This window comes from Manacus vitellinus, unplaced genomic scaffold, assembly GCF_001715985.3.
Source record: "Manacus vitellinus isolate BGI_N305 unplaced genomic scaffold, ASM171598v3 scaffold_4_pilon, whole genome shotgun sequence".
NCBI classification, from domain to species: domain Eukaryota; kingdom Metazoa; phylum Chordata; class Aves; order Passeriformes; family Pipridae; genus Manacus; species Manacus vitellinus.
This window is the reverse complement of record NW_021940604.1, coordinates 44,772,408-44,835,680: the sequence shown is the minus strand read 5'-3', so window position 1 is coordinate 44,835,680 and position 63,273 is coordinate 44,772,408. Positions and strand designations below refer to the sequence as shown.

General features: G+C 42.4%; 1 protein-coding gene across 3 annotated transcripts; it reads right to left on the bottom strand.

Annotated features, from left to right (window-relative positions):
* Positions 1-17,927: 17,927 nt before the first annotated feature.
* On the bottom strand, positions 17,928-58,040 carry ELOVL5 (ELOVL fatty acid elongase 5). Of its 3 annotated transcripts, none has more exons than XM_029962681.1 (8): positions 58,004-58,040; positions 34,977-35,044; positions 32,898-33,085; positions 25,662-25,739; positions 24,937-25,108; positions 23,279-23,403; positions 21,291-21,425; positions 17,928-19,843 (listed from the first exon to the last, which is right to left on the bottom strand). In XM_029962681.1, the coding sequence occupies exons 2-8, from the start codon at positions 35,032-35,034 to the stop codon at positions 19,712-19,714; spliced, it is 888 nt and encodes a 295-aa protein (XP_029818541.1). In that variant the 5' UTR covers positions 35,035-35,044; positions 58,004-58,040; the 3' UTR covers positions 17,928-19,711. The 3 variants fall into 3 exon arrangements, with proteins under 3 accessions (XP_029818541.1, XP_017933494.1, XP_008919522.1); XM_018078005.1 differs by lacking the exon at positions 58,004-58,040 and adding an exon at positions 57,137-57,158 and having other exon boundaries at positions 34,977-35,042; XM_008921274.2 differs by lacking the exon at positions 58,004-58,040 and adding an exon at positions 54,748-54,912 and having other exon boundaries at positions 34,977-35,042.
* Positions 58,041-63,273: the final 5,233 nt, after the last annotated feature.

The window sequence follows — 63,273 nt, the reverse complement described above, 5'->3', positions numbered from 1 at the left end:
GCTGCTCCAGTCACACTCATTGAACAATTTTTTAAAAAATGCTTTTATTTAAAAATTTTGTTTCCTACTTGTTCCAGATATCCTCTTTCTAGAGTGCTGTCTCAAGTGACATATTCTGCAGGGTTCTCTGCTGGTCACTTCATGTAAAACAGACACATCTACACTGTAGATTATAAACCAGACAGATTAGCAGAGAATTCAGCTCAGAGCTCAAACACTGATGAATGTCTTGGACTCTTTTTTATCAGGCTACAAATATGTAGCTTGCATCACCCTTGCCCTCATGGGGTTAGGTCACTACTCAGTACAGCTGCTCAGGGTGGTTCTGCCAGACCACTTGGGAGGTGCTGTGTGTTGCCTGCTGGTGTTGCACAGACCAGAGATGCACATCGTAGCACCTTAATAAGGGGATTTTTCAAATCCTGCTGTTGACATGGTAATTTCTTGAACTGCTCTTACTGAACAGCTTTCAATCCTCTCAGCTTTTCCTGTGTCAGCTAAACAGTCATTCAGCTGCAATATTCTCATTTTTCATTTTCTATTTACTTCCCTGGCTATTTACAGCTGAGAGATGCACTTGGGGACACGATTTGTCATAGGCTCTGCCACATGAACCTCATGTCCACCCACTCATATCACATAGAGTAAATATCTCTGCCAGGCCTCTCAGTCCCTCTTCTTGAGGAAACTGATGTTCCTCCACCTGTACATTATCTCCTAAGCAGTGTTCTCAGCTGGTAGTCTGGTAGTTGAATGACTTACTATTGAACAGAATGCTATCAATAATCCTTTGAAAGCTCCTTTTTTCCCCCCCTCTCTCCAGGGTAGTGTTATAGCATCAACTGCTATGAATGTATCTTTTTCTTCCATGTGAAGAACATAGTTCCAAGTGAAAGGTTTGGGACCTGAGCTCTTTTTAATTATCTGTTTGGATACTTGAGTGTATGCAAATACATATTTACTTTATTCCTTGGCAGTTCTTTATTAAAGCTACAAGATGTAATGCTTTGGCAGTGAAGTCTAGCTTTTTATTCACTTTATTGATCTCTTTAATTTTTTTCCCTTAACATATCAGACACTTCGCAAAGCATGTGGGTTTGATTCCCGTATGGGCCATTCCCTTAAGATTTGGACTTGAAGATCCTTGTGGGTCCCTTCCAACTCAGAATACTTTGTGATTCTGTGATCTTCTTGACTGTATAAATCATATATATTGGTGGATTTTTGGTTTTGGCTTTGTGTTTGTGTGGCTTTATTTGTTTGTTTGCTTTTTCACTGAGATCATAAATTCAAATGCTTTCACTGAAATCACTGGCTTTCATGGATTATCTAAAATTTTAGTTGGAATGCTTTTTATGGGTCATATGCTTAACTATTACAATCTCTTGGTGACGGTATTATGATGTAATTTAAAAATTACTTTAGTTTATGGCCATTCTGCTTTCTTATTTTGCTAGTTTTCAAAGCCTAGTGCATTCACTCATTTTGTTTCTTGATCTGACATTCCACTCCTCACCTTGCTTTTGCATCTGGTGCAAATACATTTAATTCTGCAATTCTGCCTGGCATGAACATCACATGCATGCAAAATCCCATCTCATGGATTGACACTTGCTTTTCTCTTCCTTGCAATTCTGTAATTTCACCTGTTGTGATTTAAAGAATGTGTAATTGCTAAATGAGTTGTCTTTCATGTCCATCTGCTCCACAACAGGAATTTGGTATACCACTATGATTATAATTTTCCTTGTTCCCACTCTCTTGTTGCAATATGCATTCTAATTTTTGTGTTGTAGGAACTGCCTCATTTCTGATACCTCTGACAGCACGTGCTGCTTTTTTCCATGGTCAGGTGGAGAATCATATCTACTGAATCCATCCTCAGCTGCAGGTAATTCCAAAATAAATTCCTGTCAGTTAATCATGCCCTAACTTCAGAACAGCCACTGTTTCTGGTATAATCAGCTGCTGGGGAGATCCTACATGTGTTCCCCTTTCTATAGACTACTTTATCTCACAGATTCAAGTGTTCAGGCAGAACTATAAAACTAACTAGTTTGGTCTGCCATACTTTTAAGAACTAGAGGAATTTTCCCACAGCCTGGGCAACTCCCATAGTGTGGGAGAAACTGGGTTTTGTTCTGGTTGCTTACTTTGCAACAGGGCATAGCTTGCTTTACTCCTGAGAAATCGTAGCTATTTTTCCCATCGGACTGGGCTCAGTATCCAAGGGATTGGTGGAAATTTTAACAGTGACATAAGATCAGATCTTTTACAGTTTGTGGAATGCCAGATTATGATTGATTATCTTTTTGATTCCAGGTGCTATCTCTGTTGCTTTAGGAGAGAGGAATCCCAGCTATAAGCCTAGGCTTGGCAGTCTGGTGTAGCTTCCTGAGGTTGTTTCTGTCACACCTTGGAATTCCCTACATGCCATTGGCCTCTTCTACTGCAACTCAACAAAAGTTGCTCCAATATCCTCTTTACAAACATTTTCTCCTTCACCTTCACAGCAGTTCCCAGCACCTATTTCTGTAGGTACTCAGCAAAACTTGTGAAGGCCAGCTGCACTTCTGCCTTATGGGAACTGGAAACAAGCCAGATCCAGACAGATATGTCCACCCACATGGGCAGTCCCTGACAGTACTGATCAGGTGATAATTATTGCCTCTTTCTTTGTCAACATTATGGCCAACATGATCTTTTCTCATTCAATATCCATCTATCACATCAGTGCACTTCTAAGCTGTCTCTTTCTCAAGACTGGCTTGAAAAAAAAATCTGCTTTCTTGTAAGTTCTCTCTGTCCTTGCTATTGTATCTACCCCAGGAGCAGGGGGCCCAACTGAGTTTCTCAGTCTTCTGAGCTGGTGTGTGATACCCACCATATCCCCATAGGAAGGAATTCACTCCCACCATTTGTTTCCCTCTACAAAAGGCCTGTGAACCCTCCCTGTATTTTCTCCTGGTTCTAGCTGTGGTAGCCACTTCACAGCACAGATTCATATTAGGACACCTGTAACACAAATCATGTAATCCAATGGCACAAGACAACACCTTGTTCTCTAAAAATCCACTGCAGCTAAGGTCCTCACATGCTAACAGATGAATTTCCTAGAAGTGGTGACAGCAGCATTGTTCCCCATGTCCCTTGCCCTGCTTTCTTTCTTCACTCACACTCACCTATCCCCCAGCTAGCTGGAAAGTGCACAGTACAGTGTCCACAATACTTACAGCTTTTCCAAGTTGTTTTTACATATAAAATAATAGGGAGCAAAACTAATAGCTTAGAATGGCTGCTTTGTTCTTTAGCTCTGAGGCTGACCTCCCCTCTTTTGCCTTGATTGAGTCATGTTTGCAGAATGAGTGACTAACTTGTCAGGCACTCCTGCAACCTGAACCCCAAGCTCACCAAAATCCAAGTATGTCTCTAATAAAGCAAGGTAGCTGGTTAGGTGCTGGAAGCTGTGCAGCTGCATTACCAGGTTGCTGTGCCAAGGTTACTTAGCTCTGCTGGCTGTAATTTTTCTGTCTGGCACTACATCATGACAGGAGAATTTCTTTCTGTCTTTCTGCTCAGTTTGACGAGCGTCAGACCAGCCTTGCTATAAAAGCCCACCCACATGAGTGGCCTGGTATTGCAGGTTGTTCTGTGTCTGCTCCGAACAAACCACTGCCCCTTTGGAAGACGGACTCTGTGTTTGAAACAAGATACAGTACAGTTTTCAGCGTATCTAATAACACGGTGCAGCAATTTTCAGGTAATTTGATGACACACTCCAGTGACTGCCTACGTAGGCACTATCATGCTGTGGCACAAACTGCAGCAGGAGTTTGATAAGTACCACTGGGTTTCCTTACACATCCTACTGCTATCAGCACAGAAGGACAAGCCTGTCTTTCACTTTCTCTGTGTTTTGCTTGTCCATTTGTCCTTCATGAAGATGAAGCCCAGCAGCTTTTTCTGCACAGACTGTTACTGAACTAAAGCCTTCAGACTTGTATCTGTGACAGCAGCGAGGGAGGGCACTGTGCAGCATGGTCCTGGTCCCACAGAGCCAGGGACATTGCTACTGGCACTGACATAGGACAGCAGAGATCTAGGACAGAAGCTATGGCACGGTGTGCATTGACCAAATGCAAGTTGTCATCAACTTTCCTGAAACCTCAAACCTTGGCACCAGTTCCCCTCTGTGGGGCCACCAGGAGCAGGAAGACAACAAATGAGAGGTGACAGCAGACAGGGAATCTGTGTGTTTGGGCAGAAGCCTGTGGGTACACCCATGGTCTGGGTATGGCAGGAAGTCTTACTGATTATGTGGTATTATTTATATATATTAACCTTATGGAAACAGTGGACCCATAGTGCTGCACAGCTCACTACAAAGCACTGATACCAAAATAATTTTACTGCTGTTTTCTGAATTACCTTTCTTCTAGTTGGATTTTAGCTAGGTGCTTCTTTGGGGATTATCTAATTTTATGCCAAAAAGCCATTTTTATTGTTGTTGATAAACAAGTGAAAATTGCTTTTTACACCCTTCTCCCTTCCCAATTACTTTCAAGGCTGCTAGACAGAAGTTCTTGCAAAGTGATAAAGACAAACAAAGTCAGAATGTTCTTGTCTGTTCCTTCCACAGAATGTGCATGACTCTAATTCACCTTGAAAAAGGCAGCAAATTAATCTGGGAAGCTCCATATGAGACATTACAACTTCAAGAGTGCTTCTAAAATAGTGGTGTCCTAGTGCTCTAATGGGCAGCAGTTTTCATACCTTCTTCAAAAGCTTGTGCCTGCACTCTGGTCAGAAACAAATTTTCACTACTCCCTCTTCACCAGGTGAACCCTCTCTCCTTTCCATGTGGATTGACTACAGCTTAGTCCTCTGGCTTTGCAAATGATGATTTGCATTCTTAGCTGCTGTTCACCCACTTCATTTTGCCGACCTTCCTCCTCATGTAAAATGTAAAATACTTGAAATATATGAGTTTTAAGTAGGTACATGCAAGAGACGCTCTTATAAATTACCTTGCACATAAAGATGATGTTTTCTAATCTTGCTGTTACTGTGCATATTTGGGGGCACATAAGATTTCTATCATATATTGACCCTTAAGGCAGTTGAATCACAGAAATTAGTCCCAAGAAGTTTTTGTATAGAAAACCAGAAAAAAGCAACATGAAGAAAAGGCCCATACTGGCTACTGACATAAAAACTTGGTCATGCAGCTTCTCTGAGGCACATGTGGAAAGTGAGGACTGGGACTGGGTATTGGGCCTTTAGTGAGTGACCATCCCAGAGGTGGAGACTGCTACTGTCAGCAACAGCTGAGCTCATCAAGGCTTTTTTTTAAGCCACGAAACTCCCTTATTTATATATAAGGAACTTGTGCAAAGGGGCTTTTCAGCCATGACTACAGCAATCACTACGACATCTATTAGTCACATAACAGAAAAAAAAAAAAAAGCAAAAACATGTAACTTCTTGGAATGCAAAGTTTAAGTGGTTACGCATTCAGGGAAAGCTGCCTCTTTCACTCCCATTCAGCAAATTCTTCAAAAGGAAAAAAAAACTTGAATCAGTCATCTCATTCAGAACAAACATCTTCTTAGGGCAAATAAGAAAATAAATGGTCGGATTTGGGATAAACATCCACTGTTAATATCATATCCACCACGTTACACAACACTGAGGGAAAACAGAGAACAAGATGGGAAAGGACTTTGTGCAGATGCAAGATGTGCAACACGCCCTTACACTTTGCTCTGGTCCATTTTCTATCACTGTCTTTGACAACCTATGGAGATTGTTCACAAGGTAAAATTACTTCCAACCACCTTCGAACCCTTCCTTGGCTAAACAGCCCCTGTAAGGATCTCTGGTTAAAATGCTGTGGGGCAGTCGGCTGCCTGTGTCAGTTTTCCTGCTTTCCTTACTTTCTTTATATTGTGCCTTTGTTAGTATGAAACCAGAGCTTTACTGTAGTAAAGCTGCTGCCTGTAGTTTACAGGCAGCAGAAAACTTGGACTGACTTTCAGGATCTTGAGAAATCAGCAGTTTCCACAGAGATGGCACAGAGGGCCCTACAGTGCTGGAAATGCTCCAGCATAACTTCAGGAATCGCCGTCACCTAAGCTGCGTAAAGGGCAAACTCCCATTTGAATTGGGTGGGAACTGGAAGCAACAATCCCTAACCACAAGTTTGAAAGGGATGTGTATAAGGTGCTCAAATTGTTTTGTGGACAGACACTGTCTGCTTGTTCTGGATGTTACTAGCTCCAGTTTCACATGCTGTGCCTTCATATTTAGCACAGATACGTGAAATTTAAAAAATGTTCCAGAACTGTAAAGCTGGGAGTAACAAACTTTGAAAGTCACCTAAACTCACTGCTTGTCTGAATTGCTTCTTTCTAGTCCAAACTATGTGCAGTTTGTGCCCAAATACACAGTGTTTTTCCAGTTTTGACTTAAGGTGGATTTTTATTTTTATTTTTCTAGAGGAAAGTGCTCTATAGTGACCTTAATAAATAAGGAATGGACACTTATGTTACAAAAGGTCTCAAAAATACATTGGAAAATAAATACTACACGGCTAAAATATGCTTTATACTTCTCAGTGGTAATTGATTACCAGCGCTAAAATGATTGGAAAATCTCAAGAATAACTTGCCAACTATTTTCAGAGAGCTGAAATGGGCTGTGTGTGATGAGATCGTTAAAGAGACCAAGAAAAAAAGTATTCAGTGCAGTTTCCCATCTATTAGGTTACTTGGCCTCTTCAGCAGTCTCCAGAGAAAGCCTCTGGCTGCTTCTTAAGGTCACTGAATCATTTCACTATAATAAATGATCTCGCTAGCTGAAAATGTTGGAGAGGCTCCCTGTGCCTCCATGTTGCTGTATCAGTGAGTCACTTCAATCCCTGTGCTCCTGGGTGAGCATGCACCACACCCAACCTGCCGGCTGCCCTGGCCATCTTGTTTTCTTTGTCTTCCTTCGTGTGCTTTTACTTTCATAACCACATTAAACTGATAGAGATCTGTGTATTTTACAGTCTGTGGACAGAATGAGAATAGAGACCAAAAAAAAAAAGGCAAAACCCCACTACACATGATTCAGGCTCCCTGATCTCGGGAGTCTTTGCCACTTGGAGGCAATTACAGGAAGGAGTCAGCAATGTTCCCTCAGGGCTGTGACAGAGCAGGAGGACAAAGTGTCCCAGGGCAGGAACAAAGCTGTCTTCTGCACCACTTGAAGCTTGGAAACAGCAAGTGTTGACAGTCAGGACTGAAAGGTGTGCCAGTTTAAGAGTGGTTGACATGCATGGTTTAGCAGTCCATGTAATCAGTAACAGAAGGAATTGTAGGTCCCATCAGCCATGATTCTGCCACAAAGAGTGGCAGTATCTCCCAGCTGTGATTCAACAGAGCATGGATGAAGAAGACCAACAAATCTTTGATAAATGCCTTTATTTCCCTCAGTGGGAGATAGCAGGCTGTTCCCTTGGAGAAACAAATTCCAAAAACATTATCTGCAAGCCCTAGTCAACATTTTCTTCCCTTATCCCCAAGTTTGCAAGACACTTCTCTTCCACCTTTGTTTTCTATTTCATCTTTATAACTTGCCTTTCCATAGAGCTCAGTCCTCTATTAGACCAAATCCTTGTAGGACATGGGAACAAATAAGCACCACTGGGTTACTAATGGGGTAGTTCAGTAGTGCTGGTTACAAACCAAGCTACCTCTCAGTCACTCTCAGAGTTCGTCTGTGCAAAGTTCATATGCTACAAAACTGTCACTGGCTTTCCACTGCAGCAACTCCCATTTGGGCATGTTTGGCTTGGGCTGAGTCCGAGGTACTGCATTCCACTTTTTTGGAGTAGCAATGTTACTGCAGTTGCTTCCCCCTGTAAACTAGACCTCGGATGTCTGTCTCCTCTGGCTCTCGGCACTGCTACAATCACAGAATAATTTGGGATAAAGGGTCCCTCTGGAGATCACCTACCTCACAGCAAGGCTAACTTCAGAGTTGCAGCAGGATGCTCAGGATCGAACCAGTTGAGCATCTCCATATAGAGATCCCACAGCCTCTCTAGAAAGCCTGTGCCAGAGTTTACTCTCATTGTGAAGGATTTCTTTCCTTACATTTAATCCTCCCTTGCTGCAGCTTATGCATTTGTTCTTTCATTGTACCTCTTGATTTTCTGCTGTGCCCCTCCAAGGAGATTCTACTCCTCCTCCTCCTTATCACCCTCAAGCAGCTGAAGACTGCAGTAAGTTGTCCCCCCCACTTTACTCTGCAGCTCCCTGAATCTCAATGCCCTCTGGTAGACAGAGGACTTAGAAACACAGGCATCCTCGAAAAGTGAGGACAATTGAGATTTCAGACATCTTAACTACAAACAAGCTGCTCCCAAATATCTCAAATTGCCTAAAAGCCCAGTGGAGCTGGGTACACAGCCTCACTCAATTAAAAGTTAAACATGGGATGCTGCCTGTACATATTGCAGTCTCATGCTGCTAAAGACCCAGGTATGATTTGATCTGGGATCTTCAGTTTCAAAGGACAAAAGAGTCAAGCCAGAGTGTCCTGTAATTTTGCATCTTGCAGACCTCTTCATTTCCCCACCAGATTACATTATTTTTAGAATGTGTTCAGTGTCCTTATGACCTGGTTTCTTCACATTATACCAGGAATGATTAACGTATAACCTTTCCCTTGAGAGGAACCTGCCTCTCAACAGTCAGCAAAGTTATTACAGTTCTGCAACAAAAATGTACTTCTTGTCTAATCATAAATGTTTCTGATCATTATTTTGAGAAAATGTTGCTTCACTGAAGTGATTTGATCTTTTAGCAGTGACAAGGCTTGTTTTCATTTGCTTTAGTATGACAAATATCAAACAGGCTTCTGGACACTTAAGACTGTGTGTTTTCTTTTAATTTATGTTTTACTACTGCTTGTAGGAGAGTATTTTTGTGTTGTGTTTCTCTATAGATCATTTTGACAGAAATGGAGATGTATTTTTTCCATAGGGAACCCCTCCCATATTTTCAACAAAATAACTGAAAAATATCAGCTAAAATAAAGAGCAAGGAAATGTTGTCTTTAAGGCTTAGTGACACCTGGTGTTCAGGCAATGGATATGGTAATTCCCTAGGGGAGGGGTTCCCAGGGAACTTGTCAGACCATTGCAGTGAGTGCATCTGAAGGGACAGTATATTAATGCAGTAGCATCATGGAGGAGAGAGAGTGAAAACTCGCCCCCAAATACTGGCCATCTTCACTTCCCCGGGGCGTGAGCCAGCCAAACACAGTGCTGAGGATGGGCCCAGGAAGATCGATGGGACTGAGGGAAGAAGACCAGCAATCCTTTTCCTTCCTCTTCCATTGCCCCCATACTCCACCATATTTCAATTTCCCCCCAGAATTAGTCTCAGCTTGTGCTGAGCTCCCATTGCCCAGGACAGAGGCCAGCTGCCAGGAGAGAGGTGTTCCCACACAACCCACATCTAGCCAAACTGCACTGTCCTAAAGGCATCAAGGGTTAATATGTGACACTATTTTCAACAGCAGTATTGGGATGCTATTTGTGGTGCTCTGATGACAACTTGTTTCTCCCTCTATAGATATTTAAATGATTCTGCTCAACAAGAGCCATCAAGGCTGGAGACAAGGGTTATAAAATGCACAAGAGCTTTCAGCAAAGAAAACATTACCAGGTAGCTAAGTCCAGAAGGTGCTCCTAGCAAACAGCAACATCAGTGAATGTGGTGGAAGTCCAGCACCAGATTTCTGTACAGACAAGATGAAGAGAGCAGCATGATTGCCAGCAGAACTGGTAATCATTTGACCCAAACTAACATCCTTAGAAACAAAACCATGCCTAGATGGTGTATGTGGCCATTTGACATAACACCAAAGAAAGAATGGAGTAAAGACAGAGAACACATTTCTTAGTGCTGCTTGAAGGAAACCTACCCATCAAGCCTGAGCTGTGGCTGCTCTGCAGAGAGGAGGGATGGTTTTGGGTGTCCCTCAAACACCTACTGCTGAGACGGACAGTAACTGCAGCCAATCAGAATTCTGATCTGGGGGTGTGTTCTCATCTGTGCAGAATCTCCCCTGCCTTGCTGAAAATGAGAGCAATTCAGTTCACATTCTCCAGTTTCTTTTCCTGTCCCTCTTCTCAAAACTGCCACAAGAGTATCCTTCTTTCTTGCCTGCTAGAGTCTCTCCTCTCATTAGCTTTTTCTTCTAGCAATCTGTGTGTGTTCTTCTTACTGTGAATGTTTTCCTCTGAACTGTGTTTCCTCATTTTTTCCTAACTAGCTGCTTGTTATTCTGAGGTGTCAGAGCAAGGAGGATGCTTTCTTCTGTAATATAGAGGAGCTGCTGTCCTAGCACCACCCTTTGCGGTCCTCTTCCAAGGCCAGAGATTTTGGGGTTTGCTCACCTAAATTTATCTAGTATAAAGCACGATAGATACTGAATGCTATTAAATAATTACCAGCCATTTGTATGTGCTGGACAGGTGATGATGTATTATGTTAATAACACTTACAGGCTAAGCTTTAATGTAAAAATAGATTTGATTTGAGATTTTGGCTGAATTTGAGTGTTTATCTTTTTTATTCCCCGCTTAAACAGATAAATTCACCTCTACCTGTAAAAAGCTCTGAAACAGTCCTGGGTATCAGGATACACAGATCTGCATTCTGATCATTAAAAAAAAAAAAAAAAAAAAGAGCTCTTGCTTTTCCCCAAAAGCCAACATTCCCAAGGTTATTTGTGCAATCAAGGTCAGGTGCATCATAAAAGCTATTATGTAGTATATGCTTGCTTTTAATCTCCTCCTTCTTTATGACCCCTGTTTCCACACTAGGAAATGCTCTTGATTACAGAGTCTTTGCAGCCGTGAAATAAAAGACAACATGAGACAACATGCTGGTTTATTCCTCTGCTATTCAAAATCAATTATACTCTGTTCATCTGTACTACTACTAGAAACTACTGTGCAGATGTTTCCAATATAAGTCAGGAGCTCTGTTTAACACCTGCCTTTCTGCCCCATCTTCCTCTTTTAAGAAGGGGCTAAACATGGTCTTTGAGGAACATATTACAGTGCAATTGCAAGTAAAAAGTCTCTGACTGTGAAGTCTGTATCATGATATAAATATTGATCTACCATCCTCGCTTATACTAAATACTGTCATATTTGTCACCGGTGTCAGCTCCAGTTTTCTATGAAATCCTCCTGATTCCAGGGTGTCGGCAGCAGCAGCCTGTCCCCAGCTGTCACCTCACAGGTGCCGCCAGGAGAGGGCATCGGCTCACAGTGCATCCCCTCGGGTGCGCAGCCCCCAGTTATCCCCCCACCCCGCTTTTGGTCCTAGATGCTCACCGTCCCTATCGGGACTCACAGCCACCTCCTGTGCTTCTCCCTCTCAGCCGGAAAGGGACATCAGTTCTGGGTTTAACCAGACCTGACTATTGGAGGATTTGATTTAAAATCCCAGTGCTTGCTTACACCATTCTTAAACCTCCTTAAAATCATCTGCCCAAGAGGTAAGTCACCTCTGCAGATGCTGCTCAGAGCTGCTCTCTCCAATTTTGAGGCCAAAAGGCAAAACTGAACATAGTTGTGTTTGAGTTTTTTGTTTGTTTTGTTTGTTTAGTTTCATTTTAGTATTCTTCTGGCAGGGTGGGATGGATGGGTTTTGATTGTGAGAGAATTGAGGGGGAGGTATTTGTTCTGTTGGTTTTGGGATTTTTTTACTTGTACTTCATAAAGTAAAATCTCACACTGACTATCATTTTTATTGGCCAGATGGAGCCAGGTAGTTGGCCCCATACTTTTGCAGGTTTCTGAAACCCCGTATGTTGCTCCTTTCTGACCAAATGAGAGGTTTTAATTATTCCAATTTTCCTGTTTTGCAAGGCAAATACTGCATATTGAAAAAATGCTGAGAAACTAAGCAGAGCATCCATCACCAAATTACCAGGTCTGGTTTCAGGAGTTCCCACGCATTTCAAAATCTACTTGTACAGCTTTATAACAGCAGGACTGTGCAGCAATTCTTCCAGTCTACTTCACATGGAAACCAGAGTCAGATGTAAAGATGACTTCTTAGCTCTTTATTTAAACTTCTGAGAACAGAAGGGTCTTTTTCATGATGATTTGCAAAAATCTGTACAAACAATTTTAAAAGGAAACACAGCTGATAATAGTAAGCTGATAATAGTTATGCCATCTGTATGCATGGGAGGTATTTCCTGGTCTTTTCGGCAAACTCATCACTATTCTACTGAGCAAAAGTGCATTTGCATCTAAGATGTCTCAAGTCCCTACTAGCTCAGCACACCAAGAGCTGCTCTCACACTCCCTTCCAACCCCAAGTGCTGTGGGAAGCAAAGCAAATTGATAAATTAACAGAAGATCTTTCAGAGGCAATCCTTTCTAAATATACAGAAAAGTGTTAGACCTAGAAGGGCCCTGAAGCACTGAGATCCATTGATTTTAAACGAAGCAAGGCAATTAGGTAACTGCATAGGCTGCAGATTTCTCTTTTGGCTTTTTAATTTTATTTTCAAAAAGCTCCTATTTCTGCTTAGTGAGCTGAGATTCTGATTTCCTACAACAGCTGGTAAAATTGAATTAGTAGCATTTAGTAAACATTTGGCTTCCAGTGGCAGACAGAACAGTTGATGAAGACATTTCCCACTTGCTAAATGGGATGGAGACACTGTATGTCTAATCAATTACAGGAATACCACGATACCTTGCTTCAGTATGCATGGAATAATTTCATTTGGCTTCACTTTAAATACTTTTACCAGGTAAATTATCACCACATAGCATTAGCTCTGGAGCTGGCTAATCCTAGTGGAAACACTGTGAATATCTACTTAGACAAGTCTGAAGCAGTAAAAGTGCAATTGTGCCACAGGGGTTGTGCATTCCCCATTACACCAGCTCAGGAGCAGCAAATGCACAGGTGTAGACAACTCATATGGGATTGCATTTTTATGTTAACAGATTCAGTTCCCTTGAAGTTTCACCTGTTTCCAAATGAAATGCAAACAGTGCAATTTTCCATTTCTTGCTGTTGCATGGCTGGACCATCCCTGTTTGAAAAGCTGGGGCTCCACCTGCCTCTGAAGGGTGTGAGGCAATTCCTCTGATGAGGAAATTCAGGACCTTTCTGCTGAACATGGGCTTTCTTCACACACTGTGCCACTGCTTTACCTTCCCGCAGCAAACAGGAGGTTCCTCCACTGCCTTTAAAAACTTTCCAAGAATTACAGGCCAGATTCCTGGAAAATGTGTTGCTTTAACATGTATTAGACTTGAAAAAAACAAGATAAATTCTTTTTAAAGAGTGATTGCTTCACTCCAGGGGGGCATATTTTCCCAGACTACAAGAGTTCCAGCTGTATCAGGACTTTAGGCCTTCTGGTGCCATGGTATCTCAGGGCCTTTGGTAGACCTTCCTTATCATCAAGGAAGCTGCCTTCTGCCCAAACTGTTGGATTTGTAAGCAGACAAAGTGCCCAGGTGGCATGGGGTGACCTTGGCCACCTGCCAGATGGCCACTCAGCTGCTGATCTCCCTCCCCCTCAACAGGATTGGGAGAGGAAATAAGATGAAAAGCTTGAGGTTTCAGATAAAGACAGGAAGGTCACTCAGCAGTAATCATCATGGCCAAAACAGGTTCTGGGAAAAATAATTTATTTCCAGTTAAAATAGAATTGAATAGTGAGATACAAAGACAAAAACTAAAACACCTCCCTATCCCCTTCTTCCAAGGCTGTTTCACTACCCCCCCTGCTCCAAGTAGTGTGGAGGTGGCTGTGGTCAGTCCATAGCAGCTCCTCTCTGCTCCTTCCTACTCATGCTCCAGCATGGGTCCTTCCCAGGGGCTGAAGTCCCTTGGGATAAATTTGCTCCAGTGTGGGCTCTCCATAAGCTGCACTTCCTTCAGAGCACGTCCACTCGCTCCACCATGCAGTCATCCATGGGCTGCAGTGTGGATATCTGCTTTGATGTGGTCTCCTCCACAGACTCCAGGGGAATCTGCTCTGGCACCCAGATCACCTCCTCCCCATCCTTCCTCTCCCACCTTGGTGTCTGCAGGGGTGTTTCTCACACTTTTGTCCTCACTCCTCTCTCTGCTGAGCAGTGTTTTGCCCTTTCTTAAATATACTTGCAAAAAGGCACCAACAGCTGCTTTTTGTCAGAATGCAGAGCAGGACACCCTGTGGTCCTACAAGCTTTAGAAGAGGCCAGTGCCTTGTCTTCAAGCAATCCCCCAGACCTTCATACTATGCATGGCAAAAATGCTCCAGAGCCATACTAACAAAGGCCCTTTCCCTATTTCTAGCCTAGGTTGACTCTCGGGTAGCTTATACACATTTGTTTTGTGTCACACACTTAAAATAGCTCATTTTCCTTCATGCTGTCTGCTGTCATGATGTCTGTGTTGGGTCTGACTACATTCCTTCTCATTCCTTCCTGGTCTTGCTAAATACCCATTTTGCAGGACTTCTCCATTTCTCTGACTGCCCCCCTAACTCTTCTGCACAGTGCATCTTTTAGAAGGAGTTTTTTTGAGAACAGGTGTATTCCTCAAAAGGAAGTCCCACCAGAGCCTCATCCTCATTCTCCCTCTCTAGCACATTCCTCCTTCTACTAGAAATGGACCGATTAACAAATAAGACTTCCCTCCCCTTTTTTTTCATAGTAGCAGCTATAAGTTGTTGAACAGATGGTTCTCAAATCTTTTTTTTCTCTCCTCTTCAGTCATGTCCAACTAAAACTCCAGTGGAAACAGTTGAAATTCTGTTACTTGTGCCTAAGGGGGATTTACACTAATCCCATCTCTTACTCCAGCCATCAAGGTCATGTGGTTGTTGCTGTGGGGTTTGTAATCTTCCTTGGCAGTGACAGTGCTTCCTAAAGTCATCTCCAAATATCACTGCAAATAGTCCTGCTTTTCATACCAGGTTTTTTCTTAAAACATTTATAATGGGTTCTGTTCAGGCTGAAAGCATTGAGACAAACCAACTGCTCATCAGTTTGACCTTGCTTGTCCATAGATCCTGTGGCTGGTCACCACACCCTCTAGCTTAGATAGTAATTTCCAAGATTAAAAATACAACCTATTCCAGATGGATGGAAGATTTATTTCCTTTATCTACATAGTACTTTTTATTAAAAACCAATATGGGTAAGTCAGGTGTGATTATTTCCAGAAAAGCTGCATTACATTTTCTCTCATTTTATTTTTCCTTCCTTATACTCAACCATTCTTCCCATTTATTCAGAAAGCTTTCATCATACTGAAATGAGACTATCAAGTCCACCAGCTACCACATATTACATTCTTCCTACAGAAAATATAGTATCTACATTATATATCCTTGAAACATAAAACATGTAACTCTTCTTTCCTCCTCTCCACATCCCAGTTTGACTGATTTAAACAAAAGATACTTATTTTTCAAACTGGACCTTTGTTGCTCTTTTCTCCCCTTTCTGTTTGAGATGATTTTAGCAGCTTTGACTTAAAATCTAGTGCCTCAACTACTGTCATGTCATGGGAACTCAGCTTCCCCTGCTCATCCAAATGTGCTGTACTGAAACTGAGAAACATTTGGACCCCTTTGTGTATATCCATCTATTTAAATTAAATGGATTAAAAGTTGAAAATTGAATTCAAGTTTGCTTTATAAGCCAGTTCTTGAAACATCCTGATGATTACAACTAATCACCTTTGTTGGTTCAGTAATTCTTGGCAAGAGGATGATAGTGACAATGTAAGTTAAATTTCTGTACTGATACCAACAACTCTGAGCCACATTTCTCTAACGAGACATCTCTATCTATATTTTATCATCTCCTGCACTGCCTTGAGGGGATTCCCAGCAGAATCCACAGTCAAAGTAATTTGGCCTCCAATTTTATTTACACTTTTCTTCAGCATCCAGCTTACTTTTACATCCCTTTTTTGAATAATGCATACCTTTTAACAATATACATTCCAGTCTCATACAAGAGACACACATTTTATCAACTTACACCTCAATACAGCTACCACATATCAAAGGCAGAAGCAACCTCCAGAACAGCTCTCCATTAGGTCTGGGGCTTTGGGGGTTTCTTTGCCCTAGTTTTGGTAGTAGATGTCCTATCAGAAGCTCCAACGCTTACTTAGCATCTGCCTTGCATCAAATAAAATACACAATCAACCGCAAAGACTTCCAGAGTTCTCTCTGCTTTTCTTCTTCCTGCCAAGTCAGGAATCCAAGTGCCTGAGTGATCCTGGCCCCAGGGGTGGCTCACACATCTGTGACACAGCACTTGGGTTCTTCACACCAGGACCACCCTAGGAAAAGCTGTGTTCTGGGCCTTAAGTTTATCTATCCCATTCACAGCTTAACAAAAGCTTAACACTTCTCCCTTCATCACTCAGGCTGTAGGGCCCAAGTGCAGGGAGGGATTTGGTCAGCTCATGAGCTGCACAAGATCTTAACCTAACAGTTTGAAGCTTGGTCATTCACCCTGGAAATAGCTACTGAACTATCACATTCTCCTCAGCCAACTTTACGTGAAACTTTTTCAACCCTTTGGCCGCAGTTGGTCTTTTTTTATCTCTCCAGCCTTTACAACACAGAAAGTCCTTTCTGAGGACTCTTTCATAATACCAAGCACCAATCACAGCTGTTATCTGTTAGGAAAACTGCAGGAGATCAGGGAATGGAGGTAATCCAAAGGCTTTTACTAATTCCAGGTCAGGTAATGCACTGGAAGCTCAGCCAGGTGACCAAGGTTCCTGCCTGGTCCATCAGTAATGGTAAGGTGATGTCTCATCCAACCCACACAGACCCATCTCAGACACTTTTTTCAGTTGCTGCCGAGAGTGTAGAAGAGTAGCCAGGAGCCACAGTCTCTTCTGTGCAGGTGTGAACACTACTGATGCTATAATTGTTCCCAAGATCACACCTCCTGCCAGTTTTGGCCAAAGTCAGTGGGTCTACATGGTGCAAAACAATGATAAAGCCATCACGTTTTACCACTGACCTTGAAGGGGAGGTTTGGAGGCAGCAGCTCAGTCCCCTCTGGCACACTGGGGAAGGCCAGGTTGGTGCTGTGGCTTCTGCCTTCCAGGTATTTCCTCTAGATTGGGCTTATCATCCAAAGAACTGCACCTTACTGAACCTCGCTTAGAAAAACACTCAATTTCAAAGCTGAATTGGCATGTGAAGAAGAGGAAACTGTCTTAGCAACCATCCCAGGCATTCAGAGCACCTCCCAGAGGAGACCAGCATAGCATGAAACCTCTGAGCCCTTCATATGAAGTGTAAAACCCATTTCTCTGATCTACAATTCTTGTTTTAAGAGCCTGCAAGTGAGAAGGAAACACCTACATAAGTAGTTCTGTTTTACCAAGTCTATCACCAGCCTATCTGAGAGTGTTGTGATGTCCTGATTAAACACTCAAGTTGGAGAGGGCTCCAAAACCATCACTTAAGGGCAAGGGGAGCTATAATGAAATTGCAAAAACACTCCTGTTCTGGAGAGAAGTATTATTCCCATTTTATAGACAGGACAGCTGAGGCAGAAAGTCCCTCTCAGACACATCAAGCTTTGTACCTGGCACTCATCATCTTGGAACTATTTGGGCTGCTCTGCATTCAGTGAGTCAGTAATCCCAGTGGGAGGTTTAATCCATCACATGGACCAGCCAGGCAAGGGAACAGTGTTCAGTAACAGCCAAGGGTTTCTGTAAAGAATTTGTTACCAGATCTGTGGTACAGTAAATGTTTCTGAATATCTGCAGCTGTTCTTCCATCCTGGTGGCCCCTCCTTGGCCTGACACAGGATGGGGCAATGCATTAAATCTGTACAAACCCACAGAATTCAGGCAGAGATCATCAAAAGTGTTTTAATGATTAAACCATGTCAAACATTAACAATGAAGTATATTCAGACGAGCCAAGGGTTTATTTCTAGCACATTTAGACAGCCTATTTTGAACATTATAGCTGCTGTACTGAGCTATGTAAAGACTCTGCAAACCAGTACCTAGAAATGAAGACACAAGCACAAGCTTTGATAATGTAAACATAAAAGACACTTCTCCTTCAAAACAAGGAATGAAAACCCACAAGGCTAGTAGAACTTATTAATTCCTTAAGAGATGTGCAAAAATTTTAAAAAAGATTTAAAAACAATTAAACATGTTAAAACTGGCATTTATATAAATATAAAAAAAAAAATAATTAAACTTGAGCAATGACCAGCAGAATGTCTTGCACAATTCAGTTTTTCAGAGCTTAATGAATAAAATACTCATAAGCCAAACTCCACCATGGCAGATAGCGGAACACCAGCAACAGATACTGGCTTTGCAACTTACTCCTCATATGTGCAAGGCAAGATTTTACAAGAAGGAGTAACTTTAACCAGCACTCAAACCAAATCCTCAGATAACAAGCCAAAACATTACCAGTGATATACACAACTCACATTACAGAAACAGACATTTCCAGCACATTTCAGTAACATTTAAAAAACATCAGGTATGACTCAAACTGTTTAAACTTGCTTGTTTGGGAAAAAAACCACCTTTGTGTTAGGCACATTTTAAAAGTGAACATATGCTACATGAAGAACAGTTCAGATACCAACTTAAATACAGACAATTCCATCAGAAAAGCATCTTTCTGTCTCTTCTTTTAAATACGCCTTTGGATATGTCACAGACTTAAACAGTAGCTGCTAAAATGTGGATATGGCTATGGTAATAACACTTGAAACTCTGCCAGTTTCATATTAAAAACCACTCTTCATTTAGCATTTAAGAATTCTCAGAAATAAGAAAGGAAAAAAAAAAAAGGAAAAAAGTGAAAAGAATAGATGGGTCCACCCTGTATATGCTCTAAACCTTAGAGACAATATTTAATCTTACTGGACTGTGTAAGCGCCAATTACTTTTACATCAGTGACATACTTCAAATAAAAAAATAAGATCTATTAAAAAGGTAAAATAATTTTTCCATCTGGTTTGTGACTGTTTAGTCAAAGCCAAATATACAAAACTAAATGCACCATTTCCAATTTCACTGTATCGAGTAAGAGATACGTAACATTGTGTATCACATACAGAACAGTAAAATGATCAATGGATTCTTCTAAGTGACTTTTTAATAAAAAGTCAGTCAACTGAAAAGTTGAAACCCTAATTTTTAAACGAGTAATAAGCTTTGGGCCCTGCTTTTTAATTTAAGGCATGTGTGTTTATCTACTGAAACCAGCATCATACAAATTACCTCTACAATCACATGCATGATCTATTGTAAAAAAAAATGGAGGTTTAGATTACAGTGTTTTCAAATTGTGAATCATAATTCAGCACCTATCATATTGACTAGTAAGGCAACAGCAGTGTTGGATAATATGGTAATACTCCCTTCCACAGTCTATAGCAGGGTCAGTGACAGCCCAGAATTATTTTTAAACTTTAACCTACTTTTATGTTCTGTATACAGTTTCTAGGGTGTTTGCACTGGTTAAGTCCTACATAAATCACACTATTCTAGGCAGGAATAGTTACAGTAGCCATTAGAGTATTAGTGCACAACTCTCATTGTGCTTACAATCAGATGATTTTGTTGTTGGGGTTATCAAAATGGTTTTTCAGTTTGGTCTTCAATCCTTCCTTTGTTTCCTTTGTTTCACATTGTTCTCAAGGGAAGAAAAGCTGTTTGTGTACCCGTTTGCAGTGGCCATAGAGCCGTTCTGATACTCTTTCCTCCTCGAGGATGCCTTCTTGTTGTAAGTCTAGAATATAGGGAAAGACACATGGTTTTGCTTAATTAGATATAAATAACCACTTCCTCAGAGTAACTCTAGAAACTTGCATTCATCATTTTTAAAGACCTTGTGCCGGTGGTAGAGCCTAACAAGCTCTACCACTTCTTGTGTATGAAACTATACTATGCCTTTCATTCATCACAGCAAAAGAATTAGTTCACTTGAAAAGAAAAAGGCTTGGCAGTATGATGCTAGTGTTGTGTTAATTGTAAATTAGAAACAAGGGAAGTGAATTTATGAGCAGACTACAGCACAAGAATATACTCAAAACAAGTAGTGAGGAAGGAGGTTTGAAGCACTGCAGGTGACAGTATGTTGAACAAAGCCAGAACAAGGAGTAGGTAAACAAGAACAATGAGGGAAGTTAGAGACAGAAATGTGAAAGAAATTTCCACTGGCCAACATGAGAATCACAAAACTAACAGGATACAAGGGACTCTGTCTAAACCAATTAGAGAAAAAATATATATTAATTAGTTTTTTCAGAGGGGCTCAGTTGCCTGACAAGAGCACATTTCCCAGAATTTCTGTGTGTGAAAGGAAGTTAAGTGGTTAAAAGTTAAAATGTAAGTAAAATTGATGAAGAAAGTTGAGTAATATTTGGAATATACTATAATGTTTACTTAGCATGTTCAGATGCAGCAAGTGATAGGAATCATCGGACTGATTTTAAGAAGTAGCAAAAGATCAGATGGGAAAGCCTGCAGTGTTTCCCTCCATGAATCATTCTTATGAGAACCACAATGCTCAAATCTCTCAAAAAACATTTAAAACGTAACAGAGTTTGCTTGTTTGGGGACAGCAGGCTGTGCTGGTTTGATTTTCTGAAGATGGGTGCATCTTTGTACAGAGCCCAATTATGAACTGCTCAGAACAACACATACCAAGTCTGGATCTGTTCAGACATGAAATCAGCTTTGTAGAAACATAACTCATAACACTAATTTTCCATAGGAAAATTCCAAAATACAAACAAATGCCTGTAAAGGTGAACCAGAACCAGATTTCTCTATGTTGGGAATTTAAGATGTTTCCCTGGATATAAAACAAGAATTTCTCCTTGTCAAAGCAGTAATGAACAATTCCTTCAGGTGCTTCACAGGTTCACATGCTATTGGTTTATTTCAGAGCAGAAAGCTGCTTCCTCTCCCTATCTGCAGTTAAAATTGCACTAGTAAGCCACTTTAGTGTGCCATTCTGCTTACTGAAATTACTAATCATTCTGAATTGCAGATACAAAACACCAGAAGATCTGAAAGTGGAGAGTAGATCAACAAGTGCAATACTTTAAGAACCACGTGCATGTTAGTGGAAGATAGCGAAAGGACATTTCAAGCATATCCTTCTGTAAACAGCTTTCCAGAGAGATACTGCCAGCAGAATGCTAGAAAGAGTTGACAAATATTAATTTTACCTGAATATAGAAATTTGTGAAGAGGATAATCAAAGAAATCATATAAGAAATCTGAAAATACAGCCACCCCTGAGGAAATGCACATGGCCAAACAACACCACAGCTGGTCTGGAAGATTGTCAGGACGAACTGAATCTGGGGAGAGAAAAAAAACCAAGAGAAATGGAGCACATTAATGGAAGAAGGGAAAAAACCATTAGTGACAAAGATCACAACAGGTATTTCTAAATCAAGTAAAAGATACATAATATTGTGTGTTAACAAGTTTATCTTCTCTGTAAACCTGAGTTAGCAGACATTCAGGTTGTGGTATTCTGTTCTTTAAGCCTGTTTATTTTATTTATATTGTTCCATTTCAGAACAGTAGAGTAAGTAATGCAGAATTGACTCACAGATATCCTAAGGAACAAGACCACCTTCTTCCTAGTGACAGCTCAGTGGGGTTTGACTCTACCACCCTAAAGAAGTAGATCTGCATCTCACTGCTTCAGTTGCAGAAGATTTGGGTCACTTGGTCTACACATAGACAGTGAAATCCTCTCCCACACACAGGAACTGTCTGGCACATGGCTCCAGTGGAAGAAATATTGGGGTAAAAGGCTGCAGGGAAGCTGGGGAGTCAGGAAGGAGGACTGGGATCCAGTTATCTACAATTATCTCTTTTGGAAAAACAGAGTTTGGGCTTAAGTGTTGCAGAGGGCCTTAAGCAAAATTCATCCTTACATGAAGGCTACCAGATTAGGGAATGTTTATTTAAAAAGGGAAATACTGTTCTGCTCTGCTATTTTGCAGCTCTAACAGTTATGCATGAAGAGCAGGCAAGGAAGTGAAAGCAGCTTTGACAATAGCCAGCGGAGCAACTGAAGCACTGAGACACTGCACTCTGTAGCACTTGAACCACCAGAATGAAGAATAGAGCCTAAATCTGGAAGGAAAAACAAAAACAAACCCCAAACCAAGGCAACTGCCCCATCCCTCCCAGGAACAAAATGAGCCCATAGCTACAACATTTGGCCATCCTTCAGGAAGGAGAGAATAAAGATGTTAAGAATCAACACTTGAATTGCTGGCAGCAAATGTTATTAATCATCACCAGAAATGTTATTAAAACTATTCACAACTCTGAGAGGGTGCTAAGGGAGGATGGGTGGGGGGAAGATAACAGAAAAGTCTATCTCTAGGCTTCAGTTTCCTCCCCTACAAAATGGGGAAAACACAACACCAATGCATATTTCCTTGTGGTGTTCTGACATGCTGTACACATGAAAACCTGGTTCTCATGCAGTATCACTACAACAAGTGCCATAGTGCTTAATTTCACTGCTCTTTTCACCTCCAGTACACAGCATTCAGGCTTCATCACTGTACACACGGGAAACAATGCAAATGGATAAAAGGAGTCCAACACAGAACTACAAGACAAAAAAAATCTGCCCATTCAAAGTGCAGGAAGAGAACAGAAATACTGAATATTTTTTAATAAACCATTTGCAACTGCATGCAAAAGTGAGACAGGAAAGGCATTGTCCCACAGGACTAGAATGGGCCACAAGTTATGGACTGCATTGCACTCAGTTTCTGGTCTGTCATTAGCCCGACCAACCAAGCACAGGGGAGAGCACGTTAGCTCAAGGGGCCTTGGAAGAAAAACTTCTCCCTCCTCCCTGGCTACTGAGTCCCAGAAAACCCAGCACCACAACTCCCAAATACATCTAGCCATACAACATGGTGAGGTGAAGACCCCACAGACCTCAGCACTGATTCATGTACACCATCAGTCCCCAGCTCCCCACGGCCCTGAAAACAGGGCAAATGGATGTGCAGGAACTGGATTTCTAAGGTGATTTAAGCATTACAGGATGCAGAAGGTACTAGCCCTCATTATCCCTTCTTCTATTCCCTTCCAAAATTTCCTAACTCAGTAAAGACAAAAAGACCTCATCACCAATACAAGAGCCTGCTGAAGCACTGAAGAGCAAATCACTCACCAGCTGCCCCTGAGTGATGTACTTCTTCCACCACAGATAAGGACGCATTGCTGGAACAGCAGACAGTCCATAGTAGGAGTACATGAGGACATGGATAAAGCTGTTCAGTGTGGCACCAAAGTAAGCTAAAAAAAGGGCAAGGGAAAAAGAAAGTACACTGCATTATCAGGAAGGAACATGCTGTTTCATGGAACCTACAAAAATAACAAGTTCAAAATGTTACTATTTAAAATATGATTTCTCTTCGAAGAAAAGCAAGAAGGTTTGTTTTTTTTCCACTTTGATTTTTATTCTGCTCACCCAACACAGCAGCTGAGCTGCTTTGCAGTTGTGCACTTTATACCAGTCTTCTGGTTTGTTTCCTCCACTCTTTTGCACATCTACATTATGGTTTCTCAAAAAACTGAGGAAGCTGAGAAAAAGGAGGCACACTCACATACCCACGAACTGACAACTTCACTCATCTACTTTTAGGCTTATTTCATTCCTTCCAGGAAGGAGCCTATTTTGTCATTTATAGCCAAAAACAACAGATATCTTCAGTAACTTCAAGTCAGCCATTTTATTGGTCCTTGTTTACAGCACCTTTAGTCATGAAAAAAAAACTTTTAGCTTAACACTGAACTGCACAGAACCGTGATGACCAAGCAGAACAAAAAGCTTGGAAGAAGAAAAACAGATGACTAGAAGTAGCACAAAAGTATTTTCAAGACCACGCAAACACAAGATAGACTCTTAAGTGTCTGCATTTTTGACTGCTATATAAACAGGGATTGACTTCCTTGGAGGAGAATATGTTTCCAGATGCACACTTTTTATAAGTTCAGCATTACTCACTGTTGTGCTGACAACACAAAACAAATACCAGTTTCTATGTTGTTTGGCTCAGAGAGCAGACTCCTGAGGAACGCAGCCTCTTGGTCTGCACTGCCAGTGGTTCACATCCATTGGATTTGAAAAGGTTTCTCTTGGAGGGAGTGTTCAACAGTTAGTATCTATAAACTGCATATCTGAACCACAACGAAGTAATGCTAATGCAGTTAGGAAACTAGATGCCAACTAAACACAATGAAAGTAGAGAATCAAAGCCATACTGCCAGAGGTTAGCAGGATTTAGACAAGAGAGACATGGAAATCTTCAACTTAAAATTAATTCAGTCATGTTCATTACTGCTCAGGGAACACGATTTTAATTGAAATATTTGGTTATGGCTAGTGGTGTAATGAGATTAAATTAAGAAATTAACATCTCAAGTGAACTTGACAGATATAAGGACAAGAGTCAGTATTAGTCATCTTGCAGCTGAAACAAGCTTCTGGTCCTGACTTCAAAAAGAGTATTGTTTCTTTAGAGAGTCTGCAACTACCACAAAAACAGAGAGAGCAAGGTTGACAGATATCTGACCTGGGCTACTGCAGCTCCTAAAGGCCACACTGCCACACAAATTCTTCAAACTACACAGACATTCCTTTTCTAGATGCTGTGCTGGCAGCTTAATTCCTGCAACTATCTGCAATAGTTGCAATTCAGCAAAGCAGCTTAATATGGGACAGAACAAATCCTGCAGCTGAAGGGACCAGAGATGTTTGGTTTGACCAAACGAAAACCAAAACGAAGCCCGTGTTGCAGATGTTCCCCAGCATAACCCAGTACTTACAGTGACCACAAGGCACCCAGTTCATAACAAACCACCAGATGTTCAGCATCGTTGCATGGTGGTAGACATGCAGAACAGTGATCTGATGATTATTTTTCCTCAAAATGAAAAAGAAGGTATCCATGAACTCAATGAGTTTGGAGAAATAGTACCACCAGAGGACACGTATGATCTAGAAAGGAGGAAGCAAGTTTTAGAAGCACTGCACATTGTGGGGGCTTTCAACCCTTCCACTACCTAAGTAATTAAAATCCAGATTCTGTCCTGCACTACTTGGACTGACGACACTGCTAGGATCTTCTGTAATGCTTCTGACTCAGGTCTCCCTGTAGGAGATCCAGGTACAAACCCACAGCTACAGCTGAAAACAGGATGACAAAAACTGTTTTATGAGGCTGCTGCTGTGCACCTGGAGTGTCCTGGGAGAAACAAAATATTTAACCAGAGCTGGTGCTACAGTGCTCTCTGTAAAGAAGAGGTCAGAAGTGTGACCAGAAGAACACTTGAAAATTTACACATAATTACTTACCCAACCATGAATATATTGTATGATTATTGTAATATTAACTATTATGTTTGACAGTGCACTGTCCATTGTACTGCAAAAGGAGGGAAAAAAGCATATAGTTCAAGCAAAATCTGCATAATCAATACTGTTATGCTCTTCACTTACACTAAAGTAGACAATTTGAAATGTTATCAGCTTTAAGTCTCAATTATGGTACCTTCATGTCAGCTTCTCCTCCACTGTGCGTATCCTGACAGAAGAAATTGTATCCTCCTTCCAACACTCCTGTCACCAGCTGAGCAAATGAAAAAAAAAAAATGTTATTTGGAGAGAAGGCTGAACCCCATGGCACCTATAAACCTCCACTGCAGCTCTGCCCAGACATCTGGTGTTGAGAGATTCATGGGCACAAGTGTGGCACCAGGTTGAATTCAACTTCCAAGCAGTGATCCAATCACAGTGGAGGGTGATTTAACAAATTCTTCCTATTGGTGTATACCAGAATAAAAATAGGAGGTAGCATCTTATGCTCACTTATCCCACACAGATTCTCAAGAAATCCCCTTCTGGGCTGATGATCTCATTGCAGGAGAAAGTAAACGATCAAAGTGAAGTAGATATATTTTTCTTCTGATTATTTTTGGAAATAAAAAGTTATATTTTTAAGAAATTTTATACAGAGAGATGTGACTATAATTTTTTAAACTATATAACAGAGCAAATCTTCAGCTTTGCTATCTTTAACAGCTGACAATGGATGTTTCACTGCATTGTGATTCTTCAAGATATTTTTGAGCAATTCACTCATGTCAAGCACATTACATCCTTCCCAGTATAAATGACTTCCTCTGCAGGATATGCCACTGCCTGCCTGACTTCCTGGCATAACACCTCAAACATAACGGAATTATTTTTAATAAGAGTAACGACCAGCTATTAGTCACGAGAGGATGACGAGGTGCCTGTGCAGTGGGGCTGGCTGAAATCCACAGAGAAGCAAGATGCAAGCTGGATGTTCACATCTCATCCTTTCATGGGTGGGAGACGGAGGGGCAGGTTGAGGGTGGAATGAGAGGAGGGAGCAGGTGGAAGGACACGAGCAAGCTCCCTTTAATATCTCAGCAGAAGGGACCACTGGACATTTTTCATAAAGATGTTTTTCCTCTTGTGAATAGAATGAAGAGAGGAGTAACAACTTTAGATGACTCCTAAGTGAAAAAAAGAATTGCTAGGTATCTCCAAAAAAAACATTTGAAAGGCACAAGCAAGTTGTCCGGTTTTGGCCTTATCTATTCTCCTGCAGGATAAAAAACATCTTTGCAAAGCTACTTTGGAAACGCCTTGTACCATAAGTCATTTTAAATGATCACTTGATTAAAGGACTACAAAACCTGGTATGACTAAATGCTGCTCAGAACTGTGAATAGGAAGCTAATTTTAAAAGGTACAATAAAGATTATCACTTAAATGATCTACTTTTCCCTAATGTTATTTCTTTCACGCCTCATTTCCCCCCTAAATGAGCTTTTAAAATACCCAGTTAGCCCAGGTCATTATTTTTGACCTTCCGAGATAGAATTATTACCCCTATTTAGGGGGAGAAAAATTACATCTAATTATAACATATAGACTTGGAATTATCTCCTATATCAGAGATAAATCAATAGCACCCAGCCACAGCAAGAGCAGGGCAGCCATGCACATCAACAACCCAGGCAGTTTCTGGACCCAAGCAGCAAAGAGAAGGCAGCCATGGAAGGAATCCTCTTCCAGCCATAAGGCAGGTATGGCTGTGCAAAGGACACCAGTTTAAGAGTGATACCTTGCTAAAGGACCAGCTACATCCTGAAACAAGCTTTGCACCGAGCCACTGTCAGGGCACTGAGGGAAAGACTGTGGCCTTGCAAGTGCCCACCAGTCCCTCAGACAGAAGACCACCACATTGCTGTGATTGTGTTGTTAAGAACTTACAGATGTTTTCATACAGTTCAAGGATGTGCTACGAATAGAAGGATAATCACAATGTTTATATTGTAATTAATCCAAACAGCATCCATCACTAATGCTGCACTCCATAAACTTCTTCCAAGTAAAGGGAGCACAGTGAAAGCCAAAGAGCTTTTCCAGCAAACAATACAGGTTCACCACCCAAAGTGTAATGCAACCACAGGTGTCAGCAGGGATTCCACCTCTTTGAAGGGAATTGCATCAGTGTGGCTATAGGCAATAGCTTCAGCTAAACCCGAATACTCCCTTGTTTCCAAAAGAACATATTATAAGCTAGGAGCTGAAAAACCCTCACAGCCATGGGGGTTTAAAAGACAAGCAAAGTAGCATTTGTAGAAAGTGCTAACATCTTTTATCATATCAATAGTCAGTACAGTTACAAAAATAACTTAATCCTCCCTTTGCAGAAGGAACTAATAGGTAAAAAGCTGCTACTGCTGCCCACAAACTGCTGGTGCTGCCCATAAACCTCGGTCAGTGCAACATGCAACATGTAAATAATCCTCTTCCCCAGTTACCCAGCAGCTCCTTTGCCTGGCACCACTATTTCTTGCACCCACAATACTTGCAGCACATGCTGGAAGGTTCAAAATACAAAACCAATGGGTCGCTCTGAGACCTGATCACGAGTGGCTCCCAGATGGCTCCATTATGCACAGCCCCAGGGAGCTGCTTACCTGCCACCACAGAAACAATAAGGAGGGGTCAGAAATTGCCAGTTAGTGCATTCAAGTCCTTGCTCATGCTTGTTGTGGTCTGCTCCCTGGATGGCCATAATTTCCAAGCCCTTCTTACAGCCACTGTACAGCAGGTCTGAAACATGCCCAGCAACAGACTGGTGGTTCCTCAGCCAACCCAGCCTTGAAATAACCTTTCCCTGCCTGCTGGCCCTAGGAAGTCCTTCATCTCCAGGTTGGCAGGAGCCCAGGGTTGCTAATGGCACTGCTGATGCACAGCCGCAAGCACATCTTCTCTCGAGAAACTGACCTGTCCAGAAAAGGCCAACTATAACTATTTTCATCAGAGTACATGGTTTCTAAACAGCATAAAAAGAGACAGCTCCTTCATAAGCCAATTAAAATGGCACTCAAAGTCAATGTTAAGTCCCTTGGTTCAGAGGAAAACCCTGCAGCTCAAGGTCGCTTTTGTGCTTAAGCAACTCACACTTTCTTCCCCTGCACTGAAATTTTCTTTTTTCATATGGCTTTCGTTTTGTAATTCCATTGCTGAATTCTTTAAAACACTGTGCCACATGCTATTGCTATCAACTCTGCTATCAAAATAAACCAGCACACTAACACCAGCACACCAGTCTAACTGGACTGTATGAGAGATGCTACTGGGGAGGATTTTGTTTTTTCTTGTGATAAAACTAAAGTCTGAGACTCACTGGAGTGGGGCAGATAAGGTGCTCAGCACTGCATCACACTGTCAAGGTGTGATGAGTTTACAAGCTTCAAAATACAGCTAGATTAGAGTGAGGAGAAACAGAAGTTCACACCTCTGATCAAAGAAAGCAAATGCCTGCAGAGATACGGAATTTTATCTTTACAGGAACACAGTCACTCCAGGACAGAGATAAGGACTTCAAGACGGTAGAGAAAGAAAGGGGAGAGGAAAGAACAGTCTAGCTGTCACCTGCCACGGCACTTCTTCACAGAGTACCCTCCTTCCTAAAACAGGGTGCAGATCTGAGGATGCTTTTCCTACAGCATATGCAACACCTCCCTCATCAGGAAAATCCAAGGTGTTTCGCAGATCGATTCAGCAGGGAATTTAATTTTTCAGATGAAGAAAAAAAGACAGTAAAGAGATCCCTTAAGAAAGTGAGCCCTCATCACTGACTAGTTTAATTTAAGCCTGGGTGGTCCAAATCATTTGGCTAGTTCTGCTAACAAACACCCTCAAAATAACAGGTCTCTGTGCTGTGTAACTTGGTAGCTGGCACTCTCCCTTCTTTGCTGAATTACCCAGCTGAGACTCGTGCAGAGGCATAGGCCCTACTCACAGCATTGCAAGACAACTTGACTCATGACTCCAGCACACAGCAGTGGCACAGGTGGAAGCAGTGCTGTGTCTGCTATTCCAGCTGCTCCCACAGATCCTTCAGACACAGCCATGCCAGCCAGCAGCCATGTTCTGTAACCCCTCTGCCAGCCACCCCACTACACACCTTCTCTAGCATGCAGAAGGCCACCCCTTGCTGTCCCTGCCTAAGACAGGAGAGTTACTTCTCCTCAACACCCAAGCACTGTACATTTTTACAGAATAAAACATTGTTTGTCCCTAAAGAGCATTCCCTCCTCTTGAAGTATGGGAGTGACAAGCCAGCCTAGAGAAAACTCTCCCTCCTTTAGATCTGCCTTGCCTTTTTACTGTCTGGGACAAGTGCAGTCCACTACTCTGTTCTGTTAGTATCAAAGCCTGGTCATTAAATACCCAAATAAGTTATAGCAAGTGCACACAGAAACTACTAGGAATTCCAAATAAGAAGTCTAAGATTTCTAATGATTTTAGAACAAGGTTATATTATTTTGGCAAGACACGGTTCTTTCTGCATTGTCTTTTCTCCTCGAGAATGATTCTGTGTGTGTTCTCAAAAGAAGCAGCAGTGTTATGTACAGTGTGTCTCCATGTCTCCTGATTGGAGGCCAGAGTAGACCAATGATGGTGATCAATATGTCTTGCCAATACTGCCTAAGGAGACATTTCGCTGTGTCTTTTGCAACTGGATTTGTCTATCTCGCATTGGCCTTTTTAACCATCAGCGCTTGTAGCAAGTGTGGATAGAATCCTTCTCAAATCTTCGTTCACGAAGCCTAGCCATGATGATGATGATGATGATATTATTTTACATCAGTAGGCCAAATGGTACAAGTACACAATACCTAGAATTATACAAATCCTATAATGCAAAATTTCCCCATGTTATTGTTTACTGACACACAGATGTAAAGGTCAGAAAAACAAGCAGGTTATCCTTTTCATCCTAGATGGGAGGATGCCCCATTTAACATCTTGTTTTCGTCATATAATATGTAACTTAAGCTGTGATGCTATGAATCATGACCTGAATCACCACAGCCATAACTCAGAAAAAACTCCAAAGCAGAGTTTCAGGTGTATTGTATACAAGCTATTAAAGCAACTTCTTTTCAGACAGGCTAGTAAACAAGTTCATAAATGATAATGTTTATGACCTTCCTCACAGCAGGACTGAAAAAAATTTAATCCAACTGAAACTCAAAATGACAACAAGAAAGAGAACAGGGAGTTATATAAATTTTTTGAATGCTGCTCATCACCATTTTATCTTAAAAGCGAGTAAGTGTATTATAAAGTGCTACTGATACACGGCTAATCCTTTAAAGCCAAATTTCCAAGAAGGAAGAGATCCAAGCAAGGGTATCACGTGCTGTGCACCAACAGAGGTAACTGCATAGGCACTTCAGCTTGAGAACATACCTGGAGGTGCAAGGACATGATTTTTTCCCCTACACCCTTTGTCTCTCTCCCTGCAAACATCAAGCAATGTGGTGTTAGCACGAGACTCTGCTTTGCAGCATTTTTAGGGGATCACCACCTTGCTGCAGAGCATCGCTTGCCCTCACATGGGCAGCAAGTGCTGCCAACCACATTTCATTGCAACTATCACGAGTTTAATAGTCTTCATAATGCTCTAGCTTCATGTATGCCCATTTATAACGAGAACAATACTAATGAACACTTCCATATGGATAATGTTAGATTAAGAGCAACACTTGCTTTGATGTAAAGAGTTTCATTATACAGGAAGGAGGATCCTTAATATTCACTGTATTTTAGTTGCCTCATTGCTTCACATTATAAAAGCTATTCTTTGGCATATAATAATAAACAGCCCTTTCTTGGTAACCAAGTTCATTGTTAGCAAGAAAAAGGCATTTATAAGATCAACAGTTCAGATATTTTCTCTTGTTTAAATTTATCAGCAGGTTTTGTAACATGGCAGAATATTACAGTAATTTGGAAACTATGAGTATTATTCCAAATATTCAAGGAAAAAAGATTGGCTATCCTGAGAGTTTTATCCACACTTGGTACAACTGAGGCAAAGTCAACACTTGTAAATCCTCAATAACGTAAATATACAAAAGGTTAAAACAATAGATCATTATATAATTGTAAATAATATCTGCATAAAATAATGCAAATGTACATTGAAGTCCACATCAACACTAAGTTTATACAAGTTAAATAGATCAACACACAATTTTTTCTGGATTATAACATCCTGACAGGGAGGTTAGAAATGTAAGCACATTGAGAACACAAGTTGTTCCAAGCATCTACTGAATCCAAAACTGCTCCCAACTGAACAATTAAGTATCTAAGTTCTTAATAACCCAACTCAGTAATTTTTGACTAGGCAATTCACTACACAAGAGAAATAACTTTACATTTAAATCACTTCATCTCTAAACACTCACCTTGTAAAACACTGTAGAATTAACTACAAACTTAAAGGAAAATTACAGCTTGTATGTACAGGCAAAAAAAAATAGAATAGTAGTTTTAGCCCCAGCTTGTATTTGAAAAGAGCATACTGAAAGAACTGAAAAGAGGATGTTGACAATGAAATATCTCCTTACAGAAATGAGAAATACTTTGGTTAAAAGCAAGCCAGAGTATCCTGTAAGTTAAAGTGACATAGTCATTTTCTAACTGCATTGTTATTTAGACTACTACAGCTCTTCATTTTCACTTGAATAAGAACATACAGTTCTGAGTAAAAGCAGCTAAAGGGCTCTCTGGGACATAGAAAACTTTACACTGCCTGAATCTTTGGGTTTTTATGAAAGAAAATAAGTCCACAGAAAGGTCAATTCGGTTTGAAATATATTTGTATGTTTAGATTTTAAGTTCCAAGAAACAGATGAATCACAACAACCTTATTTCAGCAACTTTATTTTTCCCAGTAAAACAAGGAGGATGCAAAAGAAGCTATTGCAAGCTTACAGAAACAGATGTGAGGAGAGTGTGTGTGATTAAATACAAGTAAATAAAACACATTTTCCCATCCAGATCAAGCCACAGTTTAGCTATGAAATACTTTGCACAATCCACCAGCACAATCACACTAAGCAAGAAGGAGTTCCTGACAGAGTAGCCAGGTAAAAAACCAAAAGATCGGGCCTTCATTTCCACTGAGAAAAGTGCGTTTGAAACATTGCTAACCAAGGTCAGCAAGGATGTTTAAGGCAAGGTTTGTTTCACACCATCCTTAGAGGTAACATTACAACTACAGTTTTCTCCCCACAGAAGTGACATTGAAAATGGTTGAAACACTTTCGCAAATGCTTCCCCAAGTTTAGGAGCACTGTCCTCAGAGATAATTTTCAACATAAATCAATATAATTAAAACAGATACTGCAAAATAACCCTGACCCAATCCCTCTTCTCTTACCTCGTAAAACATATACAGAGAAAGCAGTGTGAGTCCAAGGTTGTAGACCACCAGAATACCCCTGCATGAGAACGGCTGCTTATTCCGCATGTACTTCGGTCCTAACCAAACAATTAGTAAGTACAAGGCCGAGAAGATAAAGGTAGGTGTATAGTTTTCCAGAAGAAGCCATCCTTTTACTCTGGGGTCTGAAATGAACAAACAAAAATATACAAACGCTTGGATTTTGTAAGGGGAAGAATTCAAAGCACACAAAACTAGTTGTACCCAAAATGCATCCAGTGCTGGAATAACAGAGAAAGATGAAGGAAGCGCAGCAAGCCCTTTTACTGAGGGCCACAGTGCTAATTACAAACAACAAGTTTTTAGCTGTACAGTTGTTAAAGAAAGCAGAAATAATTCTCTTCCTAAGGCAAAAATATTCTTATTACCTTAAGATATTACTATTATTTTTAAATACTCATTACCATTCAGAATTGTCATCCACTTGAATACCACAGATGAGCTTAAACTATAAAGAAAAGCTTCAACAAATCTCTCCCCCTTATTTTCTCAAACCAACCCTTCCCGATGGTGCACACATTATCTCCTACAGAGTCAGCAAACCTAGGACTGAGGCAGATCCCGTTGTGGTTATCAGTGGATGATCCTGATAATTATTTTCTAATCAGTACTAACACAATGAGACTTATGTATGTGCTATTAGAAAGAATTAAAATTTGGAGTCCTTGCATGAGCAATGAAATACAGAGCAGTCAGTCCAGTCTGACTAACCAGTCCAGCCAGCAACACATTAACTTCTCAGGGAAAGTGCATAAACCACATAGAGCAAGAGGATTTCAGGGGAACACTTGTAACAGTTGTGGGATCCTTCTGAACCACAACTGTGTTGTCCATACCCAGCAACAGTGCAATATTTCACTCCTCTCACTGAAGTCGGCCCAAAGTACTGAAACCAAGTTTACCAAACTATAAATGAACAATTCAAGTATTGCTAGCATTCACAGTCCTAACTTAATTTTAAAGGACTCATATGTGGATCCTGCATGTAAGAAATGAGGCCTTAAAATGTAGGTTGGGAAGTAATTAAGCAAGTTGGGGAATTGTTTTGATTTGCCACCTTTATGGTTCATTATTTTTAACACACAGCAAATACAGACCATATGCCAGCACTCACAATAAGTTATATCAGAACATCCAGACTAATTTAAACAGGCTTAGTACGAAGAGAAGGGCAACAAAGGCACCAAAGATACTAATAAAAGCAAATAGAAAACACACTTTGAAGAATCAGAGGCTTGTTTCACCTCCTGTTGACTTTGTCCTGCGAAGCAGTGGCACCACCACCGGAGCCTCACTGGGACAAAGAAAGAGGCAGAAAAGGTGTTACTGCAGCAGTCAGAGGAAGAAAGCACAGGCTACTGTGCAGCACTGCTATGCACAGTGCACACAAGATGCTGACATTTAATCCCCCCTGGTCAGAATGAGGTGGGATGGAGCCATCCCTACCCAAGCCCTCAGCATGAGGCCACTGCCTGTCCTGGTCCTGCTGCTGCTGTTCTCCCCCTGCAGACTTTTTCCCAATGAAAAACCTACCAAGAACACTGCCTCTTTAAAACAAAAAGGTTTCAAAGCAGCAATGCTTTCCAAAAGCCACAGATATTTCTAGTGAAAAATTCCGAAGCAGCTCCAGTTGTGAGGGCAAGATTTATTTATTCAATTAATTAATTAATTTTTAATTAAATGCAAATTTTTAAAGTTTTTCTTTTTAATAAAAGCTATTATTAAATTCTAAAAAAAAAACCCAGCAAAGATCTGAGTGAGGTAAGTCAGTAAGTCAGTCACTAAGATGACAACATGAGCTTAACTGATAGTGAGAAGAACAGCACCTATAATGGTCACAGCTGAAAAATTAGCAGGTCTTCAGGTCAAAAGATCAGAAGCACTGAATAGACTTTAGGTTTTTACACTGTCATGCATTTTGATGCTTTGCAATCCTTAAGAAAGTCACCTGTCACAGGGAAGCTGTTTCTTATGTTCTAGTAAGATCAGTTTTATTTAACTTTTGAGAAATCTTACCTCTGGGTCCAAGCCAAACACCAAAGTAACTATTGATTGTTTTATCCAGAACTTCCATTCTACAACCTATTGAAATGGAACGAATAGAACAAAGTTAGCTCATGAAAACAGTTTAATCATGTGAACACCATCTGTTAGGGTTAACAAAGAAAATACTAGTATGCAAAAATTCCAGCAAACATAGTGGACTTTCTCATCAGATACAAAGTACACAAAGTTTATTTTATTCTCGAGTCACTGGTGTATGAGCTGTATTTCCCACTGAAGTACTTCATCAGAGATCTAGATGCACAGAAGCTAAAATAATGAGTTCAGATTAACATGAAGTTCTTTTTAATTCTGTATTTTGTACGTGCAAATAAAAAATGGAATCTTGCAAAATCCCCCAGTGAAGAGGAGGATTGGACTTTGAGAAAGCCAGCAACAATGAAATGTTCCAATAAACACTATGAAGCTCTTTTAACAGCTCAAATAGCTGGCAGTGCTAGCTGGGGAGAAGAAGGTAAGGGGGAGGAAAGTGAAAACTGGCTCTGCTATCACTTGCAGATAGGTGACTGATTACAGCCCTGATTAATAGCCCATAAAACCAAAAGATCAACAGTCACCGAGTGACAGGGAGGGCTGCAGAGGCCAGGGAGGACACACTGCAGTTCAAGGCATGAGCATCTCAAGTTCCAGAAACTGCTTACTGGTAAAACATTACCAGATAAAGCTCATCCAACATTAGTAGAGTGAATTCAAATGTAATCTGTCAGCTCCTCACATGGCCACTAATTATTGGTAGCACCTGATCAATACACTGGGGTACTTAAATTGCTGTACCTCCCTAAGGTTAAAGCAGGAAAGCAGCAACACTTTCCATGAGCAGGGACAACTGTGCATGAAGCTGTTCTCCAGAGAAGAGGAAGCGATTTTCTTCTTGATTAAGAAAAAAATTTCCTCTTTTCTACCCAGAACTGCACTGAGCTTTCACTAATAAAATTTTACCCGTTCTTAAGAGGATGGTTTTCACTGCTTGATGTTTCTTCTTCCCTAAAGTACTAATATTAGCAGCAATTTTTAGTTACGGGGCAATAACATAAGTAACACAAGCTGCCAGCATACTCACAAACGAAAACAATCACACAAGCTTACATGTAGTTAATAACAACAAAAAAATTAATTTTTCTTCAGTTGTAGCTAAACAAATATCTCTCTTCCACCTGTGAAAACCGCACCTATAGAGGGGTACTGATATATGCAAGTAAAATTAATAGTATGTCCTCTGGTTTTAGTCAGCTGAGACTGAAACCTCCATTTCTTCTGGGTCCGGCAAGAAAAGCCAAGCAGGATGCAAACAATGCTCTCTCCCAGGTACAAAGCAGGACAGGGAGCCACCCAGCAACCACAGGGACTTTGACTTTCCATGGGACCAAAAAAATACAAGGGGCTTAGATAAATGCATTTACATTGTGTGGTTTTCTACAGAAGTCCACATCCCTTCCACCACCGGCCCCAGGCAGGAGGCTGATATGCTCACCAAGGACTTCTGGCAGCACCACAGCCCATCAGTTCCCTGCAGGGCTCTCAGGGACACAAAGAATAGACTTTCCCCTCTGTGTTGAACCGCTTTGGACTACACAAAGCCACAGAAACATCCCTGGAATCTGGTCACCAGACACTAACAAAAGAGCTCGATCAAAATAAGCAGAAGTGTTAAAAGTATTTTGTAGTCCCAATTCATACCAGTTTTACTTTCTGACTGAAGAAGCCCAGCCCAACTAAGCAAACACTTCACAAGAAAGTGCATTTTTGGGATTACATCACTTCACCAGCTATGGTACACAAACTGTGAGCATCTGTGTGCATGCCCACAGCACTGGCACACTGGTGTCCTAGGATTAAGGAAATGTAAGTGAGAAAGCCTATGCTTTGTTATGAGAAGCACGAGCATCAGGAAGGCTATGATAAATGAGTATATAATTCCAAGGAGAAGACAGATAATGAGAGAAAGCATTTTTTTTTCACCCCAGCTCTTTTTTTTCCAGTCTGTCAGCTATTAAATATCACTAGGAAAAGCACTCCCTGGCGGATAACTCATTTTGTTGTTTGAAATCCCCACTTACTCAATTTGTCTATTGCTCCTTTGATCCAGTACTGATTGATCTAGTTACACAGCACTGCATCAACCAATAACCCTCAACTGTGTCTGATTTCAACTCCCCTCCTCACAGGGGAAGGCTTCAGAGGGGAGAGCTTGTTTCAAAAACAAGGGTTCGTTACACAAAAATATACAAAAAAGCTCAATTCAGAACTAACTTGCTACATACTGTTGTTTGCTTGACACTAAAAATGCAGATATGTAAATGAAACAACTAGGAAAGCAGAAACAAACTCTGCCTAGCTATAGCAAAGATAGGAAGAAATGAAACTCCATGTTCAACCCTTCCACAAAATTGGAAGAAAAACTCGTACTCCAAGAGGAAGAGTCTTTCTGCAGAAGTCTCAGCTTTTTTGAGCTGGTACCCCAAAGCAAGTTTTTGAGCCAGTATTATCAGACAGCATACTGGAAAAGGCACAGCAAAGGAAAAACTACTCCTAGTGTTGATTTCCAGAATTTGTAGAAAAAGAAATTGTTTCAAAAGGAACTCATTTGTGTAACAGAAAAACAGAAGGAAACAATCTGCTTTTGTTCCAGAGGGGGTCATGTGAAAATGCATCAAGTCTCCTGCCAACAGCCACACAACATTAAACACTGCTTCAACAGCAGCAACTACAAGGGTTCTTTTTTAATTAGAATAGTTAACCAATTCAGAGGAACATCGACTCCCAGAAAAATTAAACCAGTGGCCATTTGGAACACTGCAATCGGCATGTTTCCTAATACTGAAAGTAAGCAAATTCTGCAGCTGACCACATACACAAGCAGATCAACAGCAATGCTCCTTTACCTGGAAGTCATCCCAGAGCAAGGCACACTATTCACAGAATCACAGAATGGTTTGGGTTGGAAGGGACCTTTAGAGGTCATCTAGTCCAACCACCTCTACCATGGGCAAGATCCTCCACTTAATCAGATTGCTCAGAGCCCCATCCAATTTGAGTTTGAATGTTTTCAGGGATGGTGCATCTACCACTTTTCTGGGCAGTCTGTTCCAGTGTTTCGACCAACACCCTCATTGTAAAAAAACTTCTTCCTTACATCTAGTCTAAATCTGCCCTCTTTTAGTTTAAAATCATTGCCCCTTGTCCTATCACTACAGTCCCTATTAAAAAGTTTGTCCCCATTTTTCTTGTAGGCCCCCTTTTAGGTACTGGAATGCCATAATAAGGTCTCCCTGGAGCCTTCTCTTCTTCAAGCTGACCAGCCCCAACTCTCTCAGCCTGTCTCCATAGGAGAGGTGCTCTAGCCCTCTGATCTCCTCTGGACCCACTCTAACATGTCCATGTCTTTCTTGTCTTGGGACCTCCAGAGGTGAATGCAGTACTCCATGTGAGGTCTCACAAGAGCAGAGTAGAGGGGGAGAATCATGACCCTTGACCTGCTGGCCACATTCCTTTTGATGCAGCCCAGGGTACAACTGGCTTTCTGGGCTGTGAGCACACACTGCCAGCTCATGTACAGACTCTCATCCACCAGCAGCCCAAGTCCTTCCCAGCAGGGCTGCTTTCAATCCCTTCATCCCGCAAACCATACTCATGCCATCGATTGCCCCAACTCAGGTGCAGGACCTATACTTGGCCTTGTTGAACCTCATGAGGTTCCCATGGGCCTGCTTCTTGAGCCTGTCTGGGTCCCTTGGGACAGCGCCCCAGGCATGTCAATCACACTGTTCATCTGGGTGGTGTTGGCAAACTTGCTGCGGGTGCACTCGATCCTGCTGTCCATGTCATTGATGGAGACATTAAACAGTACTGGTCCCATATGGACCCCTGAGGGACACCACTTGTCCATCAGGACTCTGAGCTGCTGACCACTACCCTCTGGATGTGATCATCCAACCAATTCCTTACCCACTGAACAGTCCACCCATCAAATCTATATCTCTCCAATTTAGAGAGAAGGATGTTGTGGGGGCACATGTCAAAGGCCTTATAGAAGACCAGACAGATGACATCTGTAGCCTTATTCAGTGCCTACAGTCAGGTAAAAAAGAAAAAAGAGACCCAATTATGCTAGATAATACTTTTTTAAACATGTACCTCTATATACACCGGTTATTTTTTCCTGAGTTTCTACAATGGACAGAAAAAAAATCATCTTCTCTGCTACCAAACTTTATCATTGCAGTAAGGGTCCTGAACACTACAGCAATTTGAATCAGTCTGGAAGCACTCAGGTTTACAATCTGAAAGATTTTACTCCTTCAAGTCCAAGTATCTAATCCAGAGAAAACATATCTGATGTTTTAAACAAAACAAGATTGCTGGACTTCAATTCTGCAACACAAACATAATGAAGGCTAAACTTGTACCTTGCTCCAACACGATCAAGTCCCACTTTTTCAATAATCCTCTGGATTTTGACATACAGGTTTTTTTGGACCTCCACAGGTCATTTTGCATCCTTGTTTCACTTTGATACTATGAGCTGAGACAAGCACCATGCTCCAGCAGCCAGCCATGTGTCTGGGCAGAAGATGTGATCTACCCTGCCACTCAGTCCAGGCATGGATGGCCCCAGTGCATCTTGGTGTGACAATCAAAAATACAGTGCAAAGCCTTTTCTTGCAGTATATATTTTTTAAGTTTATTTATAAAAAGTGTTTCATACAGGCTATAAGCATTGACATGCTCTTCTAATGCACATCATTAGTCTCTGAGGAAAGGGCTACTAAATACTGAAGGATTTCACCCAGCTCCTGCCTTTCAAAAGGAAATTCTCTCCTATGCTTTGCACTGAAAACACATTCTGGGGAGTTTATGAAAAGTAATTTAAGAATTCTTGGTCACATTTTAATGTTGTTTTTTGAGTTTCTTCTTGGAGTAACTTTCCAGGTGCAAAGATGATGCAAAAAAATATAAAGGTTTGCCCTCTGTCCCATGGTACCCTTTTTAAGCAAATCAAACAGCAGCAAAAAACCATTTTGAGCTGAAAGCTCAAAGCACTGGGAGCCTGCTCCCTTTAAGCAGGATCCTTCAGCTCTCACCCTGCTGCTCAAGAACTCCCTGAAACAGATCCCAGTTTTCACATCTAAGTGTCTGAACTTGAGTTAAAAAAAAATTTCCCAAAATAGGCATCTAAATAATTGTGCTGGCTTCTGAGAACAACCCGTTGTCAGGCCTGGCTGCTCAGCCTTCTTGGAAAACAGCCACTTTCGTCATTCTTAAATTAGGATTTCGAAGCCTAATTTTAGGTACTTGCTTTTGGAAATCTTGATTTGTGTTTTCTTGTAAGTGATGTTTCTCAGTCCCTGCTACTGCAGAGGTGACTTCTCTTTTTCTTCCTCCAAAAGTACAAACTATCCCTCATCCAAAAACCCAACAATCACATTGTTTTTTGCTTTTGTAGATATACTGGAACTGAAAATGCTCGGCTGCTTGAGAGATGGAAGACAGCACTGATAATCAGAGCTGTCAACCATTTTCTGTCCATTTGCCAAAGCTGCCCCGTTTCTCCTTTCCATTCCCAAAGCCTTAACCACTCCTTGCATGTATTGCCTTTCAACTTCCTGCCAAACTGAGATTACCCTTTTTTCCTTTTCCTGAATACCCTCTTACGTCCTAAGCATGCTTAATATTAGCAGTAAAAAGGAGTTCAGAATAAATTATAGTCCTTATTGATCTGAAAGTGTAGGTATATTTATTTTATGGGAAATCAGGTGAAGCATAAGTGCTGCAGATTTTGCACTTCAGTTTTGTTAAAATACAAGAAACTATTTTAAACTTTAGTTTGCACCTGTATCTCCAGCAAAGTGATGCACATTTTTGGCCCCCTAGCATCAGCAGCAAACCCTCCAGCTTGCTGCTGACACATCAGGACCCACAGTGCTGAGCTTTCATACTCCCTGGCAGCACCAGCATAAGGAAGCTTAGAAATAAATCATTCGTATAAAATTCAGAGAAGCATGAAAAAATGCAGGACAAAGGAGAGAAGCTAGTTTCAAACAGTTTAACCTCAATGGGATTTCAAACCATTTGGAAATGTAGAGGGTAAAGGAAGACTTCGGCCAGTGAACTATAGGGTATAATTTCATGCCATTACTTTTCCTGTCATTCTACCCCCCTCCCCAAATCCTTCAATAATGTTTACCTTCATACTTAAACACAGTTGTGGTAATTAAAGTATTTTACAAAACAGAAACAAATACAAGAAAAGGATACTGCAAAACAGAGTAAATAATTGTGCTCAATACCCAATACCTCATTAAATCAGAATCTAATTATCTTCATATAGAAAAGTTAAGAAAAATCATAGGTCCTTGCAGTTTTATTCACACTTTTAGCAGATCTAAACTAGCTTGAATTACGATCTGATTCAAGGATTAGGATATTCACACAAAATTCATCCCCTTGAAGTCAACAGCTCTTGATACGGCGGGGGATTATTTCAGGCAGAGGGAAAACACCAAGGGCAATGGTCAAGCAGGAAGAGCATGTTGGAAGCATCCACACAAAGACACCCATGGAATTACTAAGAATCTGTGGAAAATGGCTCACCACTGCCTCTCCATCCCAGAAGGATGCATTCAGCATCCACCTGCAAATAAAGATCTTTCATGCTGCAAAGTCCACCTTAACAGCAGCAGGTCTGGCACCCCTCAGCACTATGGTTTTCTCAACAGCATACGTTTTCCTGGAATAAAGTGTTCAGGGGTGTATTCGGTGCCCAGCCACTGCACTCGTATCCCCGTACTGTGATACTGGAAGCCTCCTCACTGCTGCCAGCTTATACCCCTGGTGCTGTTAAGAGCAACACAGTGCAGAGTGCAAAAGTATTTACAGAAATGAAATGTGGAGGGAGAAAAGTCAAAGCACACAGGTTTATTCAACTGCTGTGTTTGTAATAGCTTGCAATTATAAAATGTACAAGGGTAGTGCACAGACAACTCTTGGCTGGGGTTAAAGAACTGCTTCTTTTTTTTTTTTTTTTTTAATGGGAAAGAAATGGAAGAGAGGATCTGTAGCAAACTATGTGAGATGGAAACAGGGAGAATATGTACATGGCACAAGAGCGACAAGTCGACTTTTTTGTAAGAAAAGCCAAAGCACAGCATGTGCTAGATAGCTTTGCTCCAACCTCCCCAAGCAGTATGGCAGTGTTTATTAACAGCTACTCTTTGAATCTGAAGCTCCCTCTTTTTACTGCAGCTCACAATGGAAAATTGGCCTCAGGAAGCCAGGGAAACTAAAGAGAGCTCAGAAGATAGGAGTCAAAAGCTAAGTCCAAAGGGCAACAAGGACATTGGCTTTCATTTCTGGTCTCATTTCTCTTATTCAAGTGCCACCTGCAAGAAAGTCTGAAAAACTCTACTCCCCTTTAATAAAGGGACTCCTATAATCTCTGTCTGTGTACTTCACTCAAACCAACTTTATACTTCCACAGGAGTAAAATAAAGTTACAGCCCCCAAAGCCTATTTTAATGAGCCTTCTTGGTCAAAAGGCTGCATTTTCTAACAACAGAGCTGATGAGAACATAGCAGCAGGACCAAGGGATGGAGAAGCCCAGTCTTGCATGACCATTACAAACAGCAGAGTTCAAGAGCACTGTGTATCTTCAAGACAGTAAGTTTCAATTTACCTTTTCTTTAAATGCCCACATCTCATAATTGCGTAATAAAACTTAAAAAGCGAGAAATAGGAAAAAAAAAAGAGTTACAAGTGGGACTGTCCCTCCATATGAACCCTCATTTCCTCCAACATGCTGTAGCTGTGGCACCGAATCTGAGCACTGATAGAGCCTTTGTCACCAGCTTGCCCCCTCCTTCTGCCAAAATCTTGCTGCACTGAGCTCTGAACTCAGGGAACATCTCAAGAATAAAACTGGAAGTATAGGACAGATATATAATTCTTGGTTATCTTCTTTGCATTTAGTAGCTTGACACAACAGTCTGCTATCTAATCCAAAAAAGTACTTAAAATTCTTCTGCATGTGTGAAACACTGTACAAAGCAAAATATGCCTGCATGCAGCTATCCAGTAAACAAGGTTAAGCTATAAAAAAGTTATCTGGGGTTCACATGCTGACTAGATACATGAATCCAATAAAAAGTGGAGAAATTAGAAGAAGATCATGAAAGTTGGGGGTGACAGTCCCTAAGGTAATGCTACATCATGCAAATCTGACTAGTACAGGCAGAAGAGTGACATAAAACCTTAATTAAGATGCCCTGCTAAGATGTGAAACTACAACCCCTGTGTTCAGGTGGGTAACTGATACCTTTTGAAGGACCACTTGTGTTCTGGAAACCAGATCACACTGAAAAAGCACACATGTCACTCTCAGGCAAGTAACAGTATGTTAAGTATTTATTTGTGTACTTACTTGTATTTCCAAAGTGTGTGGAGTGGTACCTGGAACGCTATGAGAGTGAAATTCTCTGATGGGCCCTAACACACACAAAATTACATGTAATACACTGAGTTAGTTACATTCTTCAATAAAAATGAAGTGAATTTCTACACTTTTACTTAAAGGAAGAAAAAATGCATACTGACAATTGTACATGCGTGTGCTTGCCTTGCTGCTGTTTTGTCATATGGCCAGCCATGCTATGAGAAGCCAATTTCGAAACTTCTCTATTTTCCTGGTGTACCCCCATGAGATGAGTTCATCCTGTATGGCTGCAGCTGTACTAATACTTGGTGCCTTCATTTTAAGATGCTAAACATCATGCCAGACTGTACTATCATACACAGTGAACAATACTAACAAAAGGCAGGCAAGTATGAGTAACAGAATCACAGAATCATTAGGGTTGGAAGGGACCTCCGGAGAGCATCCTCCAACCCCCCTGCCAAGGCAGGATCACCCAGAGCACGTGACACAGGAACACGTCCAGGAGGGTTTTGAATATCTCCAGAAAGGGAGATTCCTGGGCAGCCTGTTCCAGTGCTCTGCCATCCTCAGTGTAAGAAGTTCTTCCTCATATTGAGGTGAAATTTCTTGTGTTTTAGTTTATGGCCATTGTTTCTTGTCCTGTCGCTGGGCACCATCAAAGAGTCTGGCACGAGCCTCTTGGCACCCGCCTTTGAGTTATTTATATGTATTACTGAGATTCCCTCTCAGTCTTCTCTTTTCTGGGCTACACTCTCTGAGCTCCCCCCAGTCTCTCCTCATAAGAAAGATACTCCAGACCCCTCATCATCTCTGTGGCCTCTGCTAGACCCTCTCCAGCAGTTCCTTGTTTTTCTTGTACTGAGGAGCCCAGAACTCCTGATGCAGCCTCACTACAGCAGAGTAGTGGGTGAGGATCACCTCCCTCGACCTGCTGGCCGTGCTCTTCCCGATGCACTCCAGGATACCACTAGCCCTCCTGGCTGCAAGAGCACACTGCCAGTTCATGGACAGTGTCTCATCCACCAAAACTCCCGGGTCCTTCTCTCCAGAGCTGCTGTCTAGTAGGTCAGCCCCCAAACCATACTGGTAATTGGGGTTATTCCTCCCCAAGTGCAGTACCCTACACTGGCCCTTGCTGAACCTCATCAGGTTTCCCTCTGCCCAGCTCTCCAGCCTGTCAAGGTCCTTGAGGTTCATGTGGGTACATTTTAACCCTTCATCCAGGTCGTTAATAAACAAATTGAATAAGACTGGACCCTGATCCCTGGAGAATGCCACTGACTACACGACTCCTATTGGGTTATACTCCGCTGATCACGACCCTCTGAGCTCTGCCATTCATACAGTTCTTGATCCACCTCACTGTCTATTCCTCTAACTCACATTTCCTGAGCTTACCTATGAAGATATAATGGGAGACAGTGTCAAAAGCCTTGCTGAAGTCAAGGTAGATAACATCCACTGCTCTCCCCTCACCGACCCATCTTGCCATGTCATCATAGAAGGCTATCAGACTGGTCAAGCTTGATTTTTCCTTGGTGAATCCATGCTGACTACTCCTGATGATGGCTAGATTTAAACAGAAATAGGTACAAAAAGTGTTCCTTTTCCCGCCATTCTGAGAATTAAGACCAAAAAAAAATTACTTCAGGTACAAGTGTTATGCCATGGCATCATGCTGCTCAGGACAAAACCCTCCCACTAGGCACCCCTGCCTTTGAAACAGTGTAGAAATAATAGGCAAATCATTCAGAAAATCAACTGCCTTTAAAATCCAATCTCCTTTCCAAAGGATAAAGGTGTCAACACTCTGTAAGGCAAGATTTTGACCCTGTTCCTGCCCAGGACTCATAAGGCGTATTGAAAGTTAAGATATCAGGTTCTGGCATAGGGACAGAAAACAATGAGAAAGGAGATTCCTTACAGATGCAGATCATTCTCCTCCACCTTTCCCTTCTTGTACAACACTTTGCACATCTGTAAACAAATGGTTGCCAAAACCATGCAGCCGCATTTCTGTTACAGAAGCTCAGGGCTGAAAAGCCTGGTGGGTCCTGAGGAGCTGAACATCCTTGCCTGCACCAGACCCACACCAAACCAGTTTCTGCCAAGAATCAGCAAATATTGGGGTGCCAAATTATTGCTGTTACAAGGGTCCCTGAAAAAGAGGACTGACACCTGGAGTCATTAGAAAAGAAAGTATTTCTGCCTGTACATTTCCGTGGTTTGACTTTGGCAGCACTTTCCTAAATGTCACTTCATCAGAAGACCCTGCTCCAGGAGGCAAGTACTGCAGTTTATTATATTTTACTTTTTGTTTTAAGGGCAGAAAGACCAACCAACCAATTAAAAGGAAATACTGTAACGGTAAAGCTTGACATGATCTTATCACAAATTCTTTCTATGAACTTTAAATAGCAGCAGAACTTAATTAACAGCAACTTCCAAACTGTTTTCTGCAAGCTCATAACATAAAAGATTCAGTTATCTGCAGAAGTCAGACAGTGAATTCCAGGAAAACAAGTCCCTTTCCTCCAAAGTTTAGCCACTCTTCTTTCAATAAGAGGCAACAAATTCATGGTGTAGTGGAAACTCTGCAGCCATTAAAATCTGTTCCATGGAAAAACACAGCTAGACTGAACCCCCAGCTCCAGCACCAAGGTGCAGAAGGTTTTACTACATTTGTTTAATACATTCAAAAGCACTGGAGCAAAAGTAGGGTCAGTACTGTAATTTGATGTAATATATCTGCTTTAAATACAGGGATAAACCGATATCCACACAAACAGCAGGCAACATGTTTCCTCCACAACCCTGCAACTATCCAGTCCTCCTCAGGGCAGCAGTCCCCTGGAAAAGGGGGCACCAGATATGCCTCCTCTCCCCTGCTGCTTGTGCAAAGTCTCTTAAACATCTGCAGCAATTTACTCATTCCTAAAGATAATCTCCATCCACCCGGCATTTTTCCTATTCACTCCGGTTGCGGTGTCCGCTCACACCCATCAGGAACCCTCAGGCTAACAGCCACCACATCACCTCACCCTTGCCCTAACTTCTCCATTCAACCTGGTCCATAGCTATAAAACCATACCTAGGGCGTGTGGGGTGACCAGGAGCAACCAAGAACAGATCTGACACTGCTGCTTTCATTCCTTCCCTACTCTCCACCCTGCCTGGGTGGAGGGAACCTGGAAAAACTGAGGCAGCCCAAAAGAAACCAACCAGGCAAGAAGATCAGCTTTCAGCTGGGTCCATCCCACCTCCTGATTTACTACAGGAGAAGCAATGGCACAAGGCAGGCATGAAGGTGACAAAGAGGTCTTACCTGAGTGAAGCTGAGCAAAGTCATCGTATTGCACCCAGCAAGGAACCAAAGCAAAAAGAAAGGTAAATAAAACAGGTAGACAAGAAGGAAGACGTAGACTCTTTAAAGCAGAATTCTAAAAAGCTATTAAGAAAAGGCCAAACCAAAATGCAATGCACAAGCATCATTTAACATAAAGGAACGGTACTAGTGAAAAGTACAAGAATTGCAGAAAAAATATAAAATGAAATAACAAAAGATCATACAGCATATGTCAAAGCTAACTTACAGAGATTTCTTAAATGTAATTGTAGCAGCATGAACTGGTAGATTATTGCACTGTAAAAAGCAAACAATAAAAAAAGCCCCCAGCCCTGAAATATCAAGGCAGGTCAGATGTAAAAAGGAAAGAGGAAGAAGGGACAGGAGAAGAAGGTTAACCATTGAGAGAACCCAACAGACAGAGATCAACAACAGATTGGGTTCTTTTTCAAAAAAAAAAGGTAACATGAATGTTTTATTAAGTCTAAACAAAACAAAACTATTCCAATAGAAACAGAGCTAACAAAAATAGATACACAGAAAAAGACTGAAATACAAAGTTAAACAGACAGTGAATACAGCCAAAAACTCTTACTACACACTGGCCAGCCTGCAGTTGAGGGCCTTGAGGACAGAGGGGAAGAACCCCTTTTAATTCTCAGCCTTACAGCACGTTACACTTTAAGAAACAACAAACAACAACCTTACTAGTGATTTGAGACATATCTTGAGCACAGCAGTCCAAGAACAAATTTCAACAGGAAGTTTGATTTTCTGATAATACCAAACATTTTTTACTTAATTCCCAAAGCTTCTAATTAAATTTGTTCTATGAGAAAAACACATTGCTATGAAACTAGATAGTGATTTAAACACGGAAAATAAAACTTTTTCCATTACTATGTTCATTGCAGCAAAGTGAAAACCTAACTTAGAGTGTTATTTTATGAATGCTCATATTTTGTCAGGAGTGAAAGATAGGACAGAATTAAGAAGTGTTTCATCAGCACACTTGTAAAGCAACTCTTTAAACACTAGGCAAAAGACAAGCTCTTTAATCTCTATAGTAAGACTATGCACAATAATTATAAAGGTGACAACATATTAAAAGTTGCTTAGCGGGTAAACCCAAACTTTTATATTCTGAATGCACCTATTTCATACATGTTTTGTACAGATTGTGTAGGATACAAAATAATGCTTCAGACAATCAAACTGCTTATTCATGTTGGCAGAGCTCTGAAAGCTTTCCTCTGAAATCTCACCACCACCACAGCTCTTTTTTACTGTATGCTAAAAGCAAAACATGACTTTGTGCAAAAAACTCTTCCATGAACCAATTTTTCAAGTATCAAAGGCAATTCCAGTGATTGCAGGTTATTCCACAACGTTTTTATCTCCCTGTAATACAAGCCCTCCACACAGATGTGTCATCTCTAAAATAAACAGCAGCAAAGGGACTCTTCATTTAAAGAGATCTGTTATTCTGGACCAGGGAAGCTAAATGCTCAAGCTCAAATCCCCACACAGGAACTGGTATGTGGTGGAGGGATAGGAGAAGAAATAAAAACAAACCACCAAACTCCCAGATTTTGTTAACATTCTTCTCTCACATTAAGGACTGACAGCTTAGGTGGGAATTGGGAAGGGCAATGATGCTGCCTGCCAGAAGAGGAGGTGTCAAGAGCCTCCAATGGCTGATTAGGGCTTCTTGACTGGCTCAGGACAAAACCCATCCCTGCCCCTCTGTTCTGCAAAACAACCTCCCAGAGCATTGGATGAGTAAGATTTTTAAAAAGCAAAGCCTGAAAAATAGATGCAAACAGAAACATGAAAGTGTGAAAAGGAGCAGCAAGGAAAAACAAAGTGAGGAGAGGGGTGGAAAACTTCTTAACTTCATTGTAAGCTCCTTCACACATGCAAGTGGCAACTCACAGCCCCTGTCACTGCAGCTTCAAAGACAGTCATCTCCTCCCAAGGCCATATTGGAGGCAACACAGCACTACAGGATGTAAATAAAGCACTCACTCCAACATGATCATTTTTCATACACTGTAAACGGTGGTTAAAACCTGGATACATCCACGTGTTCTCACCAAGTACATCCTTGAGGACTCAAATCTGTATTTTACCAGCTTTGTAAATGTGTATTTTAAGACACAAAGTCAAACTCCACAAACGCTTAGAAAATTGCAATGTGCTATATACAACTGATGCCTGCATTGGTGCATTGTGTGAGCCTGATATGTTTTGTGAAACCAAGAAACATTGTCTGCAAAACTCAAATTCATTATAGCTCTGTAATTATTCAACTTGAGTTTAAATTTGTATATTTGACCTAAACAAGTTCAGCACTGAATTTAGAAGGAATGAGTCAATTAAGAAGATTTAAAAAAATACAAGAAAAACCTCTGAAAACAACATTAGCAGTCCTTTCTGTACCGTAATGTGAGCCACTCAGCAGTGGTGATAGAACAAGAAATCAATACAAAGAAGTACCAAAGGATATTATATTTGTTCTGCAAGGCACGGCCAGACTTGCAGCCTGCCTTTGTGTGCTTCAAAGGGAGATGATGGCGGTTTTGAAAGAGCTAAAAAAAAAAAGGTAGGGAAGTTAGAGCTTCCGGGAACCCATCAAGTAAAGGTGGATCGAGTATGGCCTTTGGAGAATTACTTGGAACTTAATGAAGGCTGCAAAACCAGAGGACAGAGTGCCATGGTTTGACTCTACCTGGCAACTAATATCCTCCAGCCACTTGCTCACCCCTATGCAGACCTAGTGGGATGGGGACAGAACCAGAAAAAGGTAAAGCCTTGTGGGTTGAGGTTAGTTCATTTATTAAACTGTACTTAAGTTAATCATCTTCATCATTACCATCACAACAACAAAACAACAACAAAAACCACAGCACCAGCACAGCACCACCACCACTAACGATGATGATGGAAACGAAGATAACAGAAAGAGAGAGGGAGGAATAAAACCCAAGTAAGAAACCAACCTCTGACTGATGCTGAGCCAGTCCCCCAAGCAGCAATCAGAACCTCCCAGCCAATTCCCCCCAGTTCATGTACTGGGCATGACACTCTCTGGTATGAAATATTCCTTCGGGTCAGCTGTCCAGGCTGCGCTCCCTCCCGGCTTCTTGTGTACCCACTCACTGGCAGAGCATGGGACATTTAGAGTAACTCCTACACCTAAAACATCAGTGTGTTAACATTGTTTTCATACTAAATCCAAAACACACCACTGTACCCAGCTACTAGGAAGAAAATTAACTCTATTCCAGCTGAAACCAGGACATAGAGCTACTACTATTTAAACTAACATGACAAGTGGTCTGACATTATCGACTATAAAAATGCTTTATGGCCATGCACAATTTTTACCTATAAACAAGTAGAGGCAGCAGCAGCAACTCATGCACTCAGGGCAATGATCTACACTGGAACACAGTGGCCTTTCTGTCACTACCTGTATTACTATTACTGTTTTCTCCTCATTTGTAATTGAACAGACAAATGCAGTACTCCTGACTGACGTGGTGCTGTCTCTCTCAGCCCCTACGTAATGGGTCTGCCACCCTATATATTGCTGGGGTTGTTCCCTTGCAGTCATGTTTTCCTCCAGCCCTTACACTGTATTTCAACCTCTTGCAGAAGGTTATGGGAACACTCACCCAAAACTTCCCAGTCCACAGCTGAGTCTGGTGGCTGGCACTGGGCAAGCCCAGCCATTGCTTCTACAGCCAGACCAACAGGGGGCTGCAGTAGCAACCATGATCTAAACTGTGCCTTGTGGGTGGCACATAAGCCAGAATTCAATAAAATATGAAAAAATCTGCTCAAATCTTTTGCAAGAGGCTTTTCTGCTTAGGTCTGTTACAGAGGGAGAGAAAAATCCATCAGTAACAAGGCCTGCTGGACTGGCAGCTTATTTTCTGACAGTATATCACATATGTTAATAAAAAAAGAACATTCTGCACCGCATTACAAGTGCAGGTATTTTCTCCATTAATGAGGCTTCATGACCCTAATTTAGGACAACCAGCTGAGGGTTTGCACCAATTCGCAGGGTCTGTGATCAGCTAAAACCAACCTCTCCATGCCAGTACTGCAAAAGAGAAATGAACCACCAAACCACAACCAAACACTCACCATAAGCAAGTGCTACCCTGCAGTCCACAAATATATACACATAAAAATGCAAGCACAACTAGCATTGTGTCCTTCAAAGGCAAATCCCAATCCGTGTGCCTCTACCAACACTGTCCTGCAGCCACCACAGGAGTTCTTGCCCAAAAGCATGCAAGTAGCCACATGAATAAACTGAACCTGGAGATGCTTTCTGGTAAGCACACATGCCGTGCACTCAAAGTAACATGTGCCACTTGAACTTCAACAAGAGAAAAGCTTTCTCAAGTTTCTATTTCTAAAGGGTAGGGCAATGTTAAACATTGGAGAATGTCATCCTCCTAACTGGTTAAAGGTTTAATTATTGTTATTGAAGTCAAAGGGTCTCCCTACTGTTTGGCAAGGAGACGATTCTCAAAATGATGATTCAAAATACCAGTATTTTTAAAATCAACCTCAGAGCAGGAAATATTCCTTCAGGAAAAGGTTAACAGAAGCTTTCTGATTCAATTATGTGCATAAAAATAGCACATCTAAGGGGAAGCCTATATAGATTAAGGTATAAAGGCCTATAGTTTCCCAAGTCATCAACTTAAGCAAAGAAGAGGACACAGGACTGGCTCAAGAACTAGACCTCTATGTTTGGACCACTGTGCTGACAATTGATACAGTAATGGCAAATGTGAGAGTAGATTTCTTTTGTTCGTTTTTAAGAGCTTCAAGATCTCTGTTTGAATATGGATGCCATGGTTTAACAGCAGAGGGAGAGGAGCTGCTCCTCCACCAAGTTATGATCTGCTCCAAACCCTAAATGTACAGCATCCAAGGGGAGAAGGCATAAAGGTAAAGGGAGGGGGGAAAAAAAGAACAAAAGAAAAAAAGGCAGCAATGCAAATGTGCCTGCTTACGAACTAACTAACTAACCATACGGCCTAAGACCATAAGACATTTTGAGGTGTATTACTTGGTTTAATAAGCTAAACCACATTATTCTGCAAATTAATACTTGATAGTTTTTGTTTAACACCAGTAACATCCTTAAGGATGACACCAATCAAAACGGTCCATTCGGCAAGCATAAAAGCTGGAGTGCTACCTGAAATCAAGACTACTTCCTTTTTGAACTCAAGCATATGTTTTACAGCAGGGAGCCTGAACATGCACAGAGGAAGAAAGCAATTACCCTCCAGTGACTGCAAAGGCAACTGGCAGGAGGAGAAACAGTTTTCTCAAGGTCACAGAGGGAGAGGAGCGCTTTCAGGCGATAACAGAAGAGGAACAGTCACTTTGTTCAAATCACTGACCCAGTGTCTCAAGGGGTAGAGTTATGAGAAGATCAAAGAGCAAGGCAGAATTTGAAAATGTAGAAAAAAGTTTTATTCCATGTTTGCTGTAGCCTTGCACAACCAAGTTTTATCTCCTGTAAATGTTAGTGCAACTCAGCACATTTAGTCATCGCCCAAAGCATCACTTGGCAGGCAAATGTTCAGTATGTTTTGACATGGAGGTCAATTAAATCCAGACAACTTGAGCATAAATACAAGTTCATGAAATGTTTTTATATTTCTACCTGCTCAGTAGAGCAGGTCATTAACAAGGTTACCATTAATGAAGCACAACCTCTACAGATAATAATCCTTTAATAAGGGCATGAAAAATACCCAGATGCAATGGGGTGCTGAGGCCAACTCTTAATTTGCAGCACTGAGATCAGTGCAGGTAGTGTGATTCATTTGCTCATGGAGAAGCAACAACTGCACTTAGCAGCATGCATCTCTAAAATCTCTACACCTGGTGAGGGAGTTTAGTTGACTGGCCCTGTGCTTTCTAAATGCACACGGCTTTGTGTTTCACACGAGTTAACTTCACCAAGGAAATTAAGTAATTCTCCAACGCATCCAATATAGCAGGAAAGCATTTACTGAGGACATACTTCAGACAAGTTTGCTCTTGTGCTCTTATTTACCTTGTAAGATAATGTGTCCTAAACACCAAAACAGAGAAATCAAGGCAATAAATTTCAGGAGATTAATTTCAATTAATAGATCTAAGGATCTGTACACAGTCAACAACTCTACAAGTTATTCCCACAGTAAGATCAGAGGTAGCACTTATTTGATTTGTCAATCAAAAAATCAATTCACATCACTGTTTGCATTACCTCTACCAAACAGAGATCTAACTGCTGTTCTGTTGGATAATGGGGACAGGTTTCAGTGCCCTCAGGAACCCAGATATAAATCACTTTTACCAGTCAGCACTTACAAACTGCAGGGATGTCAGCCTAAGCAATGCCCTTGTATTGCTGCATTACCAAATTTAAACAGTCTTAGGAAAGGTCATAGCAAAGCAATCTGACCTGGAAATAAGTTTTTAAACAAACCAATTTCTATGTAATTCATTGATTACCCTTTTTATTTGTCCTTGTGGGTGTTCTTCCATTTAAAGGAAAAAGCATTTCCAATGCTAGCGTGCATAAACCATTTGGATTGCAGGGTTCTTTTGCGTTTTTAACACATTTAAGAATCACAAATTAGCAACTATATTACTATGACAAAACAGCTACAGATTACAAGGATTATTGTCAGTTTTGTGAAGTGTCTGGATGCATATGGAGCAGTGTGCTCTGACTGTCATGCAGAAAGCATCAGTTTCTTCAGCCTATTATGTAGTCAAACAGCTTTGAAAAGCTTATGCTCCATCCTGGAAGAACATAATTTTGTACATTATAAAAAGAAGAAAACAAAAGCATTACTGCAAAGAATTGAGGCAACTGGTCCCAAAGTATTCCTATGTCTGAACAGTTTCATAGATCTCACCCCTACATGACCAGTTCAAGACACGGCAATGAAAGAAGGCAAAGAAAGAGGATTAAGAGGACAAAACAAACAAGTTGTTCAGTTATGCAGTGGAGGTTATAGTAAACAGCATCATTACCTATACATGCCTTCACAAAGTATATGAAGAGCTACCAACACTAAATAGAGCTTTAGTAGCTGTGAGAATTCAACATTTTGCTTGCAACTCATTTTAAGACAGCATGCCACTCGCAGGAGTAAAACAACATGCCAAGATATAAGAGGTAGAGGTATTTGTGGCTCTGCTCTTCAGCAATGAAAAAACACCCCTGTCTCTCTTCATTCGAAGTCAGAGAACAAACCCTCCATATCTGGAATAAACCCCATTTGCTCCAAAAGGCTTTCCCAGTCCAAAAGGGCCTTTCTGGCATGACCTGTCCCAGGAGACAACTCTGTGCACAGCATGGGGGCTCTGTCTTCCTGCTGCTATGGCAGGAACCCCAGATCCAGAACGCTGACTAAGCCCCCTCCCATGCCGGTGGCAAGGTGACACCTAAAGTGGTGCTGAGCCCACCCCCCCACCGCCCTGCACCACCACACTGCTCCTGCCCTGCCTGTTGCATGAACATCCCTTGGTGACATCCTTCTAGCACTAGCTCCAAGAGGGACAGAGGGCACAACAGTACACAGAGGCATGACACTGTTTTAACAAGGCACTACTGTAGGCAATTGCTGTTCCTCTCCCAAAAAGTTGTCTCAGGTGGGATGCAGACAGTATTAACTGGGAGATTTGCTTTATCTGCCACTGAGTGAGGGCTGCTGAGAACCACCAGAAGGCAGAAGACGAGTATTTTAACCTTGTGCTCTGTACGGGCTTTTTTTTTCTGAGCTCAGCAGAAACAGAAGCTTTTGATGTTGCAATGTTTACTGCCCCAAAAATGAGGAAGGTAAAGGAATGAGGTCAGCTCAGTACTTGAGAGCATTTAACCAATTACCAACTGAATGTCACTTACAAAGAATATGCTTTCCGAAGGGGGCAGCTCTGGATCATGCTCAGCACTGAGCTTTCCATCTGTGGCCACTGGACTCAAGCACCAGGTCAGCCTGAAATCCTAAAATACTGTCAGTTCCACCATCATTCCCAAAAATCTGAGTCTTCAAACATATTTCCAAAAACCTGCTCCTAGCAAGTTACAAAAGAACGAACAATTAAAGGAACTGTTCAGAGGCCTGACAGATTTACAGTATTATTTCCAATTTACATTTTTTAGTTCTGTTAAGCTTATCTTCTTTAATTCCTCTTGTAAACAACACAAAAAGAAGGTTAACAGGGAAAGAAGAGATTAGACCAGAGAATTCAAAATATTTTATTTCAATTCTGGCTCTACAAAATACAAGGAATGTAACAAGAAGAATATTTGCTGAGAAATGCAAGAACATCAACTTACTAAAAATACTGCAATGAGTAAACCCAGAGACTGGTCAGACAGCACATAAACTAAGTAGCATTAATGATGCTGTATTTAAGTACCAAGTATGCATGAGTTTTAGTCAAAGATACTTCATCTGATCAGCTGTTGCTATTTAAGAGGCACTAACTCACAAAAAGTGCAATTGCTTTTTAAAAAGCAGAGCGAGGCATGAAGACCATCAGCCAGACTCTTCCCCAGCTTGCAAGACAAAGCCACACTGCATATTCATTTCGCTGCTGCTCTCTCTGGTTGCATTTGAATGCAGAATATAAAAAGCACAAAGCAGGGCTTCCAGTATATATGACATATATAATGTGTGCCTTGTAATAAATTCAGTAAAATCAAGCAAAATTCAGGCATGTCTTTTAGTGCTCTCGACCCATGTCAACTGGCAGCATCCTCAAGGGCAAACCCACTCTTAACTTCAGCAAACTCAGCACAGTGGTCCTTTTTATTTGCTCCTCAGTTCACAGAAAGCTAAGGAGGGATCCCCACCCAGCTGACCCTAGCCATCTCCAGGTCCCACAAGTTTTCCCATGAAATCCTCCCTCTGTGTTTGCAAGTACACCTCCCCCCAGGCAGAGTACATGCCTTGGCTACTTGCTGCTCTAAAAACAGACTATGTCTAATGCAACCTAAATACATGAATACTTTCATAAAAACCTCCAGCTTTTATTGCTCAACAGTATCAGACGATCACGTGTGCCACAGGCTTACTCTCCCTGACACAGCTTCCACTGCTGTTAGCAGAGGTGAGACTGCACCAGTACTTATCTCTAGCTATGGAGTATTTTAACAGCAAAGAAAAATCTCAGGCTGCGACTGCATGGAACGAACAAGAAAGGTTTAGGGTTAAATATATCGCAAAGCTCCTCAGTGTTATTCACAAGTTCTTATTAAAACCAAATAAATCTCCTCCTTCTATGCTAGCAGTTTAATATTGATGCAGCAGCACTGTCAGCCGGCACCTACAACAACTTCACAACTGCAAAACCCTCCACCCAGCCGCGGCCACCGACGATAATTTAAGCCGGCGGTTTAAGGCAGGCACGCAGCCCCCTGGCAGGGAGCTGCTCTGGCAGAGATAACCTCACCCTGGAAGCAACCTGGCCCAAAACTCTGGCGAAAGGCTGTGCCGCCACGGGAGACGCCTGCACGCTTGTCCTCCTCTGGTTTCAGCTGCAGGGCGTGTTTCCATTTGCACAGAGCGATTTCGCAGACTTCCTGATCGGAAGCATCCCAACTGCAGCCATGCCCCTGCCCTGTTCTCCCTCACCATCGCTGGCAGCCGGCTGAGCTCTTTGCTGGCATTTTTCCTCACAGCCACGAGTGCTCTGCCATGGCACTGAATCCCACAGCATCAGAGATCACTCAAAGCACTGAGAATACAAATGAGCCGTACGGGGCACTGCCGTTCAGCCGTGGCTGGGACACGGAGCAGGCACTGCACCCAGCTGCCGGAGGGAGAAACGCCTCTTGTCATCTGCCAGGAGCCCTTTTTGCTGATCAAGCCAAGGTGCTACTATTCCTGCCCAGGTCTGCAAAACTGGCCTTTTGTCTGCGGACTCAGAGCACAGATTAGTGCCGGAAATCTCTCTGGAGTCAGATCCTCAGCGGCTGCATCCTTGGGAATCAGGGGAAGGGAGTGAGGGCAGAAAAGCAGCAAGCGCAGGCAAGGAAGGAGAAAACACTTATCAAATGCCCAAGACAATACTTCGCATAACCCCGAGCACTGCCGACTTCTAACGCTGCGAGTGCCCGAGGGCTTCCAGGAGATGGAAAAGATAGAAGCAAAGTCATAAAGTTTTTAAGAAAGTCCCCGCACAGGCATCTGACATACTGACACATTTCTATCGCTTGCCCTTCATTTTCCGCTCATTTCGTAATGCTTTTACCCTTTAAGCATCTAGATTTTCAAACGGGCCGGCACCTTTCGGAAGCACCGCACGTCTCCACGGCGCGGGTTTAGCGCGGCGTGTGCCCCGTTCCACACACAGACCCGGGAACCACCGTGCCGGCGGCTCCAGTCCTAAACCAGCAACGCGGTCAGGGGCGCTGGGCAAGAGCTCAGGGAAGAAGAAGCAGGAGAAGAAGGATTCTTCCCTTCCGAGCCCGACAAGCCCTTCCGCTGACACCCTGCCCCTCTGTGCCGGGCTGCTCCGCGCCGCCCGCTCCCCCCGCCGGCAGCGGCTCCCTCAGCGAGGCCGGGCTGCGGATGCACACCTCGCACCCCCGCCACGCCGGAGAAAACGGATCAGGCGTTCTATCTGGAGCCGTGGTAGCGCTCAGGTCTCCCCGAGCTCCCCGAGGAGGAGCCCACAGCCGACGGCGGGGACTGAGGTGCGGGGTCTCCTCCCTTCCTGCCCGTTATTCCTCCCCGCCCCGTTGCCCCGCACGGCGGAAGGCGCTGCCGCCGCCCGGGATGCAGTATCCATGGCAATGCGGGATTGGCCATCCATGCTGTCGAATAACACCGGGGGAAGACGCTCCCGCGAGAGGCCCCGGCCCTTCGCCCCCGTCCCTCCTCCCCGGCCCGCCGCCACCGCCGCCCCGTCCCGGCCGCAAAGCCGCGCTACCGCCGGCCGCCGAGCCCTCACGCTCCACTTCCGGCCGGACGCTGCCGCCGCCTTGTTGCGCGCCCCGCGGAGGCGGCCCCACCCCGCCCGCCCGCGGCCCCGCGCCCGACAACCGCCCCTCGTCCTCCGCATCCTCCCGGCGGGCCCGGGAGGCCGCGCCGCATCCGCCGGCGGGGCGGGGAGCCCGGCGCTGCCTCCTGCCGCCGCGGACGACGGCTACTGGCGCTGGCGGCGGCGCTGGGGGCGGGCGGGGCGGCACCGGCCCGGTCTGCTCCCGCTGCGGCGCGCGGGGGCGGGCCGGGGCCGGGGCGGGCGCGGGGGGGCCCCCTCCGCCCCCGGGCGGCGGGGCTGACGTTGACGTCAGAGTGGCGGCGGGGCGCACGGCCGGCGGCCGAGGCGCTATATGACGTCCACGGTGCGGCGGCCGGGAGGAGGGTCGGAGCCGGCTTCCGTGGCGGGGTTGCCGCGCTGAGGGACCGGCTTCTGGGTCCGTCCAACAAGTCGGGACCTTGCATGGAACAGCGAGCGGTTCCCTCGGGCCGGGAGGGCTTCCAGCCCAGGCCATGGAGGCAAGGGGACCCCTGTGAAAAACGATATGGGACCGTGTAATTAAAGACTATCCTAATGAGTGAGCAGCAGGCCTACATTAAAGGCCCCAGGCAGATCACAGTTGATGTGTTTCCTGTGTTTTGAAGTAATGGGCTTTGCAGCGTTACAGCGTTTTCAAATGTAAGCTCTGGCTGCAGTAACTAGGTAGGATTTTAATTTGGTCCTATTATAAACCCACTAGTTTTGTTGTGTAATTTACATGCGTATGTTAAGCCTGTCCCCACGGTGTCGGATGTCTGAGGAAGGAATGTCAAAGCATCCTCTTTGGCTCCTCTCCAGTGGCTGGGATGCTCAGCAAAGGCAGAATAGTCCCGTTCACCCTCTCCAGACACTTCATTACCTCCAAGAGGCCCTAATGGGGCATTAGCGAGGGTGCCTTGGCATTAGTGTCGCCAACAGGAAGAAAGTAGTCTGTTTCTTTCCCTCTCTCATGGCGAAACGTGACATTTTAATTTTTTCCACCCCCAAGAGTTTGTTCCATCTCTGCTAATTAAATGAAAATGTGACATAAATACAGAGCAGCTTTGCTTTGCAAAGAAGAGGAGTCAAGCAGCAATTTGCATGGGGTTTATTTAGGATCAAGTTTCTGCACTCCATGGGAAGCAGTTAGCAGTTTTAGAAAGCTGGAGCAAAAAAGGTTTCTTGAAGCTTTCTCATGGCTATAGAAGGCACATAGGTGAAGCCATTAGGACTAGCTATGCCAGCCCAATGTCCAGTACCCTTCTTGGAGTAGTAATGCACTGGTCCCATGTCCATGATCATTTAGCTGAAGCAGCGCATTGCAACCTCACCTCACCTGGTCAAAGCTCAGTGTACAAAGAGTCCCCCAGCATCATGCTGGGCTGTAAATGGGCAACACAATAACACAGTGTGTTTCCCAGTGGAATCAGAAATGATCTTCCTTAAGCTCCTTAAGTAGACATCGAGGCTATGCCATAGTTCTTCAATCTTATTTCTTTATTAGAGTAAGATGTTAATAAGAATGCTGTTTGGTTTGTGTTGGAGCTTTTTCAAAGAATGATGAAATATGCTGAATTGGAAGGGACTCACGAGGATCATCAAGGGCGAGCTCCTGGCCCTGCACAGGACCATCCCCCAGAGTCACACCATGTGCCTGAGAGTATCATCCAAATACTTCTTGAACTCTGTCAGCCTTGGTGCTGTGACCACTTCCCTGGGGAGCCTGTTCCAGTGCCCAACCACCCTCTGGGGGAAGAACCTTTTTCTAATTTCCAACCTAAACCTCCCCTGACACAACTTCTGGCCATTCCCTTGGCTTCTGTCACTGGTTACCCCTGAGAAGAGATCAGTGCCTGCCCCTCCTCTTCCCCTCATGAGGAAGTGGTAATTGCAAGAGGTCTCCCCTCAGTCTCCTCTTCTCCCAGGCTGAACAGACCAAGTGACCTCAGCCGCTCCTCATACAGCTTCCCCTCCAGGCCCTTCACCATCTTTGTTGCCCTCCTTTGGACACTCTCTAATGGCTTAATATCTTTCTTATATTGTGATGACCAGAAGTGCACACAATATTCAAGGTGAGGCCGCAGAGCAGAGTGGGACAATCCCCTCCCTCAAGCGACTGGCGATGCTGTGCCTGCTTCCCCCCCCCCCTTTTTGTTTTAAACCCCAAACCAAACCTTTGTATGCCTTGTGTGTCTGTGATTTGAGGCTTTGTAGCACTTTTCAGTAAGGTGTGAGCACTCACAACCGTCCTTGCCTGTGTGTTTTAACACTTTATGGAAAAAAAAACAGCAAAAAATTGTGAAAACCAACACAACTCTCAAGTGAGTTTGCCTTTCTGGAAGCCTTTTGCCCAAGATTGTTTTGGAAGTCAAGCCATCTTGGTCTTAGTGAAATTAGTGGAATAAGGCACAAGCTCCATTTTTTCTCACTTGAGCTAAAATGTCCTGACCTCACTGAAACATCACAGCCATTAGGTCTTTTCACATCTTTCACACTTTAAAACACTTTTCAATGTGTTAAATAAAGTTCCTTTACACATTTGTTTGCATGGTTTATTGATGAGAGATGATTGCACTGAGTGTTTCTTTCACAGCCAAAATGACTTTCTAAATCTGGAAGGTGCTTAAATAATTAAGACTCAATCTGTCTGTTTAAACATAAAAAATAAGAACTTAAGATGCAAAAAAAGGCATGGAGCAGGACATAGGGAGTGTAGGCAGAGAAAGGCTGGTAGTAGGTGAGGAGTGAGCAGCACCCTGTTTGGGAGACGGATGTGCTGCTTCCTGGTCCCCATGCTATGTCCCACAGTAAGGGGAGTGTGCCCCAAGCCCACCAGAGGCTGGTACATGTCTGCTGTGTCTCCCTTCATTGTGGAGCTTGCTTTTCTCACTTGATTGGTGGGGTTTTAGTGAGGCTCTGTATGCCCAGGGTGTCAAGCAGCTGGCACTGGAGAAGTAAGACACAGCTGCTGATGGGGGAAAGGATGAGGCTGGGGGGAGTTTTGGCCTTGCCAGCCCAGCTCCAGCATGAGACTCCCTGCCCACCTGCTGGGCTGCTGGTTCTTCTACTTCTTGGCCTCCCCAGAGTGCTCATGCTGTTATCAGTAAGAGAACAAAAGCAATATCACATAATGGGAAATGTCATTTCAGAATTACACATTTGGGACAACTAAGCAAACAATACCAAATGTTTTGGCGCTAAACGTTTAGCATTTAATGAGGGATAGGAGCTGACCAGTGTCATTTTGGGCTGCAGATGTACTCAGTCCCAACATCATCCCTGTCCTCTTGGAGCACCTGCAGGTTTGCCAGGAGTGAAGACATTGCCATTGACCTATTAACCGAGCACTGATGTAATTGCTGCTGGTATATTTGCTCAGGATGGGCTTCAGAGACCTCGTTATCTGAGTGCAATCAATGAGGCTGGGGTTCAGAAAAGGACAAATTAAACATTATTAGAGATTTAGACAGAAGGATTGCTGGGGCAGATAAGTTATAAGTTATAACATAAGTTATATCTTGCATTTAATTTTTACTTGTGTCTCATGACTATTATAATCCTGCCTTTTGAGAGAGAAGAGGCAGAATCTCAGCACTGTGGCAAGTTGAGTTCTAAGTGACTCAGTCTAGGCAGCAGCAGCAGAGGTGACAGAGACCTCAGCAGACAGGATTATCCTCACTAAATCAATGGTAATCAAAGGAAAGAGGTTAGATGCTAGTGTTTGAGAGTATGGTAGGAGGTGAACAGCTGGAACAACTGAAAGTAGGGTGAAAAGTCAGTGAGGGCTACAGCACTGGGAGGACAAAAGACCTTGGAGTAGAAGTCCCAAACAAACATCAGCATGGTGTTTGAAATCAGCCTGGATAAAGGGGTAGGAAGTGTGTGTTCCAGGGAAGTGAGCCCAAATGGTCTTTTGAGGATGAGCTGCCAAATCTGTCTTCTTTTTAAAAAATCTATTAGAAATCCTACCTGCTGTAATGAATAGGTCCTTGTTTTTATTAGAAACAAATCAAGCCATTATTTCCAGAAATAAATTAACAAATTGAACAGAATAAATAACCATCATTTACCACTCAGTCATCTTAACTGGATTTTTCAGTTCTGCCTGGGTTTGCCTTGGCATCCATCCAAGTTGACTGTGGCAGCTCCATGCTCTTTATCAATGAGATAAGTGGGATGTGATTACTGTTCTTCTTAATCAGTGAACTAAAGAATCAGGCTTGAAATTTCAGCATCTGTCTCTTCTGAATATGGTGTTTTCTTCTGTTGTGCAGACCACAAATGCTTCATGCTGTTTGTACAACTTTGTCTAACTTTTAAATACTTGATCTTCATAGAAAAAGCTTCCAACCAAGGTTTTCTTCACGATGTTGTCCTTAGCAGCTCTCAGAAGCAAGTGACTGGATGAAACTGCTATTTTGAGATTCCAGCACAGAACTGGTGTGAACACGCTAACCCTCTGTTCTGAGGTATAATCATGTTACAAACTGGTGTTAACTTTTGAGAATGTTTTTTGCTTTCTGCCATTGAGAGCAAAATTCTCACAAGCTAGAGTGGAAGCAAATTTTAGCCCTATGTTTTTAATCCAATTTTATGCATTTTATGTTGACAGCAGTTACTTTTCTGCATTTCCTCTTCCTCTCATATCTCCCCTCAGCGTGCAGTGCTGTAAGCAAATAATTAAATAGAATTGAAAACCCACACTGACTCACCAAACTTGCAGTGTATTTTAGGAGCCAGATTTACCCCAAGAGTATCCCACAAGACCAAAATATTTTGTTTCGTGCCAAATAATTGTGGAATTTTCTCTGTCACTGGTGTTAGTATGTTCTCTCACCGTGCGCTCATAATCTCAGAGAGACAAACATGATTAATGTCCACCCTTGTCAATGCTGCTAAAGCTTTAATGACCCAAGCTGAGAAAATAACAATCCCCAGGAATCTAGCCACTATATACTAGCTGGTTTGCCCCTATAGCACTGCTGGGGCTGCTGGGAGAAGATGCACAGAGAATAACAAGGTGTTTCTGATAAGTAAGTAGTAAAGGAGCCAGGTAGTTCCAAAATGGCCATGAAGAAAGTGGTCACTTAACCCAGAGGCACCTGGAGGTTAATTCAGTTAACACATGTGGGTAGTGCCCATGTGTCCTCCTCAGTCTGTCTTCCCTTTTTCAATATTTGCGGTAGAAATGGCAATCAGTAGTGTCTTGTTTATAACCCTGTACTCAAATCATAACTCTCCTCCTGGAGAGGTGCAAGACACAACTCACCTTAGCCCTGGGCTTTTGCTGGTGGCTACAGAGTGACAGGAAGGGAGTGGGATGTAAAGGTCACCCTGGTACACCTCTGTCCCACTGCTCTACTGCGACCCCAGAGAGCTCTGTGAGCCCAGCCCTCCTCTCTCTTTCCCTGCCTGCTTTTGG

Bases quoted from the DNA above. Each gene is read 5' to 3' on its own strand.
- ELOVL5 (XM_029962681.1), bottom strand. From the start codon at position 35,034: ATGGAAGTTCTGGATAAAACAATCAATAGTTACTTTGGTGTTTGGCTT. The intron at 25,109-25,661 runs GTACCATAATTG...CCTCCTTTCTAG, and splicing joins GAGGAGAAGCTGACATGAAG to ATCATACGTGTCCTCTGGTG. The intron at 21,426-23,278 runs GTGAGTGATTTG...TTCTCTCCCCAG, and splicing joins ACATCACTCAGGGGCAGCTG to ATTCAGTTCGTCCTGACAAT.